The following is a 72,089-nucleotide window of genomic DNA, read 5'->3' as shown; positions in this document are numbered from 1 at the left end:
TATTTTCAATTAGGTACAATTATTAGATTAGCAGCTACAGTCTCTTACAAGGATGTTGATTCAGAAGGAACTAGATTATGATATATGTGTTTGGGACATGTGGGAGAGAAACCATTTCAAGGGTTGGTGAAGTAAGGTTTGTCGAAAATCCTGTAAATTAGAATTTGTGATCATGGTGTTCTGGGAAAGCAGACAAGAGTGAGGTTTTGGAAATGTTCTTGATATGGAAGAAGATGATTGAGGCTCTGGGAGAAGATGTTGTTTTTCTATACTGGAGAAAGTTCGATGTTGTTGTCCAATTTTTGGGTTGGGTAAAGAGATTTGGGCTAAGGCAGTTGCATATGTGTGTCATCTCATTAATCATCTACTGTTAGCTACAATTAAAGGCAAGACTTTGGTTGAGGCATGGTCTGGAAAACCTATTTTTGATTATGACTCTTTACATGTTGTTGGTTCCATTGCTTATTATCATGTGAAAGAGTCTAAGTTAGATCCTAAAGCAAAGAAAGCATTATTCATAGGGATTACCTCAGGCGTGAAAGGATACCGTCTTTGGTGTCCATATTCGAAGAAAATACTGTTTAGTAGGGATGTGACATTTGATGAGTCTTCTATGTTAGAGAAGAAAATAAGAAGCCAGATGAAGGTTAACTTTACTCTATAGTAGGTGAAACATACTCTGCAGTAGGTGGAGTTTGAAACAACAGTTGAACCAGATAGTGTCCACGAGGCAAAAAGTGATTATGAGGTGACTAATATGGATACTATAGATGAATAGGAGATTTTACCCCAAGAATCTCCACAGCAACAAGAATCGATTGCATACAATAGGCCAAGACGAGAAATTCGCAAGCCTACTCGTTTTGTTGATCTGGTGACTTTTGCACTTTCAATCGTAGGTGATGATATTCCTACTACTTATAAAGAAGTAGTTAAGAGTTCAAATTGTGAATTATGGAAACCGACCATGAAAGATCCCTACATAAGAAGGCGATTTGGTGCAAATGGGTGTATGCAAAGAAGAAGGGATTTCCTAATAAAGAAGATGTTCAACACAAGGTTAGGTTGATAATAAAGGGATACACTCAAATGGAAGGTTTTGATTACGGTGAAGTGTTTTCTCCAGTAGTGAAGTATTCTTCCATTATGATTTTGCTAACCTTGATGGCATAGTTTGATTTTGAACTAGTTCAGTTGGATGTGAAAATCGCAGTTTCACATGGTAGTTTGGAAGAGGAAATCTACAAGACTCAACTAGATGATTACAGGGTTGCTAGAAAGGAAAATTGGGTTTGCAAATTGAAGAAATTGCTATATGGATTGAAGTAGTCACCAAGACAGTGGTATAAGCGATTTGATCAATATATGATAGGCCATGGGTAAATAAGGCATGATATTTCACAAGCAGTTAGTATGGTGAGCAGGCATATGCATGATCCAGATAAAGGATATTGGCAAGTTGTGAAATGGTTTCTACGATATATTTGAGGTACTGTAGATATTGGTTTGGTTTTGAGCGGGGTAATGATCTTAGTCAGTTTGTTATTGGTTTTGTATGATTATGATTATGTCGGTGATTTGGATAAGCGTCATTCAACTACTGGTTATTTGTTTATAGTTGCTAAATGACCAGTGAGTAGGAAGTCTACTCTACAGTCTACAGTTGCTCTGTCAACCACAGAAGTAGAGTACATGGCAATTCCAAAGGCTGCAAAAGAGGGAATTTGGCTTCAAGGGTTGCTTGATAACTTGGGAATTGTTTTTAAACACATTAGTGTGTATTGTGATAGTCAGAGTGCTATTCATTTAGCCAAGAACCAAGATTATCATGCATGCTCAAAACACATCGATGGTCGGTTTCACTTTGTGCAGGATTATATTGAAAACGGAGATCGTTCTTCAAAAGATTGGAACGGAAGATAAATCCTGCAAATATGTTGACTAAAGTAGTGACAACGGTCAAGTTCACTCATTGTTTGAGCTTAATCAACATCTTGCAAGTTTGATTGCGCCATTTAACGCATTTGAAGGTGCTGCAAAATTTGTCAAAAGAATATATGAAACTGTTTGAAAGATAATATCATCAAGGTGGAGTAGAATTGTGTTTTTCGCCAAGGTGGAGATTGTTGTAAAATTGGCTCAAACACTTAAAATAGTGGTTTGTGCTTATATCCCACATTGCTTAGTTAACAAAAGGCTAAGGCTTTTGTTAGCTATATATAGGGATGTTAGGCTTTGGTTTGAGTATCCAAATCCATTTGTGGATCCCCACATGTTTGGGAGTTTGTATTTGAGAGTTTCCCTTTGTTTTGGGTAAATTGGTTCTGTACCCATATAGTTTGGGTACTTGTTGTATTGCCCAAATGTTTGTAATGTTCTTCTTTGGAGATAGTGGAGATTCTTTTACAATGCTCGAAGACATAGGTTATAATACCGAATCTCGTTAGTTCCTGGTATTCTTTATTTTTACATTTATTTTGGTCATTTATTTCTGCTTTACTAGTTGTTATTATTATATTCAATAATTAATGTTAGAGTTTGTGTTTCTGCTACACAACACCATTGTGCTGTTGTTCTTAGAAGTGATAAAACGAACACTAGAACAATTAATACTTGGTTGTTTTGAAACTAGCTACAATGGCTATATATTTACACAAGTATATGCTAAATTTAGGGGCCTTTCTTGATGATATCTGGCTGTATCTAATTTTGTGGACGTTGTGAGTTCTTTTATTCAAGTAGGTTATTCAAAATGTGTTGGCTGTCAAATTAAGTTAGAAAAGAAATTTTAGTCTTAATTGGAGAGTGAAATCTTGCTGCCTGTGATAATCAATTCTGTTAACAAAACTAATTTTGATCTTAATTAGAGTTTCGGCAATTTAGTTATATTGAAAATGGCATCATAGACCTCTGATAAGTAACTGAAAAAGTTGAACGTTAGCTAGTTTACATGAATAATGATTGTGTGGTTAATTTATTGAGTATGGATAGAAGACTAAAGTTAGCACCATGACTAAAAAGGAGACCATCAAAATTACAAAAAACCCTTTGATGATTAGATGAGTACAAGTAAAATATTGTCGTTACAATATCATTATACGTCAAGTTTTATGTAACTGCTTGTGAGGCAAATTTTTGTACCATTAAAGAACTTATATGTGAGGTTAACAGCGAAAATAATAACAGAATGAATATTAGTGCAACTAATAGAGAATATTAGTGCAACTAATAGAGAATAATAATGGCATATAATTAACTTCATGACAAGTATAAAATTAATATAATTGATGGAGTACTAAATTTCGGGACAATTCTCAAACCTAGAATCCTCCAGACAGCCAAGTCTCATGCACTCTCAAATTATTTTTCATCATTCTACTATTTGAAGTAAACCGCGCGATATTCAGCTTGAGCATCAAGATGATAAGTAGTGATAATGTTTAACAATAAAAATTAGCTCACATCTCAATCTTATAAACATTTTCTCACAACTTCGACAAGGTAACTAGTAATTGATCAGCTTGCAATTAGACATATAAGACATATTATCAGTGTTCATGTCAGGATTGTGAGATAAAGTTTATGAGATTAAACTGTAAGTATAGTATTGCCTAATGTTTAATTATTACTTCCCGAATTGTAGAATTGAATTGTTCTGTTGCCCAAAGGTTGCAAAGGCCTTGCATTGCTCTTGCAATCTAAGGCCAATGGAGCTCTCAAAGCCTTTACCTGCTTTTTTGAAATCGATCTGATCTGCATATTTTATTAGGCTAGTTAGAATACACTTGAATTTCTATATATCTGAAACTTTTTAGATGCAGACGTTATGATTTCAGGAAACTGCAGGAAAAAAAAAAAGGCTAGCAGTTTCATAAGACAAGAAAATTTGGTTCAGCTTTTAAGAACATTAAAACATTCATAGAAGAGAATGAATGCATATACATAAAAAAAAATTAGTTAAGTACCTCGGGAAGGACACTCCAGAGGACGGCTTCAGTACATGGAGGGGTAGTGAGAGAACCCCTGTATCTGTAATATCTTTGTGTGTTTTGCCTCAAGTATTTGGTATCCAACTTTCCAATTGGAATCTTATTTCCTTTAGTGTTTGGGCCAGCTAGCTTATTCAAGTATGGTTTTATCTGTAATTAATTATAAAACCTTAAGATAATAATAATAATAATAATAATAATAATAAAAAACCTCGTCTATGTCTGCCGAATTCTTTGAATTCAGAGTTACTTTCTGGTTACTTGAATTTCTTTCCTTCAAGAATGGAGACTGTTCAAAATAATGCATACAATGAAGCCACTAATTTCATGATCACAGAGGTGTTATTTAAGCCAATCAAACATATTCTATTTTATTTAAAAAATAAGCTTCATTAATCACTCCATTGCATTAGATTTCATTCTATATTACTGCATGAATTTGTATGTTTGCAAAATTCTGTCAGTTCCTTTAAGCTTTGAGTATTTTCTTTCACTTTCTCATAATTTATAAACGGGTAATTTAGTTCATTTATCTTAAGATTTAGCAATTTTTATAAAGATAAATGTGATGGGAAGTGTACCTCTTGGATTAATGGATCTTGGCGACCATAATTGAAAATACTTGCTACTACAGCAACGCTACCGTCATCTGCCTCATGGACTACATGAAGCGCAGCAGGGTATCTGTAATTTTTTAAACTTGTTAACAGTAGCAACTACATTTTAAAGAATCATTCATATTTAATTACTTTGATTAGCATAATTCTGGAAAATATATCATAATTATTTTCTTAAACAGGTTTTAACTTGAGCATGTGTAAAATTGTAATATGTAGTTAATAAAAAGAAAATTATTCGTCTTTGTCATTTTGTTCCTTTGCTTGTTCTTCTCCTTTTGTCTCCTATCTTTCGCGTGTTTAAGATAGACAAACAAGAAAAAATTAGATTCTCAATCTATTAGGCTTGTGTTTTTGTTTTTATCCCTGGACCTGTTTTGAGGTAAGATGGTCAGTTTTTTTTATGATCTCTCTGTACGTTCTTTCTTTCTTTTAATGATACTGCTTACTTAAAAAAAAAAAAAAAAAAAAAAATGATGCAGAATTTTCTTAGTTATTGGTATAAAAGAATAGAACATACATTTTTCCATCAATTTGGTGTTCTGCAGGAGTATGCCAGTGGATTTGTTTTAAGCTGTATTTTTTACCTTCTGTCCACAAATCTCCAACATATCCCTCAAAATGCACCTGCATGCATACATGAAAGTTCAGTTTAACACGGGCAAATGTTACGTTATTGAGACAAAATTCATGCATTATGCTATTTGAATGCGTGAAAAAGTACATTAGATTTGCAACTTCTGGATATCCACATTAAAAAATGACTATATATCGATGATCATAATTAAACATGAGATTTTGGACCTCGCCAGATGCAGATTAAAAAAGGGCTGTGGAGGTTTAGGAGCGAACCCCAATAACGGAGCCTGAATTGATGATTGTAGCATCTGCAGCACCGCTATAATTCGTGTATAAGGGTCCTAAAGTTTTGTTGAGGAGGGCTTGACTGGTTATTATGTTCACTGGAGATTGGTGATTCCCTGATTCGCATGCTTGGAAAGATGGACTCAATTTTCCCCAGTGTTTTGTGCCATTTAACTCTCCATTGTAACTAAACGGAACTGCATTATGCGCTGCAAGTAACAAAATGAATTATACAATTAAAACACTTGCAATAGAAATGGTATCTAAAGAACTAAAAATTCTTAAGCATTGATCCAAATTTTGACCAAAAAAATAACTATATAATGAACTCCTGAGTCCTGAGAAAAAAAAATGTTAAAAAAAAACATTAAAAATAGATATAAAAGTCGTGGCATTAAGAAGATTATACCGTCATCAAGAGTTGCAAAAGCAACACCTAGGAGCAACGCAATTGCTAAAATTGAAGTGCAGAATTGAGGATTCATTGAATTGTTTATTCTTAGTCTAGCCAAGAAATAAATTATTCCTCCACAGAGAACAAACAAGAATAATTGATGCTACAATTGATGGCTATATATATATATATATATATATCCAAGTATCTGCTAAATTTAGCTACATTTTTCTGAGGCCACATTATGTTAAAACAAAATTTGATCTTAATTGGAGAGTCAAATCTTGTTGCGTACTAATATTGAACTTTAACTATCAATAGGCATTGAATTTTAATCTATTTTAGAAAATGACCTCAAAAACTGAAATAGTCGTCCTATAATCTAACCAATTTACATTGAATCACATGATTGTTTAATGGTTAGAAGACAAGCATTATCCATCAATAATCTATAACATCAAAATTAATTACAAAAACAGTATGATGTTCCAATGAATACACAAGAATTAACTAATTAATGTATGTATAACAAGATTAACTTATGAAATATAAGAGTAAATTATAATTTACTGCTAAAAGCAAATATAGGAAGCTCACATAATGGTGCATTAATATATAACATATTCATAGAGAATGGAAATTAAATTATGGCATACATATATAATTAGACTAGCAAGAAATTATTTTAGGACCTTCTCATTAGGATTCATCAAACTCTTACGGTTAGGGTAACTTAATTGCATATCTGAGGGTTTACCTTAAAATAAAATGAATTAGGAAGATTAATTGCATATTCATGTAGATGCAGTTGAACCATGTATCACAGAGAAGAAATTGAAGACTATATATAACATTGTTCTGAAACCCAGCCCGGATAGAACGGTTCAACTGGTAGAACTGGGAACAGGAGCCTCCACCAATTCAGTCCGAATATAAACAAGATCTAAGCAATTGACACAGAATGACCTGCAGTAGGAAAGGTTGAATAGTATCGAACCGTCGGTCTGACCGGCCCGAGGCCCAAACCGGGTCACCAAATTTACATACCCGGTTTAAAGAAAGGTATAAAGAATGTTGTTCACGTCTATTTTAAAAAAGATGCAAGGAAGACGTAAAATCATTAAAATATTCATCCTATTACTTTTCACTATTAGCCTCACAAGCACTTACAAAAATCTTTAAGAAACAAACATAAAGGCTCCGTTTGGTTCACAATTTTGTGTTTTTGGGAAAAGTTTTTTGAAAAAAGTTAAAAAAAAGTTGAATTAGGCCGGTATTACGATGTAGGATTTACAAATTATAAAATACCCCCTATGTTTTTTTTTTACAAAATACCCCCTATAATAAAACATTAAAAGTTAATAAAAACACCCCCAACTCACCCTCAAATACGGACAGCCGGCCACCACCGCCGGAGGGTGGTCGGAGTCGCCGTATCGGTGCATGACCGATTGGATCTTGCCGGTCATGCACCGATATGGCCTTTTCCGGCTAGATCCACGGTGGATCTGGCCGGCAAAGGCCAGATCTATGGCTAGATCTGGCCATTGACGGGCAGATCTGGCCGTATTTGCCTGTCAATGACGGCCGTCGTTACTGACTGATTAACGGCCAGATCTTTGGCCTTAGATCTGGCATTTTTCAGCCAGATCTACCGTGAATCTGGCTGGAAAAGGCTAGATCGGCGCACTACCGACCAGATTCAGCCGGTAGTGCGCCATCCTACCAGATTCCGGCCATTTTCCGGCAGTGGTGGCCGGAATCTGATAAATGTGGATTGTTGGGGTGTTTTTATAATTTTTTAAAAAATATTTAGGGGTATTTAATTAAATTAACAAATTCAGGGGGTTTAAAAAAAATTAAAAAATATTGTGAGTTTTTGGGTATTTTACTGTTTAACTTTTTTGAGAATACTAAAAGTTAGTATTCCCAAAATGCAACCAAACGAAGCCAAAGATATTCTAATGACAAAATATTATACTTGTACTCATTGAATGATCAACAAAGGATTTTGTAATTTTGATGGTCTCCATTTATTGTACTCATTTAATCATCAAAGATTTTGTAATTCTAATGATAATATATTGTACTTGTTCATTAAATCAACTCTAATTTCCATAAATTGATGAGTTCGAACATAAACATAAACGAAAAAAAGAAAAGAGTTACGCTATTGTTTTTTGAAATAAATAGGGTGATATTGTCATTTTCCAATGAATGTTTTATGTTAATATATCTGTGAAAATGACACTGTTAACCTTCTGCCATTATTTTCAATGCCTGAAATGGAATTTTGAAGAGATGTTTTTAGTTTTCATAAGTCAAAAGTGATGTTTTCCTTAAACCCATAAATAACGATGGAAAAATATAAATTACATTGACTACATTAAACAAAAAAACAAAAAAACAAAAAAAAACCAAATTAAATAATCTTAATTAACAGAAGCTTCAATTTGATTTTCTTTAAAAGTAGTGGGTGCATTTGTAACCTTCAACGTTTTTGTAACCGTAAATCCTAAACTTAAGCATGCATATGTGGGATATGATCTAAATTTGACGATATATAACACCACTTATATTTGGCTATATGTTTATTGATATTATCAAATATAGCATTTAAATCTATGAATAACTTTGTTTTGAAAAGTAAGAAAGCATCCTTCTAGAAACAAAAACGACCAGTTTATTCAATTGTTTAGGTACTAACTACGTATGACCAATCTTGAATTTTGATCTATATGTATCACCACCACCTGTACTCTAGAAGACTAAGCCAAAAGGTATCTTTCTCTTTATTATTCTCAATTTCTTAATTTCTTAATTTATATGTGTTCCTCCTGAAGCCATACATCAGCATCAAGTTGCTTAACGTTATATACATATATTTTCAACTTGTTAAATTCAATCTCTCATCTAAAAACAAGATATATATCTTTTAGTTGCTTTCAATTAACTCTTCTTTTCCTTCAATTAACAGTTTGTCTTTTGTATTGATTCTGAAAATATGGAGGCTAAAGAGTTGATTAATATTGTTGAAACGGTTCAATCAGAAGGCAGCAGTCATGAGGAATTACAAGATGTTGATGAAGCCGAAGAAACACTCTCTCTATGCGATCTTGCAGCATACTGCAGCCAAGAATCAGAAAATTACAGCTCGATAAACGATGATTACTCCAAAGAACAGAGCTCGTCTGATGAAGATTTCTTCGAGTTCTTTAGTGAAGACTTCACCGCATCAACTTATCCGAAAGACAACATCATGTTCTGTGGAAAACTCATTCGCTACAAAGAACATCCCGTCAGGGAACAAACCCAGATTACAAATAATACCGTTGTCAATAAGAAGAAAAAACTAATAATGAAGAAAAAGCGCATCGTTCCATGGAAATCATTCTCATTCAACAAAGCAAAATCAAGCACCACTTCATCGAAGCAACAACAACAGAGAGAAAAGGGTTACAAGCCACAAAATTACGAGTATAATAATGATTCCAATACAGTATCTCCCATTGCAAATTCAATAAAGTCAAGATGGTATTTGTTGGCATTTGGTTACGGAAGGTTTCCTATAGAAACGGAGTTGAGAGATATAAAGAAAAGACAGAAGCGGAGGAGTAATATTCCCTATGCAACAATGTTTCGATTGGACAATACGGGCGGTGAAAAGATTAAGAGAAGGAATGAAAAGAGATCATCAGGGAGAAGTTTGTGGAGATTGTGGAGAGTGCTTAGGGTTTTGGTGTGTAAAAGTCAGGAAGCAAATAATCTTACTTAGTTGATCCATATGTGACATCTCTATTTGGTTGATACATACGGGGAATGGTATTCGTAATAGTCACACAGATTTGGAGTTGCTGAATTGGACAAGATTCACTATGTAATATGTATACCAGAATCTTTTATGCTATGTACTCCTCTGAATATGGCTCTTCTTTTAAGGAGGCCAAACATGCACTATAAATATAAAAATGTCAATTTACATGTTCTTCATTTTAAAAAAAATAGACGTGAACAATATTATTTAATCTGTATGCCTTTCCACTATTGTATAAGTCTTCAATCTCTTCTATGTGATAAACATGGTTCAAATGAGTACACTCAAATATCCATAACACCATATCTATATTTATCTCAATATATACATATACTGTACATGTATATATCTTTAAATATATATATATGATATACATATACATATATATTTAAAGACGACTAAGAGAGTCGGCTGACAGGAGATAATTTAGCGAGTTAGCAATTTTGAGTATTTAAAAGTGCGAGAGAACTTGATTGTATTGAGGATTATGGGTTTGAGAATTGTCCCGAAAATTATGTCCTCCATCAATTTTATTAATATAAATTTCTTTTATATTTGTTATGTAGTTAAAAGTTGAACCACGTAGCTTATTATTTATTTTGTTCAATAATTAGTATTTTTCATTATTAGAGTATCTCTAAGGATACTTTTTATTTTAAATAACATCTTTTATACAAATAAAGAATTTCATATAAGTAAAGAGCATATCTTTATTAATTTATAAATATAAAGAACAAAATTTTTATTCAAATCCAATGGGTTCTTTAAATTTAACAAAGATGTTCTTTATTTTCAAGAAAGAGACTTAATAGAAGAGAGAATTAATAAATAAAATGCATAAAAACTTGCAGTTTATTAATTAAAATTATAATAGAGGGTGAAATTCGACTATTTAAATGTGGAGAGTCAAACTCACTCTTTAATTTATATTTAAATGATAAATTGTCTGTTAGAGCATCTCCGATGTTGCTCTTTATTTTGAAGGGCATCTTTCATATAAACAAAGACCATCTTCATTAATTTTTAAATATAAAAAACACATTTTTTATTCAAATCCAATAGACTCTTTAAATTTAATGAAGATATTCTTTATTTTTAAGAAATAGACTTCATAGGAGAGAGAATTAATAAATAAAATGCATAGGAACTTATAGTTTATTAATTAAAATTAGGATACAGAATGTAGAGAGTCAAACTCATTCTCTAATTTATATTTTAAAAATAAAAAGTATATTGGACTCTTATTTTTATAGATAGACTCTTTAAAATAAAGAGTTTGGGTCATATAAAAAGTCATTTGGAGATGCTCTTACACTCTTGTTTTTATAGATAGACTCTTTATAATAAAGAGTTCGGATCATATAAAGAGTCATTTGGAGATGCTCTTATTAGATATATTTATAGTGTAAGTTTGACCTCCTTATTTAATTATGTACATGACTTTTTGTGCTCTCATTTAATTAAATGTTAACTAGTTAGGAATTAGGATCCAAAAAACTCATTGTGAAAACATTTTACCAAAACATTAATATGATTGATAATATATTGATTTAACTAAAGAAAATATTCAGAGTACAAAACGTAAAGTAGATAAACGATCCAGGTCTTCACTATGTTCAGCATTCATTTGCTTTCTGACTTTTACACACCAAAACCCTAAGCGCTCTCCACAATCTCCACAAACTACTCCCTGATGATCTCTTTTCATTCCTTCTTTTAATCTTTTCACAGCCCTCGTTGTCCAACCGAAACATTGTTGCATAGGGAATATTATTCCTCCGATTCTGTCTTTTCTTTATATCTTTCAGCTCCAATTCTGTAGGAAACCTTCCGTATCCGAATGCCAACAAATACCATCTTGACTTAATTGGATTTGCAATGGGAGATGCTTTATTGGAATCATCATCATACTTGTAATTTTGTGGGTTGTAACCCTTTTCTCGCCGTTGTTGTTGCTTCGATGAAGTGGTTCTTTGTCTTGCTTTGTTGAATGAGAAAGATTTCCATGGAATGATGCGCTTCTTCTTCATTAGTAGTTTTTTCTTCTTATTGAAAATGGTATTATTTGTGATCTGGGTTTGTTCTCCGTCGGGATGTTCTTTGTAGCGAATGAGTTTTCCACAGAACATGATGTTGTCTTTCGGATAAGTTGATGCGGTGAAGTCTTCACTAGAGAACTCGAAGAAATCTTCATCAGACGAGCTCTGTTCTTTGGAGAAGTCATCATTTATCGAGCTGTAATTTTCTGATTCTTGGCTGCAGTGTGTTGCAAGATCGCATAGAGAGAGTGTTTCTTCTTCTTCAAGATCAAAATCTTGTAACTCCTCGTCACAACTGCCTTCTTGCACTGGTACAACATTATTAATAAACTCTTTAGCCACCATATGTCCAGAATGAATACAAAAGAAAAACTAGTTGTTTTGATGAGAGATTGAAATTAGCAAGTTGAAAATATATATGTATATATAGAACGTTAAGCAACTTGACGATGATGTATGGCTTCTGAGGGAACCCATATAATATAAATAAAGAAATAATAATAAAGGAGATGATATGCTTTGGCTTAGTCTTATAGAAAAGCAGGCCGTGGTGATGCATATTGATCAAAATTCAAAACTGCTCATACGTAGTACCTAAACAATATACTGGTCGTTTCTGTTTCTAGATGGATGCTTTCTTCCTTTTTAGACTAAACATTTAAAACTTTATAACATATAAATAATGCTATCTTTATAATATTTAATAATATCTTTATAATGTTTATTTTTTGAGGCTGCAAAAATATTTCTGCACATAATTGTATGCTTCTAGTGAATTGAAGATTCCTGTGACGTGTTTGATTCCCACATCGAGTACTGATTTGGCCAGCTTTAATATCTTCCAGTTTTGACTTTATTCAGCTTCCTTCTCCCGTGGCGGAAAAAACGTTGAAGGTTACAAATGTAAGCACCACTTTTAAAGAAAATCAAAGAGAAGCTTCTGTTAATTAAGACTATTTAATTTGGATTTTTAATTTTAATTTAGTCAATGTAATATATATTTGTTTTACTTATTAATAGGTTTTAAGGAAAATATCACTTTGTACTTATGAAAACATAAAAATAGAACATCTAAAATTCCATTTCAGACATTGAAAATAATGACAGAAGGTTAATAATGTCATTTTCCATGATATATTAACATAAACAAAAAAAAAAAAAAAATTTAATTTTTAAGCCATACATAGGAAAATGATAATATCAGCCTAATATTATTTATTTTATTATTTCAATAAAATAAAACGTGACCCTTATTGATAATATAACGCATTCTTTTTTCTTTTTCTTTTTACATTTATTTTCTTGTTTAAAACTTTAAACTCATCAATTTTTTTCAAATTAAAATTAGTCTGTTAAACTCCCGTCAAACACTCTATTGAAAAACTCAAGAAAGAACTTTTTAACCACAGTATAATACTTCTGTCTTAATTCCAAATGAAAGCGAAAAGGCTTATATATATATATTGCTTTGACCATCTAAATTTTATTAAATATAATTTATGTATTAAAAAAAAAAAAACCTTTTCAAAAATCCTTTTTATGATGAAACCTCTGTTCAATGAGAAGTGACTACAATTGGCGTCTAATATTTGTGATCTGCCACGTGGGCGTTTCTAGAGTGATGTGATCTCAGCTTTCAGGGTGAGCAGTCCAAGCCGTCTGATTTTTATCTAGAATTAACCAATGAGTCAAAATTTCTGGTTATTTATTTATTATTTTCTCCCAATTGATTTAATTTTTAAATACTTGTAAAATAAGCTTATAGTCACATATTCCGCAAAAGAAAAAAAGCATATATGTACTAGTAACTAAACCAATGTGAAATTCTCAATTTTATATATGCCATGTGGTTTGATTACATAATGTTAAATACATGTTGAAAAATATATTTCTTTAAATTAAGTTGACATACTGGACTAACGACTTTCCCCTTAATCCTCTCAATGAAATTATTTGTTATTTGAGATGAGTAAGACGTGGCATTAATGTTTTAATAATGACAAAATGTACAAAACTATTAGTCCTTAATTAGTATTTTCATTGAACTACAATACCTAGACAAATGACGCGTTTAATTCAAGGAATATTGTATTATTAGGAATGATATATTAAATGTGTTTAATTAAATTAGAATAAATTGATGAGCATATTATATAGATTACTGAATCACCATTCTTTTGTAATATTATTATATTGTTATTATTATTTGGAATATTTTTTAACCCCTTGCGTTGAGATCTTGCTAAAATACCCCAACCACATCAAAAGTTTAAATTTTAATAAAAATACCCCCACCTACCCAAGCCATTGCCGGCCACAGCCGCCACCACTACCATCGATCGTGGCCTGAATGGCGCACGACCAAACGGGTCAGCCGACGGTGGTAGACGGTAGTCCTCTTGGGTTGCTGAGGTGTCATGGTAGGGTTCATGTAAATTGTTTTCAAAATACGGATATCATTGTCCAAAAATTGTATTACTTAGGGGTAAAATTGTAATAGCAGGGTTCATGTAAATTGTTTCCAAAACGAGGGCATTACTGTCTAAAATTTTTATTAATTAAGGATAAAATTGTAACAAAATTAAGATTACCAAGTAATCTTAGAATACTTAAGAAAATTGTGGTATTCTGATTACCACCTATATAACCAATAGTGATTATTATTGGTATTGGAGGATCGGCAAAATCTTTTATTATTTGACAATCAAACATGGTAATGTCAGTAATATAAATAACATTATGAGAGTAGTGGGGGATAACCTCCAACAAACGCACCTTAATTGTAAGTTGTGTTTTTTAAATTTGACGTTCAATAATATTATAAAATATGATATTTTTTTTATAACAATTTCTCTTTAAATAAAAATTCCATCTCAATAATGTCACTTACAAGATGTTAAGTATGTTTAGCTTTCATAATTTAAGATTTTGTTGTTTTCCATTACTTGAGGAAAAAATAAAATCTATGTGAGTGGAATATATATATAGACTTGGGCAAGGCTCGGTCCCAACTGGGCCCGAGACTGGGCCTCGAAGGATTGGTCCCAAAACGGGATCGGTCCTTCAAGGACTGCATTGATGAGTGATAAAATGATATATATATTTCGTGATTTTATGGGTAGATTGTAGGGAATTCGTGACTTTAATGGATTATTTTTATTCAAGTTTCTTTACATATTTCTATTTGCAAGAATCACGAGTATGTGTATGATATTCAGGTTTTTAGGCGAAAAAAGTGATGAATTTATGCTCACACGATGGTTGGAGGCTTTGTACATGCTAAAGGGGAAAAAAAAAAGGATCTTGAAACAGAAGAAAGGAAGTTAATTTGCTGGATGGCATCGCAGCATGGTTTTTATGCGTCGTGGCATGGTTTTTCTGCGCCACGGCATGAGTTTTCTGTGCCGTGGCATGAGAAGATGAATTTGGATTGAAAGTTCATGCCGCAGTGTGACAAAGTTTTATGTTTGCGGAAGAATTTGGCGCCAGAAAATCACACCGTGGCGTGGATCGCAAGAAAAATAAAAACCTCACCTTTTCCAACTCCGACTTGAACTTGTATTTTCCCAAAAATACCCCTAGCAAAGGAAAAGTATAAATAAGACTTTGTAATTTATTTTAGGGATACTTTTTTACCTAAATTGAGAGTTACTTTTTATCAAGAAAGAGAAGGAGATTCTTCCTAGGGTTTGGCTTATTCATGCTTTTGGGGGAATTTTAGGTTTGCTCTCTTTAATGTCAATGTGTAACTAAACTCTTATTTAGCGATGCAATGTAGCCTAATCGGAAGGCTCTATGTTTAAACATATATTTATTGTTATCAATTCAATGAAAATCTGGATTCATTCATGTATTTATTCTGCCTTTAATTTTCATTATTGTGTGACGACACTTAGTGTGAATTAGTAGGTTGTTTGTGTTGAAGTTATTGAATGAATGATTAGTATTTTGTGCATATGCCTTGACAAAATATTAGTTGGTTCATGATATCTTGAATAATTAGTGTATGTGCATACGCTCTGACAGATGCGCCTTTGTTCTTGATTTTGAGTATTCTTGTGTTTAATGGGTTTTTAATTCATAGGTTAAACTATACGCCTTAGTTAGTCTTGTGTTAAAAATACTAAGTTAATCCCAAACGCCTTACGGTAATACCTTGATTTAGTGAATGTGAACCCTAAAGACTGAATTGATAAACAATAGAGAGATATTTGACATAGAGCTGGATAATTATGGTGAAATTGGAGCTCTAGGTTTTGGTCAATTGGGTTTTAGATAATTTTAGTAGTTGTTTAATTTTAGTTTTATTCAGTTGTTGCTTTTAAAGTGATCTTCCTTAATTCTTCAGTATTAAGTCTTGTTTTAAGTTTTAATTGAACCGTAGTTATTAGGATTAGTAAGTTGCTTACAAATCTCTGTGGGATCGACCCTTGCTTTTGCACACTAGACAACGAGAGCGATTCATGCACTTGCAAGGTTACAAAATTGTTCATCAAGGTATCTCATGGGCCGAGGACCGTCTTAGGCCCATGAGAAATATCAAGGCCTAGAATGGTCCCTAGGACTAGTCCTAAGCCCATAGGATCAGTCTTGGGACCGGTCCCATGGGCCTGGAAAGTTCCTGATACCCCCCTCCCCAATTTTTTATATATTTGGGGCTAAATTGAAAATATGTAGGACCATAGGGGGATTTATGTAATTTTTAGGGGTGATTTGTAATTTTTTTAATTAATTAGTAAATAAATAAATAAATATAAAATAATGGTTAATTGGTTATAAATTTAGGGTGTTTTTAATTTAAACTTTAAAGAAATAATTTAATTTTAACATAAATATAATATCCACACAATCACACTTCATAAATAAACAATTAAATAATTTTTTTTAATTAAATTAATTTACATCGTCCAAATCTATGTTTCTGAAGAGGTTGAGTAGTTCGGGATCTTTAAAGTGTTGTTGTAGTCTTTTGTCTACATGAGTTCAATCCCGTAGACATGTTATGACTTCTATCTCATTGGTTAAAAAGTATCTTCTGTCTTCAACAATGCGACTAATTGAGAAGGCTGACTCGGATGCAATTGTCGAACTGACACAAATAAAATATCACGTGCCATTTGGGCTACAATTGGGAATCGACTTGCATTTTGGCTCCACTATTGAAGCAGATCCATCTCACATTTCTCCTTCTTCATCATGTAAAGCATGTCCATTTGTAGGTACCGATGTAGCTCATTCGGTCCATGTTTGTATGAGTTGGAGCTGCTACTTCCGTCATGTTCCATATACGTCCATATGCTCGATCCTTATTGATAAATGTCTTCATTAGGGTCCTGGTCATCTTTGTTGCCGCTGGTCATTCCTTTGTACCTAGTCTCATACAAAGAAAAAAGGATTTTCAATTTTCTGTTAAAGTCTATCAAATAAGAACTATAGTCATAATCTAAATGCTGGTCTATCTTAGTAACCATACATTTAAATGCGTGTAATTTAAACCTATGATCTACAATAAGACCTAATCCATATAAGAATGGAATATTTAACCAATATTTTTGGTATTTTTTTTTTCATTTTTAGAACAATGTCGCTTATATCTTCATCATATCTATGTTTAGCAAAAGTTTTAGAAATTTGAAGTAAAATATCTAATGCTGCATTAGTAGTAGGATAATAAATATCATTTAATGTATTAGTAGAATCGTAAAAAACTTTAAGAAATAAATGCAAAACATTGCAAACCGTCCAATCCTAATTGTTGACAACTTTGTCCGGATAGTTCTTCGAGTTGACGAAATTTGTAATTTGTCTTGCGATTGGCACAACTCTTTGCAACATCAAGTATGTGGAGTTCCAATGGATAGGCATGGCTAAAATTAAAATACTAAGAATGAAATTATATAATGATTAATGAAAAGTAACCAATATAAAATATAAAGTAGAATTAATAGTTATAACCAATATTGAAATACAACTCAAATTATAAAACCAATTTAAGAAAGGACCCTAAAATAAATTAGATTTCTAAGGACCACAAATCATATTAAGAAACTACATTACAAAGAAAATGAATTGAGTAAATTGACTATTCTTTCTGTCTTCAGCTTCTTGGTTATAATTATTGTAATCAGATTACATAATGCTACAGCCAATAGAAGCCATACTCCCAATAGCCAATGCCGTCTCTAATGTTTGAAAGGCATTCCACCATCCTATCTGAAATTTAAATTAATTTGAAACTTATATATATATATAATTTAGATGCCTCTTCTAATTATGGAAATATAAATTTTTTAATGGCAATCTATATAATTACCATATCATTCACCTATTTAATTAAATATTTATTAATCAATCTCTTTTACAAATTTATTCATTCACTTTCTGACTCATCAATTTATATATATATATGTATATTATTATTCATAATTGAATATAAAATATAAGTCAAATTGTGTTGTGAATATTAAATATATGTCTTACCTTTAATTAATTATCTTATCAGATATTTAGATAAATATATAACTAAGAATTTGTAATCAACCACTAATTTGGAGAAAAGAAAGAGAAAGTTACCTTTGCAGGTTCAGGTTGAGCGAGAATAAGAGGCTGAGGTATGCATGGCTACATCATAAGCACAATTTTTATCACATGAATGAGAAACAATATTTTAAAATGTTCATTCAAATTGAGAATATCAGCAAAACTAGCATGGAGTTGATTGAATCAACAAATAAAGTAATAAAGAACTAAAAGCAAAATTAATTAAGAGTAAAACTTCGTCAATGATGTTATTAGAAATATTTGTATTTTTTTATATTAAAGGTTGGATAAAATACAAATATATCTTTCTATATACAGACGGAAATTTTGAAATTCTTTAAAAAACGTCTCCCCTGAAATTACAAAAAAACAAAAAAAAAAAAAAAATCCTTAAAATCATCATACAAATACCTTGAAATTTTACTAAATTAATTTGTTTAATTTTCATATTTTTCTTGTATAAAAATTTTATATTAATTGATCAAATCTAGAGAAGTTGCATTTTTTTAATTTGATTCTTTCTTCTTTTTCCGATCTATTAAAACAAAATGAATTAGAAAATCATAGATTGCTTACGGGATTCATGTTTGTTGTGCCCATGGAAGGCCCTCTTCTCGACCTGAGCAAAACGTAACTATCCAAGAATTGCGTGTGGCGGTGGCGAAACGTTCGCCGGCGGTAACAAGTGGAGCAAAGATCGAAGGCATCGCCAGGACGATCAAAACATATAACACATGTAAAATACAGCCCTTTCAGGCACGCTCGGCACTCGCTGCAACAAACGGTACGAGTCTTTACCATATAATACAAAGTGAGAACCTCCCAGAAATCCAGGCTACCATCACGGTTGCGGTCGAGTTCAGTGAAGAAACTGGGATGAATCCATTGATAGCCTCGTTGTTGAAGGAATTGAACGAACTCGATCAGGCTTACCCTGCCATCTCCATCCGTGTCCATTGATTTGAAGAAGTTCCATGCCAGAAGTTGAAGGTTTTTTGACCCGTTGTTGTAATAAGCTATTGAGGCTTCACGTAATTCCTCCACTGTTGGGTTGGAAGTTCTGAATGTCTGTTTATCTAAAGCTAGAAATGTTTAATCTTTCCAGAGTTGGAAACAGTCTACTTGACACGACTTGGAATTATTTAATGGGTTAGTTTCGTGAGTGTTTGATGCTAACATTAATAGATAATTTAGTGTACAGTCTGGAAGCTAGAAATTGGTAGTTCATCCAAATATTTATTTATTCTTTTTATTTTATTTTATTTTATTTTATTTTACTCTAAACTAAAATCTGCCCACATCATCGCACAGCACTCTACCTGCAGCAAGCCTCGTCGCGAACAGCCACCATCCTAACCGCCACAGGCCTCAATGACAAACCACCCACTGGCTGAACCCCCACCCCTATCTCGCCGCCCCGCCGACTGCAACCCCATCACAGCCCCACAAGGCTCGCTGCCAGCAACCCCACAAGCTTTGTCTATGGAAACTAATACTTCGTCTCAATCCTCACCATCTTTCAGGTTCTTTAATTCTTTCTTTCTCCTGTTTTCGATGATTTTAATGAAGGAAGTAAAAACCACTAAATGAAATGGTGGTGTGGGTTTATTGAATTTGTTGCTGTTGAAATTGATTAGCTTCTGCATGTCATCATCATTTCAAATGTTGGAAACACAGCGACTTTAACAATGCTTTGAAGGCCTTTGTATGAAGGACTTTTTAAAAAGGCTTAATTGAGATTATGTGATTTGTTGCAACATGGTTTGATGTTAGAAAAAGGAAACATTTACTTTTGGTAAAAAGAAATAGAAATTTTTTATTTTCTTATATTTTAGAGCAGGAAATATCAGCTTTCCCCTGGGGACCTTTATATGATAGCAGACTAGCAGTTGATTGAAGTGTTTGTATTACTGAAGTGCTATTTTTCCACTTACGTAATTAAATTTGCCAGATAAGTAGTTAAATATCTCATAATATGGAACCGGATTTGTATTAAATATTAATGCAGTGCCATTTCTCCGGTTACGTAATTAAACTTCCCAGCCGCCTTTGTCAGCAGCCTTTCAACATTATCAGGAACCAAACACACAGTGATTTACTTATTTATATTCCCCAAATAAAAGCAAAACTAACATAATCTCACAATAAACAAAAACCAAAATCTCTTGCAGTAAGTAAATATGGCTTCCTTTTCAGTTTTTTCAACTCCAACTTCTTCGTTCTTTAACAAGGTTGAATCAATTACATTCGCAAAATATCCACTTGAGCTCATTTCTCAATATCCAATATTTCCTTTTTTTTTTTTTTTTTTTTTACTATTATTATTAAAAAATTTGATTGATTATATTTTTACTATGACATCTAATTAGAAATTTGTATTACTTTTTGTTCCTAATAGAAAGGATCCTGGTTGGTTTAGGTTCTCTTCAACTTCACAATTATCTGTTCACAAATGCAAGAACTCCAAGAAAATTGTATCGGTNAATAGAGCAATTCAATTAGACAAAATCGATTCAATTATGTCTCCTAAGGATAAACTCTTATTATTTGAATATTCTATTTTTAATATAACACAATTTAAAATAAAATACATCTAATAAGATTTTATTATATATCTATCTTATACAAAGTTTTTTCATAATGAAGCTATAAGTTTTTCATTTGGAAAGACTTTTTTAAAGAAAACTGTTATGCCTAAAAAATCAAGGCTAACATAAGCTTACATCAGTGAGCACCAATCAGAGTTCAAGAAGGTTTTACGCCACCTAGAATCTGCCACGTTGCCCCAAGACAAAAAGATTATGGTTGTCACCAACCCAATAAGATCAAGTTTTATCTATGAATGAATGTGGTCCACGCAGCTATCCAAGCCCCACATAATTTAAAAATATTTCATAAGTTATCAGCCAATGGGAACCAAGGAAGGACTTGCACAGCACCTACCAACTTGTAGACTTGTAATCATTACCTTGAAATCAGCGGCTATAAATAGAGGACTCCCCTTCACGAAATCGTGATGCATGAATGAATGATTAGATTCTCTGACTTCAACAAAACAAATAGCAAAGACAACCTACGGAAAAGAGACTGGCTTAGTATTCTCACTGAATACCAAGCCCCTGTAATCCTGTTTGCAACTCGTGACCTCTTGTAACTTGGCTAATAACTAAGAACACTCATATAAAAGAAAACAGTGGATGTAGGAATCGCTTTAAGCATCTGAACCACTATAAAAATTCTCACTGTCTCATTTATTATTTAGTCTTTGCATGCAACTGTAACATTAACCTAAATCTCATATTAAACACGTGTAATTTCTAAAACTTGCTTAGCACTTTGCACATGCGAGGTCGTTGGTGTCAAAATCACGTATCAACAGTTTGGCGCTAGAAGGAGGGCAAGATTTCACATCAACTCTTTATCCTGTATTCTCAACTGACTAATCAGTTTTACCACACAACTCAAGGCTCATGGTCTTGAAACCGAGCATGCTAGCACCAATAACGAGGAGATTCCCCGCATTCAGGAGACTACTCCTCCTGAAGTAGCTCCACCTCCCTAGAGTATTGTGGTGGGCATCCCCTCGACTTCCCAGGCAGACCCTGTTTTGATCAACTACCTGGAGAAGTTTGACAACACCCTCCAAACGATGAGACAAAGGCTAGATCGTTTGGATTAGGTCGTGCCACCAAATTCTGACAAGGCAGTACCACCTCCAAAAACGCTTGTAGGTCGCGCTAAAGCGTTAAAAAAAAAAAAAAGCAAAAGCTCATACCACGTGCACTATTGCACATAAAGACAAGGGAAAGCAAGTGGCCAAACATGGGCAAAAAAGCTCTAAAAGGCAAGCGAATACTAGTCACGAGCTAAGAAGAAAACCTGTGGCCCTACGACTTGGCAACATATTGAATTAAGAGCTGTCCCTTGCCACATCGCAATGGCACCCCACAAGAGTACTCGGCAGGAAGATTCCCACCATCGCTGGAATGATGGTCCCGACCATTACCGCGAGAGAGGTGCCCACATCAGCAGGTCAGTTCTGACCACCACAGAGGTAGGGAAAACTCCCAAGCCATTCAGTGCCTTCACAAGGCTTTGGCTATCATGTGTCAAGGCATGCCGAAGGCTTCTACTAAGGCAAGGAAAGCTCCGACCTATGGTCTTTCCTTAATCGCAATTGTAGGGAGCATACCTACATTGCAGAGAGTGATCCCCAAAGGGTTCCACTTCCTCAAATAGAGGAGTTACAGTGAGCTCTAGATCAGCTAAGAGCTCAGCAAAATGAGTAAGGGTAGGTCGCTAAGGCATCTCCCTTTTCTCCAGAAAGTCTGATTGCTGCTCTCTTGTCAAGATTCAGAGTGCTCGACATAAAGGCATTTGATGGGAATCCTTATTCACATGATCACTGCTATGAGTTTAACAACCTCATGGAGCTTCACCAAGTTTCCAACTTGGCAAAATGTCTCTACTTAACAGTGACTCTAACTGCCCACACTAAGCATTGGTTTAGATCACTTACACCAGGGTCTATCAACTCGTGGCAACAGATGAGCTTGTTGTTCTTGAGACACTTCTAGGCCAATTGAAAGTTCTCAATGTCGTTAAGTTACCTCAGCAACATATGGAAAGAGAAGAATGAGTCTTTCTAGTCCTACATTGTCAGATTTCACAGAGAACTAAACAAGGTGGCTAATACACTCGAGGATTCAATTCGCACTCTGATTATTACCGGAGTTTTCCGCAAACCAACCTGTGGAAGAAACTGCAATCTGAGGACAATATTTCCCTCACTCACTTCTATAATCTGACAGAGAAGTATACGGATAGAAAACTCAGTGGCAGCTTTAAATCGTCATGACCCCAACCTTCGACCAGTGCTCCCAGTCGGAGGGAGGAATACCTGGGAGAGAGAAGTAGAAGATCTTATCGTAAATGGGCTAATGGAGATCAGAGGAAGGGAAAGAAACAACGTTTTGAACCCAAGAAATCCTATGCTCCAGTTCCTCATCGCTATCGTGACCGTGATAATTTTACTCCACTCAATGCATCGGTTTCAACTATTTTGGATAAATCGGAAGAAGCTAATTTGCTCGGAGAGCCAGAGCCCATGAAAAAACCCGCATCTAAAAGGAATGGCAAGAAATATTGTTGTTACCATTAGGATAATGGGCATCACACTGATAAGTATCAAGCTCTTAAGCAAGCAATTGAAGACCTTATTCAAAAGGGTCACTTTAAGGAGTATGTGAATGGTCTATCTCCCATAAGGGAGAAGGATCAGGAAGGTGGCGGGGAAAGGTGCAGAGGTCACAAAGGTCTTTACTTGGTAGGGACTATTTTTGGGGGACCTCATATAGCCGAGAATTCTTGGAATACACAAGAAAAGTATCCCCGAGAAGCTCAGCATGAGCTCTTAAATGTTCTAAATTTGGAACTGTAACGTAGCAAGGTGCGTAGAGAAGAGGAGATTACCTTATCTGAGAAAGATGCGAAACGAGTGTACCACCCTCATGAGGATGCACTGGTTGTCATGGCTGAGATAGGAAGGTGCGAAGTCCACAGAATGTTGGTGGACAATGGGAGAGTCGTAAATATCCTATTTTAGTAGGCTTTTAAGGAGATGAAATTGGAAGAGACAAACTTGAAGCCTATGACCACTCCTCTTTATGGTTTTACAAGGGACCATCTTACTCCCTAAGGAATGATTTCTCTTCCAGTCACCTTAGGAGAATCCCACGAAGTGACTAAATTGACAAAGTTCCTGGTAGTGGATTGTCCTTCGGCATTTAATGGCATCCTTGGACAACCTCTACTATGGAATTTCAAGGCTATCACCTCAATATACCATCAGAAGATGAAGTTTTCCACTTTGATAGGGTGTGGGGAAGTTAGAGGATCACAACGTGAATCTCGCGAGTGCTATAATAAAGCAGTGCAGATTAGGGGTGTTCGGTTCTGGGTACCCTGCACTTTTTAAAGGAACCAGAACCAGAACCAGAACTGGAATCGGAACTGACGGTTTCTTGAAATTTGGAACTAGAACCGGAAGTGACGGTTCCGGTTCCTAAGTACCCAGAACCAGAACTTGTAACAATGGTTTCGGTTCTGGTTCTAGGTACCCTGTAAAATTACATGACCCCCCAAATGTTTTAAAAAGTGGCAAAAAAAACCCTTAAAAACTTACAAATACCCCCCCACCTGGCACTTGTTAACAAAAATAAAATTACAAATTATAAATTACAAACTCCATTACTTTGTAAAGGTAGATTCTCAAAAGTCAAACCAACTTACTTTAAACGTTATGAAATATAAATATAAATGTATTCACATAACTTTTTCTACAAAAAGTTTTTATTAACCCCCCTAATCTTTAATTTTATTTTATATTAGTCTCGGTTCCTGGTTCCTGGTTTCGGTTCCGGTTCCGGTTCCAGTTTCGATTCCGGTTCTGGTTCGTAACTATAGGAACCGAAACCAGAACTGCACAACAATGGTTCCAAAAATTTGGAACCGGAACCTACTCATTGACAACTAGTTCTGGGTAGGAACCAGAACCAAACCCAGGGTACCCACCGGTTCCGGTTCCAACCGGTTCTTTGAACACCCCTAGTGCAGATGGCATGCAAATGGAAATGGAAGCCTAAAGACATTCCCAAACAGGCAATGGCGATCAACAGGATCAAACCACAGCCTAGTCCAATGGAAGACAGTATTGATCCTCGTGTTTAAGAGGAGTATTCCCATAATGGGCCGGTTGAGACTTTATCTGAGGTATCTATTGATGAAAATGAGCTGACTTGTGCGCTAAGAATCAGAAGTAACCTCCGTCCTCAACTCGCAGCTAATTTAGCAAGCTTCCTCAGACAGAATATAGATGTTTTTGCATTCACTCATGTCGACATGATTGAGATCAGCCTAGATGTTATATGTCATACACACAACATCAACAATGGAGTCAATCCAATTCACCAAAAGATAAGAGCTATGGACCCAGAGCATTATGTGGCTCTTAAGGTTGAGGTGGATAAGCTCCTCTCAATTGGGTTCATTCAGGAAGCTCATTACCTCAGTTGGGTCGTCAATCCTATTTTGGTGAAAAAACCTAACGGTAAGTGGCAAACCTATATTCATTTCATCGATCTCAACAAAGTCTGCCCAAAAGACAGTTTCCCTCTACCAAGAATAAATCAGCTCGTTGATGCCATTTTCGGACATGAGCTGCTGAGCTTCATGGATGCCTATTCGGGATATAATCAGATCTTGATGCTCACATCTGACGAGAAGCATACCTCATTTATCACAGATCGAGGACTACACTACTATAAAGTCATGTCGTCGATCTGAAAAATGCTGGGGTGACCTATCAGTGTCTAGTTAACCGTATGTTTTCTGAGCAGATCAGGAAAACAATGGCGGTCTATGTCGATGACATGCTGGTCAATTTGCATGTTGCTTCAAATCACACAGTCCACCTTGCAAAAATGTTCGATATACTTTGGAGATATAAAATGAAATTTAATCCTTTTAAGTGTTCATTTGGAGTATCCTCAGGAAAATTCCTAGGGTATATGTTTAACTATTGTGTAATTGAAGTCAACCCTGAGAAGATCCAAACTCTTCTAGATATGAAAAGTCCCGCAAATCACAAACAAGTTCAGTGCTTGAATGGGAGAATAGTGGCTCTCGGTTGCTTCATATCAAGAGCAACAAATTGTTGTTTGCCGTTTTTCACTATACGTAGGGCCAACAAGAAATTTGAATGGACTCTAGAGTGTGAGTAAGCCTTTTAGAGCATAAAAGAGCTTCTCAGAAAACCACCTCTTCTATCCAAGCCACTTCACAAGGAAATATTGTTTTTCTACCTGTCTGTTTCTCAGTATGAGATCAGCGCAACTCTCATTCGAGAAGAAGGAAGAATTCAGTGGCCAATGTATTACACGAGCAAATGGTTATTAGATGTCTAGTCAAGGTATCCAGAAATAGAACAATTAGCTTTTGCCTTGCTAATCGCTTCTAGGAAGCTATGACCTTACTTCCATGCCCATACCATCCATGTATGAACAAATTATGCACTCAGACATGTCTTTCAGAAATCAGAGGCCTTAGGTTAATTGCTTAAGTAAGCCATGGAATTAAGTCAGTTCGATCTATATTACAAACCAAAAACAGCTATCAAAGGGCAAGCTATAACTGACTTCATATCGGAGTTCTCTTATTAGCCAGATCGGGAACGCCAATAGCTAGCTAGCGAAGTCATCCAAAAATTTGTTCGAAACTTGTCAACATGGAGTCTTTACGTTGATGGGTCTTTTAACAAAAGAAGAGTCTTAGTTGGTCTTTTGCTCATTAGTCCTGACGGAACTTGCATTTATAGAGCCCTTAGGTTCGAATTCAAAGTCACTAATAATAAAGTTGAATATGAAGCGCTATTTGCTGGTTTGCGACTAGCAAGAGAGATGAGGTCAGATATGATTGACATCAATAGCGACTCCCAGCTGGTAGTCAATCAACTATTGAGAGAGTATCAAGCCAAAAGAGAAAATATGATCAGTTACTTGAAGAAAGCCAAGGCTACATTCAAGCCCTTCAACAACTATACAATCAAGTAGATCCCAAGAGATAGCAACTCTATCGCAAATGCTTTGGCAAAGATAGCTTCATCGCTAGACTCCGATATGCCAAATGATATCTCGATCAAGTACATTGAAGTTTCCAGCATCAACTCACTCGACCAGACAGTGGCTACAACTGAATTTGGGTCTTAGATGACTCAAATCATTCAATATCTCAAAGAAGAGGTTCTTCCTAACAGCAAAACTGAGGCAAGACTCTTACAGACTAGAGCTTCTTGTTACACCTTAATCGGAGATCAGTTGTATAAGCAAGGGTTTAGCACTCTTCTCATCCGATGTGTGACAGATGAAGATGTAGACTACATCATGAGAGAGATACATGAGAGGATCTATGGTAATCACACGGTCGCACGATCTCTTGCCAATAAAATTATCTGCCAGGGATATTATTGGCCTTTGCTTCATAAAGACACCTACAACTTTGTGAAGAAGTGTGATAAGTGTAAAAGATTCGTGAACATCCCGCGAGCTCCTTCCCACCAATTAATAACGATGACCAGTCCTTAGCCATTCGCTATGTGGGGAATTGATCTCATCGATCCCATGCGTACCGGTAAGGGTGGCATCGAATATGATGTGGTCACAATGGATTACTTCACTAAATGGGTCGAGGCAGAACCTTTGGCCACGATCATCATAAAGAAGTTCAAAGACTTTGTCTTCAAGAATATAGTGTGCCATTATGGAGTTCCTCATACAATCATCTCAAATAATGGGAAACATTTCGACAATGAAGAGTTCAAGCAGTTTTGCAAAGAGCTAGGGATTTATAAGAAATTTGCCTCAGTAGTAAGATCGCAAGCTAATGGTCAAGTTGAAGTTGTCAACAAAACCATTAAGCACAATTTGAAGGCCAAGCTTGGCATAGCAAAAGGCAATTAGGTCGACGATCTCCTAGAAGTTCTATGGTCATATAGAACAACTCTAAGGACCTCTATTTCAGAAACACCTTTCTTGCTAGCGTATGGCTGCAAGGTAATAGTCCCAGTTGAAGTAAGAACCTGTTCACTTTGGAAAGAGTTTTACAATGAGGTAGACAATGAAGCACTTATGCATGCAAGTCTAGACTTGTTTGAAGAACACCGTAACAAAGTTCGGTTAAGGATAGCTTCCTACCAACAGCGGGCTAAAATATTCTTTGACTCCAAAGTCAGGAGAAAAGACTTCCAGATCAGTGACCTAGTCCTCAAAGAAGTCTTTCTCGGTATAAAGAACCAAGTGCAGGGGTATTGGGGGCTAACTGGGAAGGTCCATACAAGTCGCTAATGTGATACAACCTGGGACCTATCATCTCAAAAGACTTAATGGTTTTGAAGTATCGCGAGCTTAGAATGCTGAACATTTGCGCACTTATTACCAGTAATTCCAAACTCTTGTATAGCTTATGTGATCTATTTTACTTGTAAATATCGTTAATAAGATTATTCTCATTCTTCTTCAAGAATTACTTGTATCGTAGTCTCAAGTGTTAATAATCTTGATTATTTACAATGTTTTACAGGTTTTATGATCAGAAAGGTTATATTCATTTCATGAAGTACTTAAGCTATAAAAGTGCTCTCACAAATGTCAAAAAGTCTATTTATATATATTGAAAACATATGCACATAGATGACCAGCGAGATATATCAAAAAGAAAAATGAAAAGAAACGAAAGAGGTTATTTGAGAGCAGGCAGAAGGGAGATTGATCATTTCTCTTGAATATCAAGATCCCTGACTTCGATTGCTACAATCTCGAGATCAGTCGCTTGGTCTTCATGGTTCTCTGTCTCTTGATCTTCCTTCTGAGCAGTCCCTGGGTCTTCTTGCTCATCAACTGACTGCATCAATGTGAGAACTACTTGATATTCTTTAGGGAGGCTGGAAATGTCTAAGTTTGGATTGTCTGCTCGCAAACTATGCATAATTTGCAGCAACAAATGGTTAGCTTTTCTTTCTACCTCATTGCTAAGTTGTCGCATTTGCTCAATCAGGGAAGTGATCCGCCCATGAGACATCTCGAGCTCTGTGTCTTTTGCTTTTATTTTCTTCTCTGTGTTCTCCTACAGAGCAGTTCAAGTCTTTTTGATCTCCTTCTCGCGATCCAGGCTCTCCTGAAGCTCCTTATTTCTTTACTGAAGCTCTTGATTTCTTTGCTATAGCTTTTGCTCTCGCGATCTCAGATCTCTAGTGAGCTTTGCCACTATCAACTGAAGCTCTTTGGTTTGGTAGTCCTTCTTTTGAAGCTCCTGATTCTGGAACTCTATTGCTCACCGAGCAGAATCCCTTTCTGCTTGCTGATGAACAATTTTAATTCTCGCAAGTGCACAAATCGTTATTGTAGTCTAGTGTGCAAAAGCAAGGGTTGATCCCACAGAGTTTTGTAAGCAATTTACTAATCCTAATAATTATGCCTCAATTAAAACTAATAACAAGACTTAATAATGAAGAATTAAGGACGATCACTTTAAAAACAACAACTGATTAAAACGAAAATTAAATAACTATTAAAATTATCTAAAACCCAATTGATCAAAACCTATTGCTCCAATTTCACCATAACTATCCAACTCTATGTCAAATATCTCTACTGTTTATCAATTCAGTCTCTAGGGTTCACATTCAGAAAATCAAGGTATTATCATAAGGCTTTCAGGATTAACCTAGTATCTTTAACACAAGACTAGCTATGGTGTGTAGTCTAGCCTATGAATTAAAAACCCATTAAACACAGGTATACTCGAAATCAAGAACAAAGGCGCATCTGTCAGGGCGTATGCATAGACACTAATTATTCAAGAAATCATGAACCTACTAATACTCTGTCAGGGCGTATGCACAAAGTACTAATCATTCATTCACATGAGTTCTTCAAGACTAAAACATAATATATGTCTAATCTCAACACATACAACCTAATAATTCACATAAGTGTCGTCACACAATAATGAAAATTAAAGATTAAATTAATAACATGAATGAATCAAGATTTTCATTAAATTGATAACAATAACATATGTATAACACAGAGCCTTCCAATTAGGTTACATTGGATCCCTAGACAAGAATTTAGCTACACATTGACATAAAGAAAGCAAACCTCAATTCCCTCAAAAGCATGAATAATCCAAAACCCTAGGAAGAATCTCCTTCTCTTTCTTGCTACAAAGTGGCTCTCAATTTAGGTAAAAGAGTATATAAAATAAATTACAAATTCTTATTTATACTTTTCCTTTGCTAGGAGTGTTTTTGGGAAAATACAAGTTCAAGTCAGAGTTGGAAAAGGTGAGGTTTTTATTTTTCTCGCGATCCATGCCACAATGTGATTTTCTGGCACCGCGGCACATAATTCTTCTGCAACCCTAAAGCTTTGTCATGCCGCGGCATTAACTTTTTCGAGTCGTGGCATAAACTTTCTACCCCAATCTTTTCGGACCGCGACACAAAAAAACCATGCCGCAGTGCCATCTAGCAATTTCACATTATTTCTTTTGCTTGACGATCTGATTTCTCTCTTTAGCACATCCAAAGCCTCCAACCATCATGTTAGGATAAAGTCACCATTTTTCTGTCTAAAAACTTGAAACTCATACACATATTCATGATTCCTGAAAATAGAAATATATAAAGAAACTTGTATAAAAATAATCTATTAAAATCATGAATTCCCTACAATCTACCCATAAAAGCACGGAATATATATATATATATATATATATATATATATATATACACATCATTTCAGCACTCATCACCTGCAGTGCACTTGCTTAAAGCGCATTCACCTGAAATTGTGCATCACTTGCGGCTTCGTTTGAAGCCACAAAAGTTTGCTTCAATTTGGTGATCCCCTCCTTCATTCCATGAAGTTGTCCCCCGGTGTTCATCTTCATTTTGTTGTGAGCGATGTTCAAGGCAAGCACAGGCTGCAAAAGAAAAAGGATAAAGAGTTAGTTTTTTTTTTTTTTTTATAGAAACTAAGGAACTCAATCAATGTTAAAGAAAAAATGATTTGTTTTACCTGGCTTTGCATCTGGAGTGCAGTGGTCAGAAGATTGAACGGCCTGACCTGGAGGCTATGTACCTTTTGAAGGTTGACTCCAACTGGCACTCAAGGAGAATGAAGACCACCTACCTTAGGTGATCTGGTATCTGCCCAAGGAGGTCTAAAACGGATTGGTCTTGACCTCCCATGCAGGGATCTCTTCGGTCTGTTCTTGGCCAGTCTCTCCTTGAGTGGCTGCACCTTTCTTCCCTTGCAATGCCTTCGGCACATCTTTCGAAGCGACCTTGGAAGTAGGAAGTTGGGTAGATTGCAAACCACCCAGCAGTATCTCGAAGTCGTCTAACTTCGACTCAGATGCTTCGATTGTTATTGTCTTCCTTTTCTTTGAGCCCATGGTTTTCTTCTTCGTCGGACGTGCTGCAGCAGGCTAGGGAGCTTCTTCATGCCGCTCCACAGCTGGTTGCCTTTCGGCACTAGCTTGGGTCCCCATCATAAGGACATCGCTTGAAGTTTGCCCAGCTTGCGAGTCTGGATTCAATCTCAAGAAAGTGATCCCCACAGATCGCTTTGATTTCTTCGACTGCATGGCATACAAACGCGATTAGCAAAAAGAGTCTAAGTGTATAAAAGACTTAGGTTTTTCAGTTTAAGAAAAACTTACGAGCTAAACCGTCTAAGTATGCATCTGGAGGGATAAATTTATACTTCCGAAACTTCGGTAGTTACGAGCAGCTTCGCGTCGTGACCTTTGTCAAGAAGTTGGCCAAATGCTTGAATGCTGCTGTGATCAGTCAGTAGCTACAATCTGCTCATTTTGTTTTCTACAAAGAAAAGAGTTTGTTAGCTTATACTCTGAAAAAAAAAATTAAGTAAAAAAGGACAAACGACCTAAAAATTGAAGGGAAAAACCTACTCGGTTCCTGAAATTTATAGATATCGTCGTTCTTAAAGAAAAAATATTAGGTCTCATAAGCTCCCACGTTGCTGGGATACCCAAATATTCCTCCCTCTATCGTTAGTCGTTTGGAGTGGTAGTACAAATCCTTTTCTTTACTCTTCTTCAAGATATAGACGCAAGCAAGCTCCAGCGCCATTGGCTTCCCGAGTTCGTGCTTGTAGAAGGATATATACATAGCAGCAGCTATCATATATGCGTTCGGCGTCATCTAGAATGGAGCGACCTAGAAATGGTTGAGAATCGACTTGATGTAGGGGCGAAAGGGTATTCTCACTCCATATTTGAAAATGGCTTCCAAGATCGCAGCCATTCCCTTGAGAGGATCCTGGGTAGTGAACGACTTCTTTCGATACATGTCCACTTCAATGCGTATTTCTCTAACATCTTTTTTATTTCATCCATCGTGGTAGTGGACCTTATCACTTTCCCAAGACCTATAGAGGTACCTGGTGGGTGTGAGCTTTTTTTGCCGGCTGTTCTCATTTCAGGGACCTCCATTGGCCTTAGAGTCTATAAAGGTACGACATTTAGGGGAGACTCAAACCCTAAAAGATCTACCTCATATAACAACTCAGACAAGGTGGAGGATATCTCTATGGTTTCTACCATGGCCATCAGACTTCAAAACCCTAAAAAATCCTAAAAACAGTCCTTCAGGACTATTTACCCTAAGTTTTGAGCCTTCAAGTGTTTCTTTTGAAAACTACCCATAAGTTGTAATGCTCTCTCTCTCTAGCAAGTATACTCGTAAAATAACAGTAAAACTCACTAAATATATATACGAAAATATACATGTAGATGAGTATAAAATAATGGGCCCATAACTAATTTTTCTTTATATACAAATCTTTATATAATGTAATAAAATCACAAAACATCAACTCGACAGTGTTGCCAAACCCTTCCGCTTCTTGACGTTCCAAGTGACCGTATCTCACCTACTACCTGCAAAAACATTGAAAACAATGGGGTGAGCACTAATTGCTTAGTAAGTAAACCCACTATGCTACTCTTCTATCTCCGTTGCTCATACTCTGAATTTCTTTCCTTATATCACACTTCTATATTCTTCTCCATTCTTTCTCTGTTTCTAATTTCTCACTACTCATGATAGTAGGCATGGTATCATGCATAGGTATGATGCAAATGCACAAATGCATAGGATGTGCATTTTCTTTTCTGTTTTTCTATTTTCTTATTCTGTTTTTTGTTTCTTTTCTCCGTATTTCTTTCTATGCTTCCTTTGTTTCTATTCTTTCTTTCTTTCTTTCTATTCTTTTCTTTCTTTCTTATTCTTTTCTTTCTATTCTTTCTTTCTTTCTTTTCTTTTCTTTTCTATTCTTTCTTTCTAGCCGATCGGACTCGGTTGAAGCATGGATTCGAAACCCTGGCCGTGTGAGTGTATTCTCTAATTCTGGGTAGAGTCCTCATTCACATGCACTTCTAACGGACTGTACAATTCTTCTTTCTAATTCTGAGGCCGCTCACTAAAAGGGGCGTGCATGCGGGGCTAGGTCACTCACGGGTTCCCCATCGCAACAACCTTCTCTGCTCTTATCTTTTTACACTTCTTTAAATAAAATTTCAGATTTGAATTATTCTTTAATGTTTCTCTTTTATTTCTCTTTGTTCTTTAATGTTCTTTAATGCTCTTTAATGCTCTTATGAGTATGTATGCATGTAGATGGGCTCATGCTTATTATCTTTCTAAATTCACATGTTTGGATGCAATAATGCAATATGGAATGTGAACATGTCATTCTTTACCATCTACAAACTCATCTCAAGATAACAAATAATCATACTCATGCATGCACTTCTCTTTAACATTTCATCAAACAATTTATATTCACACACAAACTTTAAATTGGCTACACTTCTACATCTCTTCTAAGCCACCAAAATTTGGAACAAAACTCACCAAAATCAATGTCAAACCTGGCCAGGATATACACTTCATAAATTCTACTCCAATTCTTCCATAATTCACCCAAACTCTCATCAAACATCAAATACACAAACACTACTTCTCATGGATAAAGTCTAACCATCATTCAACATCCATTCCATCAACAATTCTTCGCATATAAGCACGTACATGCATAAAAGAAGTTCTCTACACAATATTACTCCAGTCATGACTAGGGTTGGATTTACTTACCTTGGACATGAGCAATCCAACACTTTAGTAGTCTTCCTTGACACAACTCCCTTTCTCTTAAATCCTATGAACACAAATAATAAGAATTCAACACTTTAAAAATTAAATCTCACATCTTAGTGCAAGGATTTTACCTAAAGCTGCTTGGGATTGAAATTCCACTAAAAATAAACCAAGATCTATGAATTTTCCTTGAAAAATGATTGAAGAAATTTGAGAGAACTTGGATGCAAAGTGGCGTGACTGGAAGGGAAAGAATGGCTAGGGTTTCATTCTTCAACTCTTAATATAACAAAATATTACTTTTAGTTTCCCAGTTTACCCTTGCACTTTCTATGAAATTTCATCTATGTCCCTTAGTCAATTACCATAATACCCTCATTTTTATTGCATTCTCCATGAAATTCTATCTATTTTCACATCCCACTTTTTCAACTAATTATGAGTGAAAAGACCATTTTATCCCTAATGGAATTTTAGGGAATTTTCTTCACACTTGTTCAAGATAACTTTAACAAAATTCAACTAAGGGTATTAGGAAAAAAATAAAGCTACGTCCTCGATGTGGGCGTTACATAAGTGCTCCTTTCCAAAGACCTACCAGATACCCATAACCACCATGATTGTAAAAAAGAAATTTTTTGCAGAAATGTGAAAGAAGAGAAAAAGGAAGAAGTTCTTTTACCTCTTGGTTGCCTGAAATGGGTACTCTATTGTAGTGTTGGGTTTGCATGAATTGGTGAAGGAAGAACATTTTTTTTTGGAAGAAAGAAAATGTTATTTTCTCTTTGAAAATTTTGAGTTTTCTGAAAACTTAGGGCAAAGTTAGGGTCCTATAGTAAGGAAGATGACGCTACAACTTCTTTATAAGTGACGTTTGGGCAGGAATTCATTCTTAGCCATAGATCACGACCACGTGTCATCGATCCATGGGAAGAGTAACTCCCACGCTTCGTAGAAACTAACCGATGTTTCTCTTTATCGAGAACGCCAATCGCCAACGTGATTGTCTCTTCCACATTTAATGCACCTTTATCCGCATTTAATGCACCAAAGGGGAATGTCGTTTCAGCATGGCTTGCATTTAATGCTCATGGCTGACACTTATTGCGCACAAAAACACATCTATCAGATAAAGATTGCTTTATTGACCGAGCCAACTATCAAGCATAACAAATAACATCTTAAGAAGTCATTCAAAAAAGACATTTATTTAACATGTCAAACACGAACACCAAACAAGATGATTCAGAATTTTCAACCACGAAATATTCTAAGTGTTTTTAGGTCGTGAATGATAGTTATAGTTCAAAACACATCCCAATGACTCAAGACAAGATCAAGTTCAAGTCGGTAGATCTTAGTAAACTATCATGTCAGGTCACCTGTGTACTCTCAAGTCATAGCTCATGACCTGCTTTCAGTTTGCAAATCAAATCAAGACAGTACTTTAGAAGTTAGATCAAACAGTCAACTTCAGGTCATTTGCAACAATGTGATTACATCTTAACACTCAGCTCGAGCAAGCATTTCTGAAGTCAAGTCAGGTCACGGCATAATCATGAAGTTCTCGAGATCCAATTCCTTGAATCTTAGAAATTGGGGAGCTTCTGCTAGGCCTAAAAAATCAGGGCTAACGTAAACTTACATCCACGAGCACCAATTAGAGTTCAAGGAGGCTTTGCGTCGCCCAGAATCTACCACATCATCCTAAGACAGAAAGAATACGACTGTCACCAACCCAGTAGACTCAAGTTTTATCTGTGAATGAATGTAGTCCGTACACATGTCCAAGCCCCATATAATTTAAGGATATTTCCTAAGTTATCAGCTAATGGGACGCATGGAAGGACTTGCACGGCACCTACCTACTTACAGACTTGTAATCATTACCTTGAACTCAGTGGCTATAAATAAAAGACTACCCCTCACAAAATCGGGATGCATGAATGAATGATTAGACTCTCTGACTTCAACAAAACAAATAGCAAGGACAACATGCGGAAAAGAGACTGGCTTAATATTCTTTCTGAATACCAAGACCCTGTAATCATATTTGCAGCTCGCGACCTCTTGTAACTTGGCTAATAACCGAGAACACTCATATAAAATAAAACAGTGAATGTAGGAATCACTTTAAGCATCCAAACCACCATAAAAATTCTCACTGTCTCATTTATTATTCAATCTTTGCATGCAACTATAACCTTAACCTAAATCTCATATTAAACACGTGTAATTTCTAAGACTTACTTAGCACTTTGCACATGCAAGGTTGTTGGTGTCAAAATCACTCATCAACAAAAACAAAAATTATTTAATTTTCTTGTTAAAAAACATGTTGATTATGAAGTTAAGAGGGGGGAAAAAAAAAAGAGTAGTTCTAATTTTGCTACGTCAGTAAATCACTTTGAAGCCAAAGGGTATTGTGGTCAATTCGAGCAGCTTGGTTGACCAAATAGTGAAAAATGATTGTTTAGAAAATTCTTCCCTGTTCTGTCTAAACATTATATATAGTTTCTTTTTTCTTTAATCTCTATATTTGACTGCACAGAATTTGTTGCTGCCATGGATATCAAGTACAAACCATGGTTGATGATTTCTTTTCTTTTCGTGTGCTTCTCTCTCATATTTCATGTCTCTTCTGGAGCTGACACCATCTCTGCAAACCAATCTCTCTTCAAGCCAAGTAACTCTTCAAACTACTATATTGGCATGTGGTACGATAAAATATCTACACAAACTGTCCTTTAGGTGGCAAATAGAGAGAAACCAGTTTCTGATAAATATTCCTTGGTTTTAAGAATCTCATATGGTAATTAAGTCCTTTTTAACGAGTCCAAAGTGCCAGTTTGGTCCACAAATATCACCTCCACCACCACAAGTTCTCTTGAATCAATTCTTCTGGATGAAGGAAATCTTATTTTGAGAGAGTTGTCTGGTAATTCATCAACATCATTATGGGAAAGTTTTGATCATCCAATCGATACATGGATCCCTGGAATGAAGATGAGACTTGACAAGCGGACCAAATTAAGCCAACGTCTCATTTCATGGAAGAATGTAAAAGATCCTGCATCGGCTTTCTTCTCTTTTGAGCTAGACCCAAATGGATACAATTCTTTTATTATATATTTGTGAATAAGTCTCAATTGTACTGGTACAGTGGACGTTGGGACAAGAATCAAAAATTGTTTGAGTCGATGCTTGACATGACACAAAGTTATAACAAAGACTTTAGCTTTTTTTTCCAATGAAACAGGGAGCTACTTTACATATTCAGTGAAAAATATCAAGCTTACTAGCACCAATATTTCTCGATTTTATATGGATGTTTTAGGGCAGATTAAGCAAACAAATTGGTTAGACAATGCCAAATCTTGGTATCTGTTTTGGTCCCAACCCAAACAACAATGCAAGGTCTACGCTTATTGTGGTCCATTGGGGCACTGCAGTGAGCAAACTGAAAGTCATGTGATTGTTTGCAAGGTTTTCAGCCAAAATCAGAGCATGGTTATGAGAGGAAACCCAACAGTAGTGTCAAAATAATAGTGTAGTCAATGGCAAGAGGGATAAATTTTTAACAAATTCGAACATGACATTTGATGAAGTTAGTGATAACCTGCTGGAAATGGGACAAAATCTAGCTGAAGGTTTAAGTTGCATTTTGGAGCTAAAGTTTCTGTTTTTGTTTTGTTAGGCTGCAGTGGTTGTGGAGCAGATTTTAGGCCAATCAAGTTAAGTTTTTTATGACATGTTTTGTTGAGATTAAGACTTGATTTGGTATTTGTTTTTTGTTGAAAATTCAAATGTAATATTTTTTAATGTAATGCAGTAGGTAAAACAGTGAAACTTTCTTGTATAATTGTCTATGTTCAATGAATGAAAATGAAGTGAAAAAAACTCTCAATTCTTGTCGTCTCTTTCCATTGCAATCTCTCTCACTTTACTCTGATCATCTTCCCAACTGAACTAACAAATGGTATCAGAGCCCTACTGATCTTAAGGGCCCGATAAACTCATCTCTCCTTACTCACTTTCTCAACCTCTATTATGGTGAAACCTACTATTAAGCTGCACTCAGCCTGACTCAATGGCACAACACACAACCTCCCTTACTCCTCCTACCTTCAATGGTGATCAATATCACATTTGGGCTATCAAAATAAAAACCTTCCTGAGGGGACAAGGTTTATGGCAGTATGTTGAAGAGGATAAACAACCACCAGTATTGGGGCCAAACCCCACTCTGAACCAGATCAGGTTGCACAATGAAGAGGCCACCAAATCACCTAGAGCCTTGTCTCATATCCATGCAACAGTGACTGAGCAAGTGTTTACAAGAATCATGGCATATGAAACAGCCAAGGAAGCATGGGATAAACTCAAGGAGGAGTTCGGTGGCAGTGATACAACAAAGAACATGCAGGTGTTGAACTTAAGGAGGGAGTTTGAAATGTTGAAAATGCAGGAGTCAGAATCAGTAAAGCAATATGTGGATAGGTTGATGAATGTAGTGAATAAAATTAGATTAATGAGAGAGGAAATGACAGATAAAAGGATAGTGGAGAAAGTTCTTGTTAGTCTGCCCGAAAGGTTTAAATCTAAGATATCCTCACTTGAGGATTCTAAGGACTTGACACAAATCACTCTCATCGATTTAGTGTATGCCTTGCAAGCTCAAAAGCAAAGGAGATTGTTGAGGCAAGAGGACTTGAGTGAGGGTGCAATGGTGGCAGGATTCAAAGGCAAACCAGGTCAGGGTGGAAGCAAGAGGCATGTGGGAGAAAAGAAAGGAAAGGAGAAGATGGTCAACCAGTGGAGCAAACCGAGTGGAATGAGAGAGTTTCCTCCATGTGATCACTGTAAGAAGAAGGGGCATGCTGAAAAAAAGGGTTGGCTTAGGCCTAACATTCAATGTGGAGCATGCAAACAATATGGCCACATTGAAAAGGTGTGCAAAAACAAACCAAATCAGTCAACATAACAAGCAAAGATTGTTGAGGACCAGCAGCCAAACTCAGATTCTGAGCAACTGTTTGTGGCTTCATGCTATGCAATTCAAGCTCACAATGATGATTGGTTGATAGATAGTGGGTGTACTAATCATATGACAGCAAACCTAGAGGACTTTGTGAGCTTGGACAAGTCATACCATTCCAAAGTTAAAGTTGGAAATGGGGAGTTTGTGATTGTGAAAGGGAGAGGAGATATTGTTATGCAAACAAAAACAGGTATCAAACTCATTCCCAATGTTTTGTATGTGCCTAATATAAGCCATAACTTGTTGAGTGTTGGACAAATGATAAAAAGGAAGTATGTCCTGCACTTCCAGGATCAATTTTGCACAATCCTGGACAGTGAAGGCAATGAGTTAATGAGAGTTAGGATGATGGGAAAAAGCTTCCCTATCAGGCTGAAAAAACCAGAACCAGAAGCATATGTTGTTAATGTGGATGAGTCAGAACTATGGCACAAAAGATTTGGCCATTTCAATTATCATAGCCTTAGGGAAATTCAAACCAAAGAATCAGTCTGTGATCTGCCTGAAATTGCAAAAACCAAAACTATATGTGCTACTTGTCAACTTGGCAAGATGAGTAGACTACCATTCCTTGCAAACAAAGTTGTTGTGAGCTGCTGAGAGGCTCCAGCTTATCCACATGAATGTGTGTGGACCTATGCAAACATCATCCCTAAATGGAAGCAAATATTTTATCCTTTTCATTGATGACTACTCCTGGATGTGCTGGGTTTACTTTTTGAAACTGAAGAGTGAAGTTGTAGTGGTGTTTGAAAGGTTTAAACTATAGGTTGAAAAACAAACTGGTCTAAGCATTAAAAATGTCAGAAGTGACAATGAGAGTGAGTATACCTCCACTGAATTTGAGAAAATCTGCAGACAAGCTGGAATTGTGCACCAATTTAGCTGTCTCTATACTCCACAACAAAATGGAGTCAGTGAGAGGAAGAATAGAACTGTCATGGAGACGGCCAGGTGCATGGTGGCTGAGAAGAAGCTGCCCAAATCCTTTTGGGCAAAAGCTATAAACACAGGGGTCTATTTGCTTAATAGACTCCCTACTAAGGCCTTAACTAATCAAACACCCTATGAGGCCTGGTATGGAGTGAAGCCTTTGGTTAGAAATCTGAAAACCTTTGGGAGTGTGTGCTATGCATTCATTCCAGCAGTTAAAAAAGCAAGTTGGATGAGAAGGCTATGACAGGGATTTTTATAGGGTACAGTGAGCAATCCAAGGCCCATAGAGTTTATGTTCCAGCAACTAGGAAAATTCACATCACTAAGGATGTGAAGGTAGATGAAAAAGGGATCTGGAATTGGAAGAAAAATGAAGCTGAAGAAGACACAAGAGAGCATATTGCAGACACAACAACAGGCAGATTTGATGATCTAGAAGAGGCAGATTTAGATGATGATTTTCCAATCAGGGGTACAAGGTCTCTGGCAGAGGTTTATGAGAGATGCAATGCAGCCTTGCTTGAGCCTGCAAATTTTGGGGAGGCTGCTAAGTCAGAGGTCTAGAGGAATGCAATGGAAGAGAAGATACAAATGATTGAAAAGAATGGCACATGGGAATTGGTTGACAGATCAATAACTAGAAAAGTAATCCAAGTAAAATGGATTTATAAAAAGAAGCTAAGGCCTGATGGATCAGTGTACAAACATAAAGCAAGATTAGTTGTTAAGGGGTTTGCTCAACAATTTAGAGTGGATTTTTCAGATACATTTGCACCCGTGGCTAGACATGATACAATTAGGCTTCTCCTTGCCTTGCCAGCCTAATTTGAGTGGAGAATCTATCAATTAGATGTCAAATCTGCCTTCCTCAATGGTTGGCTCAATGAGGAAATATATGTGGAGCAACCGAAGGGATATGAAATGGAAAGGTGATAATCCGAGGATTATACTAGTTTATTTAAGCTTTCAGGCCGGATTTTAGATACTTCTTAGTTCATTTATGCCTGAATTCCTACTTAATTCCTTATATTTATTGTTTTATTCTTAGTTTAAATTGCTCCTATTAATCCAAAAGAATTTGATTGCTTCAACTTGAAAACAGTAGGAAACTTAGTGCTTAGCGAACAATCCTCGTGGGAACGATACTCACTCATCACTCTATTACTTGAGCAACTAGTATACTTGCTATATATTGCATGTTGTAGTAACAATGCATCAAGTTTTTGGCGCCGTTGCCGGGGATTGAGTTTTAAGTTAACATTGAGTTTTTCTATAGTTAGCTAGATTGGAGTTTTAATTTTTGTTTTCATCATTGTCTGCTTTACTCTTGTTTTTAATTTTCAGTTGGTTTGTGATCTCACTTTCTTTCGTTTTATTTTGTGCAGTTTATGCGAAGAGCGAGACGTCAGCCAGTGGTTTCTATTGATCTTAAAATTGAGAGAACCGCCAGACGACTTAACAGAGAGAGAAGAGAAAGAGAGGATTTAGTGGTTGATTCAGAAGAAATAGTTGTTGAAATGGCAGAACCAGAAAACAAGACACTAAGGGAATTCTCAGTTCCCACGGTTAATGGCAGTGGGTCGAGTATTACTAGGCCTACGGTGCAAGCCAACAACTTTGAGATTAAGCCGGCAATCATTCATATGATCCAGTAGTCGGTAAGGTTTAATGGTGATTTGAAGGAAGATCTGAATCAGCATATTGCGAACTTTTTGGAAATTTGTGACACCTTCAAGTTGAACGGAGTGTCAGATGACGCCATTAGGTTGAGGTTATTCCCATTCTCATGGGGGATAAAGCAAGGGGTGGTTAATGGCACTACCATCGGGAACATCACAACATGGAATGATCTAGCACAGAAGTTCCTGACCAAGTTCTTCCTCCAGCAAATCAGCAAAACTGAGAAATGATATCACATATTTCTACAAGATGAATCGAGTCATTGTATGAGGCTTGGGAGAGGTACAAGGAATTATGAGGAAATGTCCCCACCATGGGTTGCCAGTTGGCTTCAAGTCCAACATTCTAAATGGACTGATGGGTAACGTGCAAACCATGGTGGATGCAGTATCAGGAGGAGCCTTGCAGAATAAGACACCAGAGGAGGCTTACGAGTTGCTTGAGGTTTTGGCAAGCAACAACTATCAGAGACCAAATGAGAGAGCAATTCAAGAAAATCTATTGGTCTTTGATAATCTCGTAAATTATACAGTTTTTTTATGATCTCTTTGTCGGATTTCAATTACTTTCTAGTGCATTTTACCTGAATTGGGTGCGTATATCTATTTTGTGTTTCAGGTTTAAATGGACTCTTTAGCAAATAAAGGCAAAACTTGGCAGTTTTGACTCAGAATTGAAGGATTCCAGAAGTAAGAGAGTTCCGGAGTAGGACAATGCGCGATGAAGCTTGTTCCAAGGAGAAGAGTCGAAAATCGAAGAATCGGACGAAGAGGCAAGCAGAGTGGCAGTTCTGTAAATTTCGAAACTTTTGATGGAGCTTCGCCCCGGCGAAGAAATTATCTTCGCTGGGCGAAGTTGGGCAGAATTAGTTTTGGTTTTCATTCTTCGCCGCGGCGAGAATTCCTCTTCGCCGCGGCGAAAGTCAAAAATTTAAGTTTTGTTAACGCACAGTTTCGTGTGTTTTTGTTTTGAACTGGGTTTTTAGGACTAGGTATAAAAGAAAAACATTAACTTTTAGAGGGAGCTTGGGCAGTAAAAGGAGCCGTCTTTTACAATTTTAGGGAGAAAAACTTGTATTTTTTGGATTGTGAAGGGGACATTCGGATTGCATCAGAGAAGATTGTTTTTGGGGGGTTTCTATTCCTTCATCTCAGTTTCAATGCTATTCTGTTTACTTTTGATTCGTTTTATTTGTAAGTTAGCTAGAACTAATCTTTTATGGGTTAGGGTTTGATTTTAGTTTGGATTTGAGATGGGTTGAATATATGTTTATGCTATTTTCATGTGAATAAGTTGTGGTTGTGTGTACTCTGAAATTAATGTTGTATGTGATGAACATGATGAGATTGAGAAATAATTCATGTTAAGCTTCATGGGTAATAACCATTATAGATTGGATGCTAGAGATAGATTCAAGAATTAATGAAGTCAATTTAGGATTCTTGTGCTTCATGATTTAGAATTGTTAACCTCAAATTGTTGGGTGCGGAATGTTAATAATGATGAATAGGAAAACATAGCCCGAGAGGGTATGTTATCATATAGTGAATCCGATTTACAACCACTGCATGCGAATGTGAAAATAGTGTAACTGTAGGTATAACCCATAAATAATCCAAACGAAGTCAAAACCTACCCCGTTTTACTATGAATCTTTGTGTTCCATTTGTTTCCCTTTTAAGGATTAATTCTTGTTAGATTTTATTTTGTTTTCTTTACATACAATTTGCTCACACAATCCAAGATTTCGGTTGCTTCAACTTGTTAACGTTAGGGACTTAGTGCTTTGTACCAGTCCTCGTGGGAACGATCCTACCCATCACTCTATTACTTGAGCGACTAGTGCACTTGCTAGTTTTGCTGTTGTAGAAAACACGCATCAAGTTTTTGGCGCCGTTGCCGGGGATAGTTTTTAAGTTACAAAGTCTTTTGAGTTAGCTAGATTGAAGTTTTTATTTTTGTTTCTAAATTTTGTTAGTGCTGTGATTCACTTTTCTTTCATTTGTGTTCATTCAGTTATGCGAAGAGCAGACGTCAACCAGTAGTTCCTGTTGACTGAGCTTGAGAGGACTGTAAGAAGACTAAATAGAGAGAGAAGAGAAAGAGATAACTTACTGCAGAAACGGAAGAAGTTGCAGTTGAAATGGCTGAACCAGAAAAATGGACACTGAGGGAATTTTCAGTTCCCACAGTGAACGGAAGTGGGTCAAGATTACGAGACCTACTGTACAAGCTAACAACTTCGAGATCAAGGGCTATCATCCAGATGATCCAGCAGTCGGTAAGATTCAACGGCGATTTGAAGGAAGATCCGAATCAGCACATTGCAAATTTCCTGGAAATTGCGACAACTTTAAGTCGAATGAGTGGAGTGTCGGATGATGCTATAGGCTGCGTTTATTCCTTCTCATTGGGAGATAAAGCAAAGGGGTGGTTAATGGCATTACCACCGGGAACAATTACAACATGGAATGAGCTGGCACAAAAATTTTTGACCAAATTCTTTCCTCCAGCGAAGTCAGCGAAGTTGAGAAATGATATCACATCATTTATACACAGACGATGCGAGTCGTTGTACGAGGCTTGGGAAAGATACAAGGAATTGATGAGGAAGTGCCCACATCATGGTTTGCCAGTTTGGCGCAAGTCCAAACATTCTATAATGGGTTGATGGGTAATGTGCAAACCAGGGTGATGCAGCTTCAGGAGGAGCTTTGCAGAATAAGACACCTGAAGAGGGGTAGAGGTGCTTGAGGTTTTGCGAGCACACAACTACCCAAGACCGAATGAGGAGTAACAACGAGGATCTTGGGTCTTCATGAAGTAGATGCTTTACAGCCATCTCAGCCCAACTCACTGCACTTCAAAAACAGTTGGGAACTATGCAGGTAAACTCTATACAAGCACCTCAACTAACATGTGATTTTTGTGCAGGAAACCATGTGAGCAGCGAATGCCAAGTCGGAAACACATTTGCACCGTCGTCTTCATCAACGGAGCAAGTAAATTACTTGGCAGGAAATCAAAGACAGCCGAACAATCCGTTCTCCAACACATACAATCCAGGGTGGAGACATCATCCGAATTGGCTTGGGGAAACAAAACCAACAGGGTAATCAATGGAACCAGAGGCAAGTTCCAAATAACCAGCCAGGGGTGAACAATCAACCGGGAGATCCAAAGATGTCGAAGTTGGAGGATTTGTTCGGTAAATTCATGCAAGAGTCTACAGGGTTCATGAATGAGACGAGGACAAACTTTAGAAACCAAGGGGGGTCCATTCGGAATTGAGGTACAAATGGGCAATTGGCCGAGAAGCTGAATGATAGACCACAGGGTTCTCTACCTAGCAACACAGTGACCAACCCACGTGAACAAGCAAATGCAAACATTTTGAGAAGTGGGACAGTTTTAGAAGAAGTAGGCCAGCCTACGAAAGAAGGAGAGCAACCCGGAAAGGAAGAGTATGAAGAGAGAATGGTAGAAGAGATTATCTGTGAAGAGAATTCAGGTGCTTTAGGGGAAGAGAACAAGAGAGAGGATGAAAGGAAAAAGAAGAAGGAGAAATTGCCATTCCCCGAGATACCACCAGAATTAGCTCATCACACTCACCCGTGCCTTTCCTCAGAGATTGAAGAAGAAGAATCAGGATAAGCAATTTTCGAAATTCATTGAAATTTTTAAAAAATTGCATATTAACATTCTTTGCAGATGCAATACAGCAAATGCCGAGCTATGCGAAGTTCCTGAAGGAGATACTGTCGAACAAGAGGAAATTAGAAGGAGAGAAACGGTGATGCTAACGGAAGAGTGTAGTGCAATCCTCCAAAAGAAATTACCCCCAAAGCTCAAAGATCCAGGGAGTTTACATTCCTTGTGTTATAGGGGATATTTTTGATGTGGCTTTGTGATTAGGAGTAGTATAAATTTGATGCCTTTTTTGTTTTCAGGAGATTAGGGATCGGTGAAGTGAAGCCAACGACAATGGCGTTGCAACTAGCGGATCGGTCGATAAAGCATCCGAGGGGGATAGTTGAAGATGTGTTAGTGAAGGTGGGGAAAATAATATTTCAGCGGACTTTGTAGTGCTGGACATGGAAGAGGATAAGGAGATTCTCTCATTTTGGGCCGACCATTCTTGGCCACGGGGAGAGCACGATTGACGTGGGAAGGGAAGTTGCTGTTAAGGGTTCAGGATGAAACAGTGACTTTTATGTGTTTGATGCGATGAAGTTTCCGTCGGAAGCGGATTCATGTTTTAGTGTGGACGTGGTGGATGAACTCATTGTGGAGTCCATGGAAGAAACACGTCCAGAATTGCCTCTAGAAGCGTGTATAGCAAAATCGAAAACGTAGAGGTTGAAGACTCAGCGAGGAAACGACTGTGCTAGAATGTTAGAAGCACTCCAACCAATTGAGGAGAGTCAAGATGCAGAATTTGGGAATTGACTTTGACAAAGAGAAGGCAAAGGAAAATAAAAGAAGCTCCAAGGCTTGAACTGAAACCTTTACAGATCACCTCAAATAGTCTATCTTGGAGATTCAGATACTTATCCGGTGATTATTAGGCAGAATTGAATGCCTACAGGAAGAGAAGTTGATTAGAGTATTGAGGGAACATAGACTGGGATTGGATGGACCATTGCGGACATTAGAGGCATATCACCTCATTTTGCATGCATAGATTTCATGGAAGACGACTTTAAGCCGAGGGTGCAACCACAACGGAGATGAATCCTTCAATGAGGAAGTGGTGAGAAAGGAGGTTGTGAAACTCTTGGATGCGGGGATCATCTATCGATTCCGACAGTCCATGGGTGAGCCGGTACAAGTTGTTCCAAAGAAAGGAGGGATTACCGTTGTGAAGAATGAGAGTAATGAGTTGATTTCAACAAGGACGGTAACGGGTTGGAGAGTGTGCATTGATTACCGTAAACTGAACGAGGCGACAAGGAAGGATCATTTTCCATTGCCCTTCATCGCAAATGTTGGAGGTTGGCAGGACATGCATATTACTGTTTCTGGAGGATATTCAGGATATAACCAAATTGCCATCGCTCCGGAGGATCAAGGAAAACGACCTTCACTTCCCCTATGGCACCTTTGCTTACCGAAGAATGCGTTTGGGTTAGAATGCACCAGCAACATTCCAAAGATGCATGATGTCCATCTTTGGAGACATGGTGGAAAGATTCATAGAAGCTTCATGGATGACTTCTCAGTTTTGGGTCATCTTTTGACAATTGTCTAACAAATTTGTCTTTGTTTTGCAGGATGCACAGAAACGAATTTGGTGCTGAATTGGGAGAAATGTCACTTCATGGTCCAAGAGGGAATTGTGCTCGGGCATGAATTTCCAAGGATGGGATTGAAGTTGATCGGGCAAAGACAGAAGTAATGAGAAGTGCCACCGCCATCAAATGTCAAAGCAGTCCGAAGCTTCTTAGGGCATGCGGGGTTTTACAGACGCTTCATAAAGGATTTCTCTAAAATCTCTAAACCCCTTTGCAATCTATTAAATAAAGATGTTGTTTTTGATTTTGATGATGATTGCACGATGCGTTCCTAACCTAAAGAAATTGCTAGTTTCTGCACCCATTATTGCAGTTCCTGATTGGGGACTGCCATTTGAACTTATGTGTGATGCTAGTGATTTTGCCTTAGGGGTAGTATTAGGCCAGAGAAAAGATAAAGTGTTGCATGTAATTCAGTATGCTAGCAAGACACTGGTTGACGCACAAAGAATTACACCACTACTGAAAAAAGATTATGGCTGTGGTGTTTGCTTTTGACAAGTTTCGTTCTTATCTTTTAGGTGCGAAGGTAATCGTTTACACAGACCATTCTGCACTCAGACACCTTTTGGCGAAGCAAGAGGCAAAAACTCGATTGATAAGATGGATTTACTATTCAAGAGTTTGAATTGGAGATTCGAGACAAAAAGGGTCGGAAAAGTGTAGCGGATCATTTGTCAAGAATTGAGAGACAAACAAGGGAGAGAGGTGGAAATGCCAATTTCAGAAACATTTCGGATGAAAAGTGATGAGAGTGGACGAAGCACCATGGTATGCGGACTTGCAAATTATCTTTCCTCAAGGGTGCTCCCAAGTGGTATGACATTTCAACAGAAGAGAAATTTCTCTGATTTAAAATACTATTTGGGAAGAGCCATTCCTGTACCGACAGTTACTGACCCAATGATAAGGAGATGTGTCCCGGAGGAAGAAATGGAGAGCATTCTAAGACATGTCATGAGAAGGAAGTGGGTGGCCATTTTGGAGGAGCTAGACAGCAGCGAAGGTGCTACCATCTGGGTTTTATTGGCCAACCCTTTTAAGGATTCATTCCGGATGATCAGGAGTGTGACCAATGTCAACGGATGGGGAGTATCTCAAAAAGAGATGAGATGCCGTTGAACAAAATCCTGGTGGTGGAAATTTTTGACGTATGGGGGATTGATTTCATGGGTCCTTTCCCAGTTCTTATGGGAACACTTTTATTGGTAGCTGTGGACTATGTGTCTAAATGGGTTGAGGCCGTGGCATTGCCAACGAATGATGCTAGGTGGTGATAAATTTCGTGAGGAAGAAATATTTCTCAAGGTTTGGTGTGCCACGGGCGATTATTAGGTGGAGGATCACATTTTTGCAATAGGCAATTGGATGCCCTGCTGAGCAAGTACGGAGTGACACAAGAGTGGCAACACCCTACCATCCACAAACGAGCGGACAAGTGGAACTGTCAAATAGAGAACTGAAGGGAATTTTAGAAAAGACAGTCAATGCCTCGAGGAAGGATTGGTCAAGGAAGTTGGACGATGCGTTATGGGCTTATCGCACTGCATTCAAAACCCATGGTATGTCTCGTTCAGATTGGTGTATGGGAAAGCATGTCACTTGCCGGTGGAACTTGAACACAAGGCATATTGGGCCGTCAAACAGTTGAACATGGATTTGAAAGCCGCGGGAGAGGGAGAATGCTGACTTTGAACGAGCGGATGAGTTGCGTCTGGAAGCATATGAAAATGCCCGGAACTAAAGGAAAACAAAAAGGTGGCACGACAAGCACATTCGGGTGAAGGTTTTTGAAGTTGGGCAGAAAGTTTTGTTGTTCAACTCTAGACTTAGGCTTTTCCGGAAAACTTAAGTCTAGATGGTCCGGACCATTCACGATAAGGAGGATACATGCATCCGGAGCATGGAGTCACACATGAAGAAAAGGGCACTTTCACGGTTAATGGACAGAGGTTGAAGCCGTACGTTGAGGGGGGGATGAGCTGCAAGTTCATCCAATCCGCTGGACATCTACCTAAAGGATGGAAAGAGTCAAGCTTCCGACTATAAACAAGCGCTTCTTGGGAGGCAACCCAAGCGTTTTACTTTTTGATTTTAACTTTTGTTGTTTGAAATTTCTTATTTCATTATGAGTAGGTATAAATTTGATGATATTTTGTGTTCAAGTGTTTCAGGTGAAGTCTAGAGCAAAGGAGGTATCAAAAATTTTCAGACTTCGCGGGGCGAAGAACATTTCTTCGCCGCGGCGAAGAGACTGAAGAAACCCAGGTTTGCTACTGGAGAGTTTCGCCCCGGCGAAGAAATTGTTTTCGCCGCGGCGAAGTAAAGGTAAAAATTTCGAAAATTTTACTAAGGCATTGCCGCGGCGAAGTAAACTTCTTCGCCGAGGCGAAGTGAACCTTAAACTCTCGGGAAGTTCGCCCGGCGAAGAAATTTTCTTCGCCGCGGCGAAACCTGGGAAAATTTAGGGTTATGCGTGATGAACTTGCCGCGGCGAAGCTCCTTTTCTATAAATACACTCTTCTTCCTTCATTTTCACGCCCGCTTCCATTGTGAGTTGAGAGAAAATTTCAATCCTTCAACTTCACTTCATTTTACTTTTCCAACCAAATAAACTCCACATCATTCCTAACACCAAATCAACCCATTTCAACAACAATTTTCACAAAAATTTCACAAATTTTTGGATCAAAAATTTGGGGTTTTATTGTTTGGTTCGTTTCAAGTCAATTGGTGGTGCAAACGACTTCATATGGTAAGATTCGAAAACCCAAAGCAATTTGGAAAATTTTTAGTCTATATTCGTAGATCTAGAATTTATGTGAACTTTATTCTTGAGAATTTTTGGGTTTGTTGAGTTGTGATATGTTATTGTTAAGAAGTTTATATGCCAATTGATTGTTAGAAGTGGAGTTTGTGATTATTTGGAGTGTTTGTGTTGAATTGAAAAATCGTAGTTTGGGGGTGGAATTGCGAAGTTTTAGAAGTGTGGATTATTTTGAAATTGTGATGTGATCTATTTTAAGGGTATATTGGCTGAAACCAGAACCGCCTTAAAAACTGCTGGCAGTACTTGGCAACCTCTGGTATAACAACGGCGTACATCTTAAAATAGAAAAATCGTAGTTTGGGTCATTGAAAATTTTTGGAAGTGTGAATTATTTTTGCAGGTGAACAGGGGTATGTTTTTATAGGGCAAATTCATTGAGATTAACAGTTTGGATTGAATTTCAGTGAATCAATGGCTCCGAAAATTAAGCATACAGCAAGGGGAAGAAAGTAGACAACCGGTTTGTGAACGAGGCAGCCCGTAACGTTATGAGGGGTGATCAAAAAAAAAGTAAGGGTTTCATCCCTGAGCGTGGTTGACAGCAAAACAAGCTATGGACTGGAGTAGGGGTAGAAATTGGGCCATGTTGAGTGCTCCTGAGAGCGCGCAGTAGAACCGTTGGTCAGAGAGTTCTATGCCAACTTCCCCGAAAGGCAGGATGATATTGTTTTTGTAAGAGGAGAGGATGTGCCATTTTCAGCACAAGAGACAACAAATTCTACGACCTGCCCGAAATTTCACTGATCAATAGGGGAGTTCAAAAGAACAAGCCGTAATGATGATATTATCTTGTCGGCCATTGCAAAACAGGGGTAGCATGGGAAGTGTCGAGAAAAAGAAAAAGACACTCAAAGGAACACAGTTGACACCAATGGCTCGGCTGTGGCAGTACTTTGTCTGTGCTAAACTAATGCGCGAGACGCACTACAGCACAGTGACTCTTGATAAGGCGGAATTGCTGTACTCCTTGCCACAAGAAAAGAGTATTGATGTGGGAGACATCATTTATCACAGTATCAGGATAGCATCCCAAAAGGGACGATCAAGCTACTGTTTCCCGCCTCTCACATGCCATGTGCCCAAAAGAAGGGGTCAAGGTTGCAGATGATGAGCCGCGTATTTATCGGCTCCAATTCTAGATGAGACTATTACACCAAACATCTTGACCGAGCGGCAGATGCCCAACCAACAGCAGGGGCAAGAGGCAGAGAACGAGCATGGCACATCATCCCGCTCCACAGGATTCTCAGAAAGCAATGATGCAGAAATGATGCGGATGTGAAATACATGAGAGAGACAGGATTGGATGATGGAGCGGACACAGAACATTCATGAAATGTTAACGAAAAGTTTCAAGGATCTGAATGGACACTTCCGCATATCAGTGGGTGATGGAACTCAGATGACTGGCCAGAATCAGAGGAAGAAGGAGAAGAAGCGGAAGCAGAGGAAGAAGAAGACTGAACGGAACACCTGTTTATTTTTATATTTTGTACTTTCATTTAATTTTTGTCCAGTTGAAACTTTAACTCATTTTATTTGGTTTTGGATCGTGTTTTTGTGTTAGTGTTAGTTGATTTTTTTTTTAGTGTTAAAAGGGCGAGACAGTTGTAATACTTTCATTATAGTTGTGAATTCGTTTAACATAAGGGACACCACAGTTTTTGTTTTGACAGATTTTGGATGATGAAAAGTCCTAAGAACGGTTGAACATTGTGGAACGACGATTCTGACTTAACCAGGGAGCATTCTCGTACCTTTTTATTTTTCATTTGTTTTTCCGTTGTGTTTGTCTATATCCTAACTTATGCATAATGGAACTTGGGGACAATGTATATTTAGTTTGGGGGTAGGGAATAGATTTTGAGTTTAAGGGTATATTGGCGGAAACCAGTAACTGCCTAAAAACTGCCTAGCAGTATTTGGCGACCTCGGGTTTAACAACGCCGCGTACACCTAAACGAAATCTATTTTAAGGGTATATTGGCTGGAAACCAGTAACTGCCTTAAAAACTGCCTAGCAGTATTTGGCGACCTCGGGTTTAACAACGCCGCGTACACCTTAAAAGTTCATAAAAAAAAAAAAAAAAAAAAAAAAAAAAAAAAAAAATTTAACTTAGTTGTGTTGTATTTTCGTGTATTTGTTTGTTTTTGCCAATGATGAGTTGTATAAATCAATGATGAAAATAAGATTGTTGAATTTGTTAAGAAATGTTAAGCATTGCTTCAAGTTACGTTTATTGACTGGATTCTGATTGAGGTTTGTTGAGTGGTTCAACCACGATTTTCATTTTTTCGGCATGCTTAGATCATTTTATGTGATTAGGCAAAGTCTTGATAATGTTGGTGGATCTAGAACCTAGTTGAGAAATGCTTGAGGCGAAATTTTAGGATTAGACATGGTTGAGGATATGATTAGGCAATTTTTGGAACGTTTGAGCCTTCTAGCCAACCCATGATTGAATTTTCACTAGTCACCCATTTGAGCCATTGGAATATTACTTTAATTTTTCTAGAAAACAAACAGATTTGGCAAATTCCTTACCCTAAACACTTTATCATACCTTTTGGAGAATTCGGTCTTAGTGCAAAACCGAGAACGAAACGAGTTTGCAATTTAGTGAAAGATTAGTTTGGGGGTTAAGAGAAGAAAATGAGAAGAGATCAAAAAGAATGATGTGGGGGTTGAGATAAAAGAATAAAAACAAGGAGGTAGTCACCTCAATTCAATTCTAGTGTTTGAAAAAAAAAAAAAAAAAAAAAAAATTTATTTCGAAAACAATGCTGCCTAGTTAAGGGTATACGGCTGGAAACCAGAACCCGCCTTAAAAACTGCCTAGCAGTATTTGGCGACCTGGGTTTAACAACGCCACGTAACCTTAAACGAGTCCCCCTGCATTATGGTATCCAAGAGTTAGAAATACGGTATGAAGATGTGAATGAGTAAACATGTCGGCTGATGTTGAGAAAGTGTGGGTTTCGATGTGATTTGAGTTTTGCTTTAGGACAACCGAGTTCTCTTACTTGTTTCTCCCTTCTGTTGGAGCCCATGACCGAGCCTAAAGTTACAAGCCTTTAAGACCTGTGATTCTCACTAGTTGTAGTCCTCATTAGTGGAGAGTAGTTCGATATTTAGGCCTATGGAGTCTGCCACCATTTGATAAACTTTACACTTTTTGCATAATAATCCGGAAGTTGGAAGGTGGATTGAAGGGGGATTACCTACTTGGTGGACTAATTGAGGAAAAACAGTCGAGTAGCCCATAACTTCTGGAATGTCGAACATTTCCTGTAATAAACTTTCAACAATTTGTGGATATGTGCAATGTCTAGGCAATTCGTTGTAGCATTTGAATCGTTTTATTTTGGTTTTTCAGTTTGTGTGCATGTGTCTGCATTTTGTTTTTTTTTATTGTCTTTGTTTTCGTTAGTTTTTGTACTGTATGCTCGGGGACGAGCATCTTTTAGTTGGGGGTAGTTGATAATCCGTAAATTATACAGTTTTTTTATGACTCTTTGTCGGATTTCAATTACTTTTAGGCATTTTACCTGAATTGGTGCGTAATTCTTACTTTTCGGTTCTTAGGTTAAAATGGACTCTTTTAGCAAATAAAGGCAAAACTTGGCGTTTTGACTCAGAATGAAGGATTCCAGAAGATAAGAGAGTTCCGGAGTAGGACAATGCGCGATGAAGCTTGTTTCAAGGAGAAGAGTCGAAAATCGAAGAATCGGACGAAGAGGCAAGCAGGTGGCAGTTCTGTAAATTTCAGAACTTTGAGGAGCTTCGCCGGCGAAGAAATTATCTTGCCGCGGCGAAGTTGGGCAGAATTGAGTTTTGGTTTTCATCTTCGCCGCGGCGAAGAATTCCTCTTCGCCGCGGCGAAAGTCAAAAATTAAGTTTTGTAAACGCACAGTTTTGTGTGTTTTTGTTTTGAACTGGGTTTTTAGGACTAGGTATAAAAGAAAAACATTAACTTTTTTAGAAGGGAGTCTGGGCAGTAAAAGGAGCCGTCTTTTACAATTTTAGGAGAAAAACTTGTATTTTTCGGATTGTGAAGGGGACATTGGATTGCATCAGAGAAGATTTGTTTTGGGGAGATTTTCCTTCATCTCAGTTTCATTATGTCATCTGTTTACTTTTGATTCCCGTTTTTATTCTGTTAAGTTAGCTATGAACTAATCTTTTAGGGTTGGGTTTTGATTTTAGTTTGGATTGAGATGGGTTGAATATATGTTTATGCATTTTCATGTGAATAAGTTGTGGTTGTGTGTACTCTGAATTAATTGTTGTATGTGATGAACATGATGAGATGAGAAATAATTCATGTTAAGCTTCATGGGTAATAACCATTATAGTATTGGATGCTAGAGATAGATTCAAGAATAATGAAGTCATTTAGGATTCTTGCTTCATGATTTAGAATTGTTAACCTTCAATTGTGGGTGCGGAATGTTAATAATGATGAATAGGAAAACATAGCCGAGAGGGTATGTATCAAATAGTGAATCGATTTACAACCACTGCATGCGAATGTGAAAATAGTGTAACTTGTAGGTATAACCATAAATAACAAACGAAGTCAAAACCCTACCGTTTTACTTAAATTGAATCTTTGTGTTCATTTGTTTCCTTTAAGGTTAATTTCTTGTTAGATTTTATTTGTTTTCTTTCAATTACAATTTGCTCCCACAAATCCAAGATTTTCGGTTGCTTCAACTGTTAACGTTAGGGAACTTAGTGCTTTGCTACCAGTCCTCGTGGGAACGATATCTACCATCACTCTATTACTTGAGACTAGTGCACTTGCTAGTTTTGCATGTTGTAGAAAACACGCATCAGTCTTCATGAAGTTGATGCCTTCACAGCCATCTCATCCCACTACAGCACTCAGAAAAAGTGGGAAGTATGCAAGTAAACTCTTTCAAGCACCTTAATTAACTTGGATTTTTGTGCAGAAAACCATGTGAGCAGCGAGTGTAAGTGGGGAACACATTTGCTTCGTCATCTTCCTCATCGGAGCAAGTGAACTACTTGGCAGGAAATCAGAGACAACCAAGCAACCCATACTCCAACACATACAATCCGGGGGAGAAATCATCCAATCAGCTTGGGGCAATCAGAACCAGCAAAATAATCAATGGACCAAAGAGCATTGCCAAACAACCAACCAGGGGTGAATAATCAACCGGGAGATCCAAGAGTGACAAAGTTGGAGGACATGTCTGGGAAATTTATGCAGGAGACCACGGGTTTTATGAATGAGACGAGGAGAATTTTAGAAATCAAGGGGCATCCATTTGGAATCTTGAGGTCAGATGGGCCAATTGGCCAAGAAGCTAAATGAGAGACCGCAAGGGTCTTTACAAGCAACACAGTGACTAAACACGTGGAGCAAGTGAATGCTATAACTTTGAGAAGTGGGAGAGTTTTAGAAGAGGTGGAAAAATCAAGGAAAAAGGAAAATCCATCAAAGAAAAATGAAGAATCTGATGAGGAAGTTGATGAAGAAACATTGCTGAAGAAAACCCACCAACCCAAGGAAAGATGAACATAAGTAGGAAGAGGGGAAAAAGAAAAGGAAAGGGAAATTGCCATTCCTCGAGATACCACCAGAGTTGGCGCATCACACGCACCGTGCCTTCCGCAAAGACTCAGAAAAGAAAATCAGGATAGCAATTTATTAAATTTCTTGATGTTTTAAGAAACTGCATGTTAACATTCCTTTTGCAGATGCATGCAACATATGCTGAGTACGCAAAATTTCTTAAGGAAATCTTATCAAACAAGAGGAAGTTAGAAGATGAGGAAACGTGATGCTCATGGAGGAATGCAGTGCCATCTTACAAAAGAAGCTGCTCCCGAAACAAAGACCAGGGAGTTTACTATTCTTTGTACTATAGGAGATATTACCTTTGATCGAGTTTTATGTGATCTAGATGCCAGCATTAACCTTATGCCTTTTTCTGTTTTTAGGAAATTAGGAATTAGTGAAGTGAAGCCGACAACAATATGCTTGCAACTTGCAGATAGATGATTAAGCATCCGAGGGGCATTGGAGAGGTGTGTTGGTAAAGTGGACAAGTTCATCTTTCCTACAGATTTCTTGTGTTGGACATTGAGAGGATAAGGAAATTCCTCTTATCCTGGGACGACCATTTCTGGCTACCGGAAGAGCTTTAATCGAGTTCAAGAAAGGAGTTGATCATGAGGATGCAAGATGAAGAAGTAACATTTAATGTCTTGAATCGATGAGAGTTGCACCTAAGAAAGAGTCATGTTAAAAATCGATGTGGTGGATCAGTCAAAATTGAACCCTTCCATGAATAGTCCTAAATTGGAAATTGAGAGATGCAGGTCAAACGAATCAGCTTGAGAATGAAGACCATAACACAAAAGGTTGCAAAACATTCCAGGATGAACCTCACTCGAGATTACGTCTTTACAAAGAACAGATGTCTCAACTTAAAAAGGGTAAGGAAAGTCAAGACAACGGAAAGCGGATAGTGAGAAGAGTGAACCACCAAAGTAATGACCAAGGGATGGAAATGGGTGGTGGAAACTCTCACAAGGACCCTGTGTGAAAAAGATCATAACAAAGAAGCTCCAGCATGAGGGAAAATTCTAGGATGTGATGTACTTGGATAATCTAGACTGACGTGAAAAACCAGAGAGTCGAGCTTTCCGACTTAAACAAGCGTTCTTGGGAGGAGGCAACCCAAGAGTTCTAAATTATTTGCTTTTATTATGTTTGAATTTGTTTTGTTTTCATATGAGTTGAATGATTTTTAATTGTGTGTTTTTGGGTGTTTCAGATGAAGTTTTGCTTGAAGAAGGAAAGAAAATGCTCCAGACTCGCCGGGGGGAAGAAGTATTCTTCGCCATGGCGAAGCACATTGTATGAAATGAGTTTTTAAAGTCCCAGACTTCGCGACCTCACCGGGGTGAAGCAACCTGAAAAATATGTGCAACTTCTATAAGTTTTCGTCCCAGCGAGAATTTGTCTTCACTGCGGCGAAGCAAATTATATAGGCAATTTCACAGCGGCGAAGATTTTTCCTCGCCAGGGTGAGTAGCCACTGTAAGTTTTCGCCCCGGGAAGATTTGTCTTCACCGCGGCAAAACTGGGATTAAATAGGGTTCTCGACGAAGAAATTCGCCAGCCGCGACGACAATTGTTTTGTATAAATACCCACTTCTTCTTCATTCTTCACAGACTTTTCAAACCATTTGACATAAAAATTTCCAATTTTATCCTTTGCCTTCCAAGTGTTTTCCCAACAAAGTTCTCACTCCTTAACCTCCTAAACACCAAAACAACTCATTTAACAACAATTTTTGCAAAAATTTCACAAAATTTTTAGGTTCAAAAAATTTGGGGCTTCAATTTGGGCTGATTCTGGGTAAATGGTGGGTGAATAATCCTTCGTTGGTAAGATCTCAAGTTCCCTAAGTTTTTTATCACACAATTTTGAGTTTTGATTTGTAGATCTAAAAAAGTGATTGTTAGTTCAGATGTGAATTTTGGTGCTTGTGAGTCGATTTTGTTTGAGGAAGGGTTGATTATGCATGTTGTGATATTGAGGGTGGTGAGTTTTGAGTTTTGGGTGTTTGTTGAATTTTGAGGAAATCGTAGGTTGGGGGTCTAAGTGCAAATTTTTGGAAGTGTTGTAAATTTTTGCAGGATGGATTATTGTCATAGGCCACTAGGTTTGAATTTGTGGGGTTACATTGTTGAGTTAGTATAGTTTTTGAAAACATGCCACTCAAAGTAAGGTTCCATCAAAAGGCAAGAGAAAAGGAAAGAAAGTGGACAACCGTTTCGTGAGTAAGGAGCCCGGAAACGATATGAAAGGGCTATCCAAAGAAAAGATAAGGGCTTTATTCCTGAGCGCGGATTGACGCGGAGTCGGGCTTTGGACGGAGACGGACAGTGGGAACTATTATGAGTGCTCCTGCACAACGGCTATAGAGCCGCTAGTAAGGGAGTTTTATGCAACTCTCAGATTGTGAGGGGTACTTATTTGTGGAGGGGCTGATGTGCCGTTACGGAGACGTGACAATGAGTTTTTAACCTGCCGAGATTGATCAGGATGAGTTCGTAAGGTTTAGGACGTCACGTTAAGATGTATTATTCCTCCGGTCATTGCAAAACTGAATGCAACTTAGGCAGTGTTGAAGAAACAAAAGAAGACCATCAAGGGAACTCATTTGACACCGATGGCTTGACTGTGGCAGTATTTTGTTAGTGCGAGGTTGATGCCGGAAACACATTATAGCACGGTAACTTACGAGAAGGCATTATTGCTTTATTCTATTGCCACAGGAAAGAGTATAAATGTGGGACGAATTATCTGAACAGCATTCATCATGCCGCCAAACCAGGGCGATCAAGGTACTCTTTCCCAAATCTCATTACGCCTTGTGCATTAAAGCTGGAGCCGAGGGGTATGATGATGAGCAATGTATACATGCTGCCCAGTCCTAGACTCAGATTATTATCAAAAGCATCTGAAGTCCAAAAGCTGAGCAACAAAGCAGGAACAAAACGACAGAAAACCACACAAGGCCTGCCAAATCTCCAGCTCCACAGCTACAAAAAAGGAGAGATACAGCAGATGATGGGTATGATGAAACGTATGGGAAACGACAGGATTGGTTGGCTGATCAAACCCAGATGAGTAGTGATGTAGAAGAGCAGCTTCACCAGCTCAAGTTGACACTGCAGAATTCAATAGGCGACTGGGATAGAGTAAGTGGATGGGCTCCCGAGTCAGAGAGGAAGAGAGGGAGGCGAAGAATGAGCAAGGAGAACATGTTTGTTTTCTTATTTTTATTGTTTTTAGTTGATTTTGTTTTCATTTCAAACATTAAACTCAGTTATATTTTGTTTTGGATTGTTGTGTTTGTTTTCGTTGTTTCATTTTCTTTAATTGCAGTTGTTGCAAGGACGAGATTAGGTTGTAATATTTTCAATTTAGTTGGTGAATTTTTGCTAACACAATGGACACCCAGTTAAATTGTTGACAGATGTTGGGTGATGAAAAAGGCAAGACGGGTGTGCACTGTGGAGCGAAACTTCACGGATAACCAGGAACTATCTTGTACCTTTGTTATTTTAATTTTCATTCCTAATTTATACGTATGGGACATTGGGACAATGTCACCTTTTGTTTGGGGGTAGGAAAATTAGAAATTTTTGAACTTTCGTTTATTTTTCCTTAGTTTGATGTTTTTGCTGATGAGAATTGTATAAATCAATGATGAGAATAGGGTTGTTACGATTTTATTGTTGGAAATGGTAAGCATTGTTCAAGTTTATGTTTATGACTGGATTTTGATTGAGGTTTGTTGAGTGGTTCAACCACCATTTTCACTTTTTCGGATGCTTAGATTCATTTATGTACTTAGGTAAAGCTTTGATAATGTTGGTGGACTTTAGAATCTAGTAGAGAAGTGCTTGAGGCGAAATTTAGGATTAGACATGGTTGAGGAGATGATTTAGGCATTCTTTTGGAACGTTGAGCCTTTCTAGACACCATGAATGAAATTGTCCTAGTCACCCATTTGAGCGGTATAGAATTATTATTGCTTTATTTTCTTAGCAAACCAAAAATTGTCGATCATCTAAAAAAACTTTGTCGTACCCTTAGGAGAATTCGATCCTAATGCAAACACAAAGAACAGGAAGAGTTACGAATAGACTAAAAGAATAGTTTGGGGGTTGTGAGAAGGGCAATAAAAACAAAAGAGGTAGTTCACCTCAATTCAATTGATTTGTTTTTCTTTTCAAAAAAAAAAAAAAAAAAAAAAACTTGAACCGGGCGCACTATAGCAGTACTGTTCCACCGTCTTTGCCAAGTTTAAGGGTATCTCAGTTGCAAACCAATAACCGCCTTAAAAACTGCCTAGCAGTACTTGGCGACCTTAGTATAACAACGCCACGTACACTTAGACGCACTTTCCCCGCGCTATATGGTATTAGAAATAAGAAAGATACAAGTTTGAGGGTTCTAAATTAGTGGACACGTTGATTGGTGGTTGAGTAGAAGTGGAGTTCGATTTGATTTTAGTGTTTGCATGAGGAAAACCGAGTTTCTTTACTTTGTTATTCCTATCTTTTTTCTGGAACCCACTACCCGAGTCTAGCGTTACAAGCTATAAAGACCTTTTAATTCTATCTTTGTCTAGTCCTCATTAGTGGAGAATAGTTCGATATTTAGGCTTATGGAGTTTGCCACACCATTGATAACTTTGATTCCTACATAAAATAATCTGGGAAGTTGGAAGGTAAATTGAAGTGGGGATGACCTACTCGGGGGACAATTAAGAAAGAAAGTCGATGCAACTTATAACTTTTGGAGTGTTAAACATTTTCTATTAATAATTTGCAACAAATTTTGAGATTGGTATAAATTCTGGCGTTGTTTTGTGAGTCGAGTCTTTGTTTCTTTATTCAATTTTGTCATTTGTGTGTTTGGTTTTGAACGTTTGTGTTTTTCTTTTATCTTGTTTTACCTGATGCTCGGGGACGAGCAGTCCTAGTTTGGGGGTATTTGATAATATGAGGATTATACTAGTTATTTAAGCTTTTAGGCTGGCGATTTTAGATACTTCTTAGTTCATTAGCCTAAATTGCTACTTAATTCCTTACATTTCGTATTTAGGTTAAAATTGACATTTGAGCAAATAAAGACAGATTTGGAGTTTAGACTCAAAAGCAAGCGGGTCTCAGAAGTTGGGAGAGTTCTGAAGCAGAGTCAAGCACGATGAAGCTTTTTCCCAAGGGAGAGCACGAAGATCGAAGATTCAAGCAAAAAAGCGAGTGGAGGGCAATTCTGTAATTTTAGAATTCTTCAGAAAGCTTCGCCATGGCGAAGGTTGTATTCGCCACGACGAAATGAGTCAGTCATGCACCAGATTTAGCTTGTTTTGTCACCGCGGCGAGATTCCTTCTTTGCGCGGCGAAGTCTGCATTTTCCAGATTTTGAAAACACACAGTTTATTTTTAGGCTAAGTTAGAGGATTTTGGGCGAGGTATAAAAGAAATACTTAGTCTTTTTGTTGAGGGAGGTCTTCAGTAGGGTTGGAGTGTTTACATTTTTACATTCATATGGGCGAACTTAGATCTAAAGAGGGCGAAGATTCGAGATTAAAAACAGTGATTCGTCATTTGGGGAGATTTCTTGTCTTTTCTCTTGTTTGCATATGTTGAACTTAGGTATTTCTTTTCTTGTTTGTATGTTGATTCAGCCATGAACTAACCTATTTTGGCTAGGGTTTGATTGTAATTTAGAATTTCATGGGTTAAGTAATTGATTGTTTTTTAGGGGTGAGCGGTTCTGGGTACCCTGCATTTTCCGGGGGAACCGGAACCGGAACCGCACAGTGCAGGTTCTTCAATTCAAGGAACCGAACCTAAAATGCAGGTTCCGGTTCCTTTCCAGGGTACCTGTACAAAATCAATTACCCCCTATTAGTTTAAAAAATAACAAAAACACCTTATAAGTTTACAAATACACCCTAACAATTTCATTATTCATCATTTGTGTCCAAGGAACTCATAACCTGTAATCTCTAAGCAACACTTGAATTGTTAATCATTTAATTATAGTATTGTAATATTGTTTAAATAGAATGTATAATAATTAATAATCATACCATAAATTTATAATATAATGTTATAATAATTGATTAAGTATTGTGTAAATTAGTAAATTACTAATGTTTATAATATAATGTCATAATCAATTATAATCATTAATTATGTAATGTTATATTAATTATATGCTCATCTATAATAGTAATGTAATGTTATAAGAATTAAGTAATCATACTATAAATCTATAATTTAATATTATAAAATTAAATTTCAAATATTTAATTAATATTATATGTTTATAATGGAATGTTATAATTGATAAGTAATCATAATTACAATATATATAGTATGTTATAATAATAAATTTTAATGTTTAATTAAGTAATGTAATAGTAGTAAATTACTAATGTTTATAATGTAATGTTATAAATTTATAACTAATAAGTAATATATAATCATTTAAATATATAATTAATGCTATAATTAAGTAAGTGATCATAATATAATGTAATATAATAATATTATAATTTAATTGAGTAATTATTTAACTATAATGTAATGCTTAATTAATGTTATAATGAAAGTTTATAAGTTAATGTTATAATTAATTAAATTTTTATCATTTAATTAAGTATTGTGCTAATGTTTTGTAGTAAAGAGTAATACTAATGTTTAAATATAATATCAAACTCATAATCAATTAAGTAATCATTAATTATGTAATGTTATATTAATTATATGATATACTATAAAGTATAATGTAATGTTTATAATGAATAGTAATCATATATAAATCTATAATTATATTATAATTAATTAAATTTCAAACATTTGATTAATATACTAATGTTTATAATGAATGTTATAATTGATTAGTAATCATATTATAAATATATAGGTAATGTATAATAATAAATTGTAATCGTTTAATTAAGTAATGTAATAAATAGTAAATTAGTAAATACTAATGTTTATAATGTAATGTTATAAATTCATAACTAATTATGTAATTATGTAATCATTTAACTAGTATGCTATAATTAGTAAGTGATCATAAATATATGTAAATAATTATTATAATTTATTGAGTAATATTTACTATAATGTAATGCTTAATTAATGTTTATAAGGTAATGTTATTAATAATAAATTTTTTATCATTTAAAGTATTGTGCTAATGTGTATGTAGTAAATTAGTATTACTAATGTTTAAAACATAATATCATAAACTCATAATCAAGAGTAATCATTTAATATGTATATTATATTAATTATATGATCATACTATAATAGTATAATGTAATGTTAATGAATTAAGTAATCATACTATAAACTATAATTTAATATTATAATAATTAAAATTCAAATCATTGATAATATACTAATGTTTATAATGGAATGTTATAATTGATTAAGTAATAATTATAAATATAAGGTAATGTTATATTAATTAAATTTTAATCGTTTAATAAGTAATGTAATAATATAGTAAATTAGTAAATTACTAATGTTATAATGTAATGTTATAAATTCATAACTAATTATGTAATTATGTAATCATTTAACTAGTAATGTATAATTAAGTAAGTGATTATAAATATATGTAATATAATAATATTATAATTAATTGAGTAATATTTAACTAAAATGTATGCTTAATTAATGTTTATAAGGTAATGTATAATTAATTAAATTTTATCATTTGATGATTAGTATTGTGCTAATGTTTATGTAGTAAATTAGTAATTACTAATGTTTAAAACATAATATCATAACTCATAATCAATTAAGTAATCATTTATTTGTAATGTTATATTAATTATATGGCATACTATAATAGTATAATGTAATGGTATAATGAATTAGTAATCATACTATAAATCTATAATTTAATATTATAAATAATTAAATTTCAAATCATTTGATTAATACTACATGTTTATAATGGAATGTTATAATTGATTAAGTAATTATATTATAAACATATAAGATAATATTATAATAATTAAAATTTTAACGTTAATTAAGTAATGTAATAATAGTAAATTAGTAAATACTAATGTTTATAATGTAATGTTTAAATTCATAACTAATTATGTAATTATGTAATCATTTAACTATATATGCTATAATTAAGTAAGTGATCATAATATATAATGTAATTAAATAATATTATAATTTAATGAGTATAATTATTTTAACTATAATGTAATGCTATTAATGTTATAATGAAATGTTTATAAGGTAATGTTATGATTAATTAAATTTCTTATCATTTAATAAGTATTAGCTAATGTTATGTAGTAAATTAGTAATACTAATTTTAAATATAATGACATAATCAATTAAGTAATTATTTAATTATGTAATGTTATAATTAATTATATAATCATACTAAATGTAATGGTATGGTGAATTAAAATATTAAGTAATCATACTATAAATTTTAATGTAATATATAATTAATTATTTTTTAATCATTTAATTAAGTTTTGTAATAATATTTATATAAAATGTTAATGATTAAGTAAGTATACTATAAATCTATAACGTAATGCTATAATTAATTAAATTTCTAATTATAAGTCAATTAATTAACTATTAATTATGTTATAACTTTAAATCAATTAATTAAGTAGTAATCAATAATGTAATGCTATAATTAATATACTATAAATCAATTAAGTAATGTTATAAAATTATAATTAATTAAGTAATCATTTAATTAATGCAATGTTATAATTGATTAAGTATGATATTTAACTAGTAATTAAATTTATTAATGTTTATCAATTTATCATATTAATTAATTAATTCTAATTATTATAGAGATACTTAGAACTTGATAATTGAAGTAAAATAAATAAATATATTATTACTCAATCAAATATACTATTTTATCAAAATAATTCTTTAATAATATTAAAATGAAAGCACTTTAATTGGATCATAATTCCAATTATTAACTTAATTGATCAAAACTTTAATATTAATTATTAATATATTAAAGCTTTAATATGGTGAATTTATATGTAATAAGTATAATTGTATTCGTATATATTTAATTAGGTTATTCTAAAATTTAACTTTTTCTATTTTAATTTTTTTTATATGTAAAATAATAGAAACTCCCCCATATTTACATTTCACAAATATTTCATTATAGTCCAGGTTCCAAAATAGGTTCTAAACAAGTTATAAAAATATGTTCAAACAGGTTCCAAAACAGGTTCCAAAGCAGGCTCAAAGTAGGTTCAAAACAGGTTCAAAACAGGTTCCAAAACAGGTTCCAAACAGGATCCAAAACAGGTTCCACACGGGTACTCTTACAGGTTCCAAACAGGGTACCCTTTTTACAGGTTCCGGTTCCGGTTCGGTTCCCAAATGCAACGAACGGAACCGGAACGGAACGGAACGGAACCGCACAATAGCGGTTCCAAAAAATTGGAACCAGAAACTACCCGCAAAATGCAGGTTGGGCTAGGTACCGGTTCGGTTCCGGTTCTACCCGCTACCCGTGCTCACCCCTAGTTTTTCTTTTTCTTTTCATATGATTTTGCTTTGATTGTGTGATTACTCTGAATTTACTGTTTATATGTGATGAACATGATGAGATTGAGAAATGAATCATGTTAGGCTTCTTGGGTAATCACCATTGTAGTATTGGATGCTAGAGATAGATTCAAGAACCAATGAAATAAATCTAGGATTCTTGTGCGTAATGAGCTTAGATTTATTAACCTTCAATTTGTTGGGTGCGGAACGTTAATAGGGAAGAGTAGGAAAACATAGCTTGAGAAGGTATGTTTGACAATTTAGAGAGTTTGATTTACAATCAATGCATGTGAATATGAATTTAGTTTAATTCTTTAGAAAGAACCCATAGGGTCTGAATGAAGTCAAAACCCTACGCGTTTGTTTGAATTGATTTTATCCGTGTTTTACATCTTGCGTTCATAGTTAAAGTTTAGTCTAGAAATTATTGTTTTAGTCTTAGTTTAAATTACTCCCATTAATCCAAAAGAATTCGATTGCTCCAACTTAAAATAGTAGGAAACTTAGTGCTTAGCGAACAAGCCTCGTGGGAACGATACTCACTCATCACTTTATTACTTGAGCGACTAGTATACTTACTATATATTGCATGTTGTAATAACAATGCATCAAAAGGCAGGAGCATAAGATGTATTTTCTAAGAAAGGCATTATATGGCCTGAAATAGGCCCCTAGAGCCTAGTATAGTAGAATTAATGAGTATTTGATCAGCTTGGGATATGCAAGGAGTGCTAATGAACATACACTGTATGTGAGAAGGCTGGAAAGTGAATTTACCATAGTGTCATTTTATGTTGATGACTTACTCATCATGGGAAGAAGCTCAACCCAACTTGAGGAGTTTAAAATGGCCATGCGCAATGAATTTGAGATGACTGGCCTTGGGGAAATGTCCTATTTTCTTGGAATGGAGATCCACCAAAGTCACCATAGCATATTTGTTAATGAAAGGAGGTTTGCCAATGAAATTCTGCATAAGTTTAACATGGGTAGTTGCAAACCAGTGGACACTCCACTGGTTGTAAATTTGAAGCTGAGCAAGGATGATGGGACTGAGAAGGTTGATGAGAAAATGTATAGAAGTATGATTGGTTGCCTATTGTACTGGACTGCCACCAGACCAGATTTGATGTTTGCAACCAGTGTTCTTTCTAGATTCATGACTAGCTCGAGTAAAATCCATCTCAAGGCAGCCAAGAGGGTGCTGAGGTATGTCAAGGGGAGTGTTGAGCTTGGAATATGGCTCAAGAAGACTGAAAACCTACAACTTATTGGATACTCATATAGTGATTGGGCTGGATGCATTGATGATATGAGGAGTACATCATGTTATGTTTTCTTCCTAAATTCAAGAGCCATATGCTGGCATTCCAAGAAGCAAGACACCACAGCTTAGTCAACGGCAGAGGCAGAATACATTTCTGCTGCTACCGCAATAAACCAGGCTATATGGCTGAGAAAGATTATGCAGGATTTGAGGCAAATTCAAGAAGAACCAACTGTGATATTTTGTGACAATCAGTCAGCTGTTGCAATGGCAAAGAATCCAATCTTACACAGCAGAACAAAACACATTAAAATTAAATTTTATGCTGTGAGAGAAGCAGAAAGTAATGCTGAAGTGAAATTAGTCCACTGCAGGGGTGAGGAACAAATTGAGGATATTATGACCAAGGGTCTACCTAAAACCAAGTTTTGAGAGTTTTGAGACTTAGACGTGGTGTTTCCAACAAGTTTATCAAAGAGGAGTGATGAAGTTGGTGATAACCTGCTGGAAATGGGACAAAATCCGGCTGAAGGTTTAAGTTGCATTTTGGAGCCAAAGTTTCTGTTTTTGTTTTGTTAGGCTGCAGTAGTTGTGGAGCAGATTTTCGGCCAATCAAGTTAAGTGTTTTATGACCTGTTTTGTTGAGATTAAGACTTGATTTGGTATATGTTTTTGTTGAAAATTCAAATGTAATATTTTTTAATGTGACGCAGTAGGTAAAACAGTGAAACTTTCTTGTATAATTGTCTCTGTTCAATGAATGAAAATGAAGTGAGAAAAACTCCCAATTCTTGCCGTCTCTTTCCATTGCAATCTCTCTCATTTTAGTCTGATCATCTTCCCAACTGAACTAACAACATTGCCCGAAAATCGACAATCTGTGGCAGTACGGAGTGTAGACGAGTGTAAAACAACCTGCTTGAATAATTGCTCTTGCACTGCTTATGCGTATGAAGATAATCAGTGCTCAATTTGATTTGGAAATCTGTTGGGTGTGCAGCAAGGCGCCTTAGATGGAGCTTGCTGCTTCGGAGTTTCCAAGTCCCAAAAGGGGAACAGTTATTGGTGTTGTTGTGGGCTCAGTGGCACTTTTAGTTCTCTTAGGCCTTGTTGTGTTTCTATATTTGAGGAGGAGAAAGAAAACAATCAAAATAACCAAAGCAGTTGAGGGTTCATTAATGGCATTTGCATACAAAGATTTGCAAAATGCGACAGAGAATTTCTCAGAAAAATTGGGTGGTGGAGGTTTTGGTTCTGTTTTCAAAGGGGTTTTACCCAATTCAAGTGTCATAGCAGTGAAGAAGCTTGAAAGCTTGAGCTAACGAAGTCAAAACCCTACCCGTTTTGCTTAAATTGAAATTCGGTGTTTCATTTGTTTTCTTAGTTAAGAATTAAGTCTTTGTTAAATTTTATTTTTGTTTTCTTTAAATTACAAATTGCTCCCACAAATACAAGATTTTCAGTTGCTTCAACTTGTTAACGTTAGGGAACTTAGTGCTTTGCTACCAGTCCTCGTGGGAACGATATCCTACCCATCACTCTATTACTTGAGCGACTAGTGCACTTGCTAGTTTTGCATGTTGTAGTAAACATGCATCAGAAGGCAAGACACCGGTTGAGGTATGGTCTGGAAAACATGTTTCTTTTTATGACTCTTTACATGTTTTTGGTTCCACTGCTTATTATCATGTGAAAGAGTCTAAGTTAGATCATAGAGCAAAGAAAGCAGTATTCATAGGGATTACCTCAGGTGTGAAAAGGTACCGTCTTTGTTGTCCAAGTTTGAAGAAAATACTGTTTAGTAGGGATGTTACATTTGATGACTCTTCTATGTTAGAGAAGAAAACAAGAAGCTAGATGAAGGTTAACAATACTCTACAGCAGGTAGAGCATACTTGGTAATAGGTGGAGTTTGAAACAACAATTGAACCAGATAGTGTCCACGAGACAGAAAATGATTCTGAGGTGACTAATGTGGATACTATAGATGAAGAGGAGATTTTATCCTAAGAATCTCCACAACAACAGGAATCGATTGCATACAATAGGCTAAGACGAGAAATTCGCAAGCCTGCTCGTTTTACTGATATGGTGGCTTTTGCACTTCCAATCGTAGGTGATGATATTCCTACTACTTATAAAGAAGTAGTTAGGAGTTCAAATTGTGAATCATGGAAACCGACCATGAATGATGAGATGCAATCCCTACATAAGAAGGCGATTGGGTGCAAATGGGTGTATGCAAAGAAAAAGGGATTTCCTAATAAAGAAGATGTTCAACACAAGGTTAGGTTGGTAGTAAAGGGATACGCTCAAATGGAAGGTTTTGATTATAGTGAAGTGTTTTCTCCAGTAGTGAAGTATTCTTCCGTTATGATTTTGCTAACCTTGGTGCCACAATTTGATTTTGAACTAGTTCAATTGAATGTGAAAATCGTAGTTTCACCTGGTAGTTTGGAAGAGGAAATATGCAAGACTTAACCAAATGATTACAGGGTGGTTGGAAAGGAAATTTGGGTTTGCAGATCGAAGAAATCGCTATATGGATTGAAGTAGTCACCAAGACAATGGTATGAGCGATTTGACCAATGTATGATGGGCCATGGGTAAACAAAGCCTGATATTTCACAAGCAGTTAGTATGGTGACTGATGCGTTGTTACTACAACATGCATAAATAGCAAGTGCACTAGTCGCACAAAGTAATAAAGTGATGAGTGAGTATCGTTGCCACGAGGATTGGTTGCTAAACACTAAGTGTTCTACTATTTTCAAGTTGGAGCAATCGAATTCGTTTGGATTAATGGGACAAAATTAAACTAAAAACTAAAACAAAATTTGCTAAGCAATAAAAACTGAATTATAAAAGCAAGATTAAAAACAAGGGTAAAATTAATTCAAACAAACGGGTAGGGTTTTGACTTCATTCAGACTCTCTGGATTAAGCCTACGGATTATACTATTTCCATATTCACATGCAATTGACTGTAAATCAAATTCTCTACAGTGTAAAACATACCTTCTTAGGCTATGTTTTCCTACTCTTCCCTATTAAACTTCCGCACCCAACAATTTGAAGATTAATAGGTCTAAGTTCATTAAGCACATGGAATCCTAGATTGATTTCATTGATTCTCAAATCTATCTCTAGCATTCAATACTACAATGGTGATTACCCAAGAAGCTTAACACGATTCATTTCTCAGTCTCATCATGTTCATCAAAGAAAAGCAATAAAATCAAAATAATCACACGATCAAAGCAAAATCATATGAAAATAACAACAATCAATTACTTAATCCATGGGAATCCGAATTACATCAAAACCCTAACCCAAAATGGGTTAGTTCATAGCTAAATCAACATAACAAGCAAGAAAATCGAAAAACCCATAAATCAACATATTGAAATGAGAGAAAAGTCAAGAGATCTTCCCTAGTTGAAGAATCCACCAGATTCAATCCCAAATCTTCTCACTTTTCAACCCAAAATTCGTCAAATCTAAACTAAAGAAAATGAAAATAAGCTGCTCCAAACTAAAAATGACGGACTTTCTCAAAGTGGCAAAGTTTTGCTTTTATACTTTGCCCAAAAGCCTAAGACTTTGCCTCAAAATGAAACTGTGCGTTTTAAAGAAGCTGAAATTCGCAAACTTCGCCGTGGCGATGAAGTAAAAAAAAAAAGACTTGTGCATAACTCCTTTCGCCTCGACGGCGAATCTTCATGAAGAATTCTGAAATTATAGAATTGCCCTCCACTTGCTTCTTTGCTTGATTCTTCGATCTTCGATGCTCTCCCATGGGAACAAGCTTCATAGTGCTTTACTCTGCTTCAGAACTCTCCCAACTTCTGAGATCTGCTTACTTCTGGGTCTAGAAACTCCAAATCGCTCATTATTTACTCAAAATGTCCATTTTTTCCTGAAACACGAAATGTAAAGAATTAAGTAGCAATTCAGGCATAAATGAACTAAGAAGTATCTAAAATCCGGCCTAAAAGCCTAAATAAAATAGTATAATCCTCAGATTATCAAATACCCCCAAACTAAAGACATGTTTGTCCCTGAGCATCAGGTACAAAACTCAAAGAAAGAAAACAATAAATAACCAAAACAACAAAACTAAAAAATGTACAACTACAAATTAGACTCAAACTCAACATATCAATTGCCTAGAATTGATACAAGTCTCAAAGGTTGTTGAAAAATTATTACTAGAAAATGTTCAACACTCCAAGATGTTATAAGCTGCATCGACTATCATAATCTGTTGGTCCCCCGAGTATGATCCCCACTTCAATCCACCTTCCGACTTCCCAAATTATTTTATGAAGGCATGCAAAGTTTATCAAATGGCGGCAGACTCCATAAGCCTAAATATCGAACTACTCTCCACTAATGAGGATTAGACATCGCTAAGAATCAAAAGGTCTTTGCAAGCTTGTAACGTTAGGCTCGGGTAGTGAACTCCAAAGGAAAGGAAGGGATAAACAACAAGAGAACTCGGTTTTCTTAAATCAAACACTAAAACTTCCATCAACTTTCACTTTCTCAACCATTACTCAAGGTGTCAACCAATTTACAACTCTCAACCATGTACAATTATTATTTTTGCTTTTGCAATGCAGTTCTCAAAATGAAATTTTTTTTTGAAAATAACAACAATCAATTCGAATTGAGGTTAACTACCTCTCTTATTCTTCTTGCCCTTCTCACAACCCCCAAACTATTCTTTTAGTTCATTCACACAACTCTTCAGTTCTTTGTGTTTGCATTAGGCCCAAATTCTCCTGAGGGTATAATAAAGTGTTTAAGGTAATTCGACCGGACAATTTTTGGTTTGCAAGGAAAAGCAAAGCAATGACAATCTCATTAGCCTCAAATGGGTGACTAGGGAAAAATTCATTCGTGGGTTGGCTGGAAAGGCTCAAACGTTCCGAAAAATACCTAAATCATTTCCTCAACAATGTCTATTCCTAGAATTTCGCCTCAAGCACTTCTCTACTAGGTTCTAGAGTCCACCAACATTATTAAGACTTTACCTAACCACATCAAATGAATCTAAGTATGCCGAAAAAGTGAAAATGGTGGTTGAACCACTCAACAAACCTCAAGCAAAATTCAGTCAATCAACATAAACTTGAAGCAATGCTTAACATTTTTCAACAATAGAAACCCAACAATCCTAGTCTCATAATAGACTTATACATTTCATTATTGGCAAACACAACCAAAACACAAAATTGACTAAACAAAAATAAAAAATTTCTCAAATTTTTCCCACCCCCAAACTAAAGATGACATTGTCCCCAATGTCACATTTTGCACAAATTAGGAATGGAAAAACAAAATCGACAAAGGTACGAGATAGTTCCTTGATTAATCCGTGAAATTGAAGTTTTGCTCAACAGTGTGCACACCCGGTCCTCGACTTTTTCATCACCAAAATTTGTAAAAACAATTGAAAATTGTGGTGTCCACTAGGGGTGAGCGGTTCCGGGTACCCTGCACTTTTCCGGGGAACCGGAACCGGAACCGCACAGTACAGGTTCCCAAAAAAAGGAACCGGAACCGGAACCGCACAGTACAGGTTCTTCAATTCCAGGAACCGGAACCTAAAATGCAGGTTCCGGTTCCTTTCCAGGGTACCCTGTAAAAAATCAATTACCCTCCTATTAGTTTAAAAAATAACAAAAACACCTTATAAGTTTACAAATACCCCCTAACAAATTTTCGTTATTCATCATTTGTGTCCATGTAACTCATAACCTGTAATCTCTAAGCAACGCTTGAATTCAATCATTCATCACAATTCACATAAAATTCGTCAATCAAACCAAATACAAACAATTATTCATCACAATTCACATAAAATAACTTCACCAAAATC

The 72,089-nt window shown here is 36.2% G+C and overlaps 5 protein-coding genes and 2 non-coding genes across 7 annotated transcripts; 2 read left to right on the top strand and 5 right to left on the bottom strand.

Moving 5' to 3' along the window:
• Positions 1-3,774: 3,774 nt before the first annotated feature.
• LOC116114165 (alpha carbonic anhydrase 1, chloroplastic-like) lies at positions 3,775-5,955 on the bottom strand. Its single transcript, XM_031400315.1, has 6 exons — positions 5,880-5,955; positions 5,459-5,679; positions 5,127-5,233; positions 4,571-4,673; positions 3,966-4,139; positions 3,775-3,840 (listed from the first exon to the last, which is right to left on the bottom strand). Exons 1-6 carry the CDS (start codon positions 5,953-5,955, stop codon positions 3,775-3,777), a joined length of 747 nt encoding a protein of 248 aa, XP_031256175.1.
• Positions 5,956-8,868: 2,913 nt separating this feature from the next.
• LOC116114164 lies at positions 8,869-9,639 on the top strand. The gene has a single exon (XM_031400313.1). It carries the CDS (start codon positions 8,869-8,871, stop codon positions 9,637-9,639), a length of 771 nt encoding a protein of 256 aa, XP_031256173.1.
• A 1,655-nt stretch (positions 9,640-11,294) lies between these two features.
• On the bottom strand, positions 11,295-12,062 carry LOC116114163. Its single transcript, XM_031400312.1, has one exon. The coding sequence runs from the start codon at positions 12,060-12,062 to the stop codon at positions 11,295-11,297; it is 768 nt and encodes a 255-aa protein (XP_031256172.1).
• Positions 12,063-17,846: 5,784 nt separating this feature from the next.
• On the bottom strand, positions 17,847-19,693 carry LOC116114162. The gene is made up of 4 exons (XM_031400311.1): positions 19,615-19,693; positions 18,834-19,339; positions 18,291-18,338; positions 17,847-17,930 (listed from the first exon to the last, which is right to left on the bottom strand). The coding sequence occupies exons 1-4, from the start codon at positions 19,691-19,693 to the stop codon at positions 17,847-17,849; spliced, it is 717 nt and encodes a 238-aa protein (XP_031256171.1).
• Positions 19,694-41,872: 22,179 nt separating this feature from the next.
• On the bottom strand, positions 41,873-41,976 carry LOC116114190. The gene has a single exon (XR_004125519.1). It is a non-coding gene; the product is annotated as a small nucleolar RNA R71 (small nucleolar RNA).
• Positions 41,977-44,180: 2,204 nt separating this feature from the next.
• On the bottom strand, positions 44,181-44,287 carry LOC116114191. Its single transcript, XR_004125520.1, has one exon. It is a non-coding gene; the product is annotated as a small nucleolar RNA R71 (small nucleolar RNA).
• Positions 44,288-65,782: 21,495 nt separating this feature from the next.
• LOC116114160 (uncharacterized mitochondrial protein AtMg00810-like) lies at positions 65,783-66,331 on the top strand. Its single transcript, XM_031400309.1, has one exon. The coding sequence runs from the start codon at positions 65,783-65,785 to the stop codon at positions 66,329-66,331; it is 549 nt and encodes a 182-aa protein (XP_031256169.1).
• Positions 66,332-72,089: the final 5,758 nt, after the last annotated feature.

This window comes from Pistacia vera, unplaced genomic scaffold, assembly GCF_008641045.1.
Source record: "Pistacia vera cultivar Batoury unplaced genomic scaffold, PisVer_v2 Contig701, whole genome shotgun sequence".
Lineage (NCBI taxonomy): Eukaryota > Viridiplantae > Streptophyta > Magnoliopsida > Sapindales > Anacardiaceae > Pistacia > Pistacia vera.
Note: the sequence above shows the minus strand (reverse complement) of the source record. Positions and strands in the feature narration are given on the sequence as shown.

Bases quoted from the DNA above. Each gene is read 5' to 3' on its own strand.
- LOC116114165 (XM_031400315.1), bottom strand. From the start codon at position 5,955: ATGAATCCTCAATTCTGCACTTCAATTTTAGCAATTGCGTTGCTCCTA. The intron at 5,234-5,458 runs GTTCGCTCCTAA...GTATGCATGCAG, and splicing joins ATTCAGGCTCCGTTATTGGG to GTGCATTTTGAGGGATATGT. The intron at 3,841-3,965 runs GTACTTAACTAA...TTTTTCCTGCAG, and splicing joins TCTGGAGTGTCCTTCCCGAG to TTTCCTGAAATCATAACGTC.
- LOC116114164 (XM_031400313.1), top strand. From the start codon at position 8,869: ATGGAGGCTAAAGAGTTGATTAATATTGTTGAAACGGTTCAATCAGAA.
- LOC116114163 (XM_031400312.1), bottom strand. From the start codon at position 12,062: ATGGTGGCTAAAGAGTTTATTAATAATGTTGTACCAGTGCAAGAAGGC.
- LOC116114162 (XM_031400311.1), bottom strand. From the start codon at position 19,693: ATGGGGTTGCAGTCGGCGGGGCGGCGAGATAGGGGTGGGGGTTCAGCC. The intron at 19,340-19,614 runs GTTAGGATGGTG...AAACATTTCTAG, and splicing joins TGTCATTGAGGCCTGTGGCG to CTTTAGATAAACAGACATTC. The intron at 17,931-18,290 runs GTAACTTTCTCT...TTTAAATTTCAG, and splicing joins CTCAACCTGAACCTGCAAAG to ATAGGATGGTGGAATGCCTT.
- LOC116114160 (XM_031400309.1), top strand. From the start codon at position 65,783: ATGGCCATGCGCAATGAATTTGAGATGACTGGCCTTGGGGAAATGTCC.